Raw genomic sequence first — 60,948 nt, 5'->3', positions numbered from 1 at the left:
CGGACCTCTGAGACTATCACAGTGCAGGTGCATTTATACGGAGACTTGATTACACACAGGTGGATTGTATTTATCATCATTAGTCATTTAGGTCAACATTGGATCATTCAGAGATCCTCACTGAACTTCTGGAGAGAGTTTGCTGCACTGAAAGTAAAGGGGCTGAATAATTTTGCACGCCCAATTTTTCAGTTTTTGATTTGTTAAAAAAGTTTGAAATATCCAATAAATGTCGTTCCACTTCATGATTGTGTCCCACTTGTTGTTGAGTCTTCACAAAAAAATACAGTTTTATATCTTTATGTTTGAAGCCTGAAATGTGGCAAAAGGTCGCAAAGTTCAAGGGGGCCGAATACTTTCGCAAGGCACTGTATATGTCAGTGGTCCACTTGATGTACTTACACAAAATCATTCAAACAAACTCTACCAATGTAATCATTGTGTATAGTAGACTTGTCTTTAAATACATTAAGTCGGGGGTTTTCAAACTTGGGTCCGCAGCCCCCTAGATGTCCGCGGAAATAGCCTACTGCAGGGGGTCCATGAATATAAAATACATTTCTTAGGTGAAAAATATTTGTTTTATTAATATTGCTAGCTGTAACAGAATACCATTGTGTATACAATTGTTACATTACATTTTAGTAATTTAGCAGGCGCTCTTATCCAGAGCGACTTACAAGAGCAATTAGGGTTAAGTGTTTTGATCAAGGACACAACAACAGATTTTTCACCTACTCAGCTCGGGGATTTAAACCAGTGACCTTTCAGTTACTAGGTCAACACTCTTAAATGCTAGGCTATGTCTCTGGGTCCAGTATGAAGGAAGTTAGAGGTAGTTTCACGAGCCAATGCTTACTTGCGTTAGTGCAATATCTGGAAGTGTACAGGAACCGTTAGCATGCTAGCTGTTCCTGTTCATCCGACTCTGGGGAAGTAGTAAATGGCTTGATTGTCAAAATCTCAAACTATCCATTTCCTATGGAGAAAATGACTGTCATTTGAGCTAATTACAGGGGGGTTTCTGTATAGAACATTCTTAGGCGGGCCGTCAAAGTTTACATTTTTGGGATGGAACAACAGTTTCAGTGTCAGCTTAAGAAACTATAATGAGACAGAAAGCATACATAAAAGATATTGACCTACACTATATATACAAAAGAATGTGGACACCCCTTCAAACTAGTGGATTCGGCTATTTCAGCCACACCCATTGCTGACAGGTGTATAAAATTGAGCACACAGCCATGCAATCTCCACAACAATATTGGCAGTAGAATGGCTTTACTGAAGAGTAACGTGGCACCGTCATAGGATGCCACCTTTCCAACAAGTTAGCTCATCAAATTTCTTCCCTTTTAGAGCTGCCCTGGGCAACTGTAAATGCTGTTATTGTGAAGTGGAAACGTCTGGGATCAAAAATCGTCTGTCCTCGTTTGCAACACTCACTTTTGAGTTCCAAACTGCCTCTGGATGCAACGTCAGCAGAACTGTTAGTTGGGAGCTTCATGAAGTGGGTTTCCATGGCCGAGCAGCCGCACACAAGCCTATGATCTCCATGCGCAACTTTACAGTTGGCACTATGCATTTGGGCAGGTAGCATTCTGGTGGTTAGAGCGTTGGACTAGTAACTGGAAGCGTTGGACTAGTAACTGGAAGGTTGCAAGTTCAAACCCCCGAGCTGACAAGGTACAAAATCTGTCGTTCTGCCCCTGAACAAGGCAGTTAACCCACTGTTCCTAGGCCGTCATTGAAAATAAGAATTTGTTCTTAACTGACTTGCCTAGTTAAATAAAGGTAAAATAAAAAAATAAAAAAATTAATTCTCCTAAAATCCACCAAACCCAGATTCGTCCATCAGAAATGCCAGATGGTGAAGCATGATTCATCACCAGAGAATGGGTTTCAACTGCTCCAGAGTCCAATGGTGTTGAACTTTACACCACTCCACCACGTCGGCTGGTTTCTCCACCACTTGGAGCTGATTTCCTGGTGGTTTTATAGTCTTTTATGTCCAACATTGAAAATTCCACACATATTTAAAAAGTTTTGCTCAGAAAACTCGGGGGCCCAAATAAAACCACGAGGTCCACACAGAAATGGTTTGTTGAGATTGGTGTGGAAGAACTTGACTGGCCTGCACAGAGCCCTAACCTCAACCACATCGAACACCTTTGGAATGAACTGGAACGCCGACTGCGAGCCAGGCCTACTCGCCCAACATCAGTGCCCTACCTCTAATGCTCTTGTGGCTGAATGGAAACAAGTCCCTGGAGCAATGTTCCAACATCTAATGGAAAGCCAACCCAAAAGAGTGGAGGCTGTTATAAAAACAAAGGGGGGACTAACATGCCCATGATTTTGGAATGAGATGTTCGATGAGCATGTGTCCACATACTTTTGGTTATGTAGTGTATATATATATATATATATTTTATAATACCATCTTTGAGGAGTAACAAATCAAATAAAAGCTAGAGAATTTCAAAATCCGGGCATTCAGGGAACATACGCATTGATGTTGTTATAATGTATGAGCACAGGAACACAGCATCAGCAATGACAAAATACATAATATTGCAGTAAATTAGCTTTAAAATGGCATCATTTTCTCTCAGCTCAATGGAAACATTTGTAGAATTGCTGAAAATGTGCTTTACAACAGCAGAATGTTCGCTACGCCCCAACACACTCATCCAACATATTACTACTTTACTCAAAAATGATCTGTACTTTTCTCTCTAAACAAGTTAATAATTTATCTAAAGGCTTTACTACTTGTATATTTAAAAAAAAAAATATTAAAGATCTAACTTCGTTGAAATATATCTAAACTTTTTCCAAATTGAATTTTTTAAATAAAATTACTACAAAATGATTTTGTTGAAATATCTCCAAAACTTGTGAAGACAGAGGAAATATTTGAGCAAGAGCAGTGGCAGCCAGGGAAAGTGTTGGGAAAATAATTTGGTGACATCTTGTGGTCTTATTGTGAATTATGGGGGGGGGGGGGGTTACCCCCTAGTGCCCTTTGCTCGTACACCTGCCACTAACTCTAGCAGGCTTGTAACTGCGCATGCATATCGCACATGGCCAGTCGAATGCGGAACTCTTCATTGAGACACTGCTTAAACATCAATCCATGGGCGAGTCAGTGCCACATGTTTATTTGTGCCAAAATCTAAGAGGAAGAAAAGTTATCTTGCCCATTCAGCATGCTATGGTGTGAAATAGGCTTTTAGAAGTGTCATCTTTGTTGTATTACTTATCGTTAATGCCATCTTTGGTGTGCTTATCAATGCACAAGCACATTTTTCCTACTCCTATCGCGCTTTCTGCCATCTGTCGAACCAACAGAACAGCTTGTTGCGTTGTGGTGGCCATAGACATATAATCCATTAAAGGGTTTTGGAACCTCTAAACCTGTCAATTTGACTGTTAAACTCATGAGTAGGTACACTAACAATTGAATAGTAGGGGGTAGTTACCTAAAAAATAAAATAATTTGCAGTACGCTGATCTAATTTTTTTAATTTGAGAAAAAGTTGTAGATATATTCCAATGAAGTTAGATCTATACATTTTTTTAAAATATAAAATTAAGAAAGCCTTAAGATTAATAATCCACTTGTTTAGAGAGAAAAATGTAGATCATTTTTGAGTAAAGTAGTAATTTGGATGAGTTTGTTGGGGGCAACTAGACTTAGCCCTTACTAAAGAATTTATACATAAAATTATTAAATGGATTTTAACACACTTGTCTGAAACCCTATCCCATAATATTCTACCAGGGTAACTGGCACCCCCCGGACTTTAAAAAAACGCCTATAAACAACATTTCATGAAATAACTAAAAAAGTGTAAACTGTAGCCATTTATTTCCCTTTATAGTTATTTGCCTAAACATGACCTTCATCCATATACCAATTATTTTTCCAAACATTGCTTTTTTTGTGACAGAAATTAGACATTGTTCTTAGGGGGGGGGCTAGTTACTCAGAATTAATGAAGTTAGCGGAGTTAGCGTGCCCCTAAGGATTTGTTGCCATAGAAATGTATCTGACAAAAAGGTGAGCCACTTTCGTATGACCGATTATCCCAAGTTGAACTCAAAGTTGCCTCACTAACTCCTCAAACCCGGAACGTAGTATATACCTCTGGTCGCTACATGAAAGGAGATGATTGTTTGTAAGATGGCCTCCCCCGGGTCAGGGTCATTGAAGATCAGTGTGAGTCTGGGGTCAGTTTCACTCTCTCTGGGTGTATATCCCAATAATATGTATTTTCTCCCAAAGTGTGCACTCATTTACTACTTCCCACAAAGCAGTGGATTGGTGGAGGCTTGGGCTAGTGCGAAATTCCATCATATTTCTTCTACCAATAATTTCCTTTCAAATCAGTGAAGGGAAGTGAACAAGAGCACACTGGGAGGAAGGAGAGATAATTGGGACATAGCCACTATCTGCCTCCTCCTTGCCACAGGCACTGGCAGAAAAGATAGGAGAGAGAGAGGAGGATGAATAACAGGGAATCTGTTTTTTGTTCTACCATCTGTGATGTCAGATACATAGATATTATGTTTACTCTAATCATCAGTCAATAATACACACTAAAAAGGTTACATTATTACAATAACATAATTCATTAATTAGACCAAGTCTCAGTCAATGGGAATCTAAAGACTGTTTCATCGATGTTGTAAATGTTTTACTCATTTCCATTCTATCATGTTTCAGGTAAGACCCAGATGCGGACAACGTCGAAGTAACAACAGTTGATTAATCGAACAGGGGCAGGCAAAAAGCAGGTCAAGGGCAGGCAGAGGCGATAATCCAGATAGGTGGGGCAAAGGTACAGGATGGCAAGCAGGCTCAGGGTCAGGGTAGGCAAAGGTCAGTAATCCAGAAAGGTGGGGCAAAGGTACAGGATGGCAGGCAGGCTCAGGGTCAGGGCAGGCAAAGGTCAGTAATCCAGATAGGTGGGGCAAAGGTACAGGACGGCAGGCAGGCTCAGGCAGAATGGTCAACACCGGGAAAACAAGGAAACAGGAACAATCGAGACAGGAGCAGAGGGAAAACCGCTGGTAGGCTTGACGAAACAAAAAGAACTGGCGACAGACAGAGAACACGGGTATAAATACACAGGGGATAATGGGGAAGATGGGCATCACCTGGAGGGGGGTGGAGACAATCACAAAGGGTGTGACACCATCTCTATATTTTTTTCACATTAGCCTTATACCTCTCTCCTGGGACTGAATTGAGGAAAGAGAATGAATGACATTGTAGGCAGAAATTGTTGTGTGCCTGGGCATAAGTAAAAATGCCTAGGGAAACATTCTCCAGCAAAACTACACCAACATATTTAAGTGAAGATTTGTGGAATCACATTGTGTCACGACCTGACCTTAGAGAGCTTTTTATGTCTCTATCTTGGTTTGGTCAGGGTGTGATTTGGGGTGGGCATTCTATGTTCCTTTTTCTATGTGTTTGTATTTCTTTGTTTTGGCTGGGTATGGTTCTCAATCAGGGACAGCTGACTATCGTTGTCTCTGATTGGGAACCATACTTAGGTAGCTTTTCCCCACCTATGTTTTGTGGGTAGTTGTTTTCTGTTTAGTGTTCTGCACCTGACAGGACTGTTTCGGTGTCATTTTGCACTTTGTTATTTTTGTTCTAGTGTTCAGTTGTTAATAAAAGTCATGAACACGTACCACGCTGCGCTTTGGTCCGATTCTTCCTCATCAGAAGACGACGACCGTTACATATTGCATGATTTAACACATAACACGGGATAAATGCGACCAAAAAACACCACATATTCCCCTTATCAACAAGCCCCATGCGTTTACAACAACACTGCTGACAAAACAGGCCGACTGTCCAAGTCAGACAGTAAACAAACATCATGAAATGCACATGTTGAGAGAGACAGAGAGAGAGAGCAAAAGGTGCAGTGATAAAATGGGGAAGATTATACTGTCAGAAAATACGGATAATGGGTGAAGTTTTCAATCCGACAGTCGAACCTCATTAAATATTCACATATTATCAGATCAGATCGACCACCCCACTCAAAAGGAACGATCTACAGTACAGGCACAACAGGTAGATTCAGTGACATGGTCAGCGCATCAGCTGGATACCAACTTGGCACTAGATTGGAATATGCGCAAACAGCTTAATGCACAAAGAATAGAAAGCCCTGAGTGTTTTCATTTAATTTGGCCACAATTTTGCCCAAAAGTGCACACTTTTCTGCCATATGGAAACAGCCACAAACAATACAATACAAACACGTTGGGCCTATATTGTCACGACTTCATCTTCGTCGTCACTGGTCTACTAGCTGCCACCGAATCCTTTTTCTTTTCTGTTGGTTTTGTCTCGATTGTTTTCACCTGTACCTTATTTGTTGTTAATTTGGGGCTATTTAAACTTCCAGGGCCCGCCTGCTTTTGTGCGGGTTTATTCCTCTCTGTCAGTGGTAGATTTTTGTTTTGATTATACGTATTTTTGCTGTTCGTTATTTTCCCTGGTTTTGGGGGACTTAACTGTTTATTGGTTGTTGTGCCTGTTAGTTGGCTAGACCCAGCTGAATAAATACGTCTACATTGGAAGCTTTGCTCTCTGCGCCTGACTCCACACCCACTACTCCTAGCTTTCGTGACATACAGTGCCTTGCGAAAGTATTCGGCCCCCTTGAACTTTGCGACCTTTTGCCACATTTCAGGCTTCAAACATAAAGATATAAAACTGTATTTTTTTGTGAAGACTCAACAACAAGTGGGACACAATCATGAAGTGGAACGACATTTATTGGATATTTCAAACTTTTTTAACAAATCAAAAACTGAAAAATTGGGCGTGCAAAATTATTCAGCCCCTTTACTTTCAGTGCAGCAAACTCTCTCCAGAAGTTCAGTGAGGATCTCTGAATGATCCAATGTTGACCTAAATGACTAATGATGATAAATACAATCCACCTGTGTGTAATCAAGTCTCCGTATAAATGCACCTGCACTGTGATAGTCTCAGAGGTCCGTTAAAAGCGCAGAGAGCATCATGAAGAACAAGGAACACACCAGGCAGGTCCGAGATACTGTAGTGAAGAAGTTTAAAGCCGGATTTGGATACAAAAATATTTCCCAAGCTTTAAACATCCCAAGGAGCACTGTGCAAGCGATAATATTGAAATGGAAGGAGTATCAGACCACTGCAAATTTACCAAAACCTGGCTGTCCATCTAAACTTTCTGCTCATACAAGGAGAAGACGGATCAGAGATGCAGCCAAGAGGCCCATGATCACTCTGGATGAACTGCAGAGATCTACAGCTGAGGTGGGAGACTTTGTCCATAGGACAACAATCAGTCGTATATTGCACAAATCTGGCCTTTATGGAAGAGTGGCAAGAAAGACATTTCTTAAAGATATCCATAAAAAGTGTCGGTTAAAGTTTGCCACAAGCCACACCAAACATGTGGAAGAAGGTGCTCTGGTCAGATGAAACCAAAATTGAACTTTTTGGCAACAATGCAAAACGTTATGTTTGGCGTAAAAGCAACACAGCTGAACACACCATCCCCACTGTCAAACATGGTGGTGGCAGCATCATGGTTTGGGCCTGCTTTTCTCCAGCAGGGACAGAGAAGATGGTTAAAATTGATGGGAAGATGGATGGAGCCAAATACAGGACCATTCTGGAAGAAAACCTGATGGAGTCTGCAAAAGACCTGAGACTGGGACGGAGATTTGTCTTCCAACAAGACAATGATCCAAAACATAAGGCAAAATCTACAATGGAATGATTCAAAAATAAACATATCCAGGTGTTAGAATGGCCAAGTCAAAGTCCAGACCTGAATCCAATCGAGAATCTGTGGAAAGAACTGAAAAGTGCTGTTCACAAATGCTCTCCATCCAACCTCACTGAGCTCGAGCTGTTTTGCAAGGAGGAATGGGAAAAAATGTCAGTCTCTCGATGTGCAAAACTGATAGAGACATACCCCAAGCGACTTACAGCTGTAATCGCAGCAAAAGGTGGCGCTACAAAGTATTAACTTAAGGGGGCTGAATAATTTTGCACGCCCAATTTGTCAGTTTTTGATTTGTTAAAAAAGTTTGAAATATCCAATAAATGTCGTTCCACTTCATGATTGTGTCCCACTTGTTGTTGATTCTTCACAAAAAAATACAGTTTTATATCTTTATGTTTGAAGCCTGAAATGTGGCAAAAGGTCGCAAAGTTCAAGGGGGCCGAATACTTTCGCAAGGCACTGTATATCTTGAACTGTATGGCGAGTCTGAAATGAATAGCTTACTTTGAATAAGCAAACGCTACTGTAGGCATTGAGGCATGAAAAAAGAAAATCATTATGCATAATACAACGGATATGAATACACTAGCTCACTTGAATCAGTAAACATCAACGTGGCCTACCAAAGCAGGCATGAAAACATGAAATCATCATACATAGCCTAATATCACGGTGGGTATGAATACACTGGTTCACCCGGAATCAAACACATAAAGGCAGGCATGAAAACATTAGGCTAAATCCTAAATAAACAGCATTCAGGCTTCTTGTGTGTTTCACGTTTTACAGCACAAGGCATAGACGCCTAGGCTTAGTGTTGAAGATGGAGATTATTTCATAGTCCAAAAGGTCACTGTATTCCCTTTCAAAGGACAATAGGACTAGATTGTTGAGACATACAGTCAGCATGCAAGATCTGATGAATGTTGTAATACGACATGTAGTGAAGTAGAGTCTCTCAACAGTATGAAGTCATAGGAAGGTTGAGAATGGCCCTTAGTAGTCTATTGATGTTGGGGAAAATGTCAGGGCTGCAGCTGTCCAAAACTTCAATAAGGGATGGGAATTCCTGACCTCCCACCACTTTCCTACGCAGTTGCTGAATAAACACTGCCAATTCAGCATCCTCAACAGAGATATGATAGTTATCGCACGAGGCCAGCAGTGATTCTTTCAATGCAAAAGTCCTAGACTCTGGCAGACAGGCAGCTGCTGCTCTCATTACTCCATATTGATCTTCCTGGAACCTCCTGGAACGGGTGTGAACTTCAGTTAGACGATTTAGAATTTTGGGATCATATATGTGATACCATATGATCCCAGGAACATCAAATCAAATTTTCAAATCAAATGTATTTATATAGCCCTTCTTACATCAGCTGATGTCACAAAGTGCTATAAAGAAACCTAGGCTAAAACCCCAAACAGCAAGCAATGCAGGTGTAGAAGCAGAGTGGCCAGGAAAAACTCCCTAGAAAGGCCGGAACCTAGGAAGAAACCTAGAGAGGATCCAGGCTATGAGGGGTGGCCAGTCCTCTTCTGGCTGTGCCCGGTGGAGATTATAACAGAACATGGCCAAGATGTTCAAACGTTCATAGATGACCAGCAGGGTCAAATAATAATACTCACTGTGGTTGTAGAGGGTGCAATAGGTTAGCACCTCAGGAGTAAATGTCAGTTGGCTTTTCATAGCTGATCATTCAGATTATCTCTTCCGCTCTTGCTGTCTCTAGAGAGTTGAAAACAGCAGGTCTGGGACAGGTAGCACGTCCAGTGAACAGGTCAGGGTTCCGTAGCCGCAGGCAGAACAGTTGAAACTGGAGCAGCAGCACGACCAGGTGGACTGGGGACAGCAAGGAGTTATCAGGCCAGGTAGTCCTGAGGCATGGTCCTAGGGCTCAGGTCCTCCAAGAGAGAGAAAGAAAGAAAGAGAGAGAATTAGAGCATACTAAAATTCACACAGGACACCGGATAAGACAGGAGAAATACTCCAGATATAACAGACTGACCCTAGCCCCCTGACACATAAACTACTGCAGCATAAATACTGGAGGCTGAGACAGGATGGGTCGGGAGACATTGTGACCCCGTCCGACGATACCCCCGACAGGGCCAAACAGGCAGGATATAACCCCACCCACTTTGCCAAAGTACAGCCCACACACCACTAGAGGGATATGTTCAACCACCAACTTACTATCCTGAGACAAGGCCGAGTATAGCCCACGAAGATCTCCCCCTCGGCACGAACCCAAGGGGGGGGCGCCAACCCGGACAGGAAGATCACGTCAGTGACTCAACCCACTGAAGTGACACACCCCTCCTAGGGACGGCATGGAAGAGCACCAGTAAGTCAGTGACTCAGCCCCCGTAATACGGTTAGAGGCAGAAAATCCCAGTGGAGAGAGGAGAACCAGGCGGGCAGACAGCAAGGGTGGTTCGTTGCTCCAATGCCTTTCCGTTCACCTTCACACTCCTGGGCCAGACTACACTCAATCATAGGACCTACTGAAGAGATGAGTCTTCAATAAAGACTTAAAGGTCGAGACCGAGTCTGCGTCTCTCACATGGATAGGCAGACAATTCCATAAAATGGAACTCTATAGGAGAAAGCCCTGCCTCCAGCTGTTTGCTTAGAAATTCTAGGGACAGTAAGGAGGCCTGCGTCTTGTGACCGTAGCGTACGTGTAGGTATGTACGGCAGGACCAAATCGCAAAGATATGTAGGAGCAAGACCATGTAATGCTTTGTAGGTTAGCAGATAAACCTTGAAATTAGCCCTAGCCTTAACAGGAAGCCAGTGTAGAGAGGCAAGCACTGGAGTAATATGATCAAATTTTTTGGTTCTAGTCATGATTCTAGCAGCTTTGTTTAGCACCAACTGAAGTTTATTTAGTGCTTTATCCAGGTAGTCAGAAAGTAGAGCATTGTAGTAGTCTAACCTTGTCACGACTTCCGCCGAAGTCAGTTCATCTCCTTGTTCGGGCGACGTTCGGCGGTCGACGTCACCGGTCTTCTAGCCATTGCCGATCCACCTTTCAGTTTCCATTTGTTTTGTCTTGTTTTCCCACACACCTGGTTTACATTCCCTCATTACTTGTAGTGTATATAACCCTCTGTTCCCCCCCATGTCTGTGTGTGAAATTGTTTATTGTCAGGTTGGTACGCTTACGGCTGGTGTACGCCGGGTTTTGTTTTGTACCCGTGCTTTGTGGCAGCCGGTACTTTGTACTTGGTTGTGTGTACTTTCTTCTGCCTCACTTGTTCTTTGGGTATTTGTTTCTTGTGACGCGGTTGTGTCCTGTTTTAAATATTGCCTGAGTAAAGTGCTTTGTCCACTCATCTCTGCTCTCCTGCGCCTGACTTCCATGCACCAGCTACACCCACTGTTTGACAAACCTAGAAGTGACAAAAGCATGGATTAATTTTTCTGCATCATTTTTTGGACTTAAAGTTTCAGATTTTTGCATTGCTACGAAGATGGAAAAAAGCTGTCCTTGAAACAGTCTTGATATGTTTGTCAAAAGAGACATCAGGGTCCAGAGTAACGCCGAGGTCATTCACAGTTTTATTTGAGACGACTGTTCAACCATCAAGATTGATTGTCAGATTCAACAGATCTCTTTGTATCTTGGAACCTAGAACTAGCATCACTGTTTTGTCAGAGTTTAAAAGTAGAACATTTGCCGGCATCCACTTCCTTATGTCTAAAACACAGGCTTTCAGTGAGGGCAATTTTGGAGCTTCACCATTTTTCATGGTTTTTCAACATTTCTGATTAGTCAGGAGACAATAGGTTGTTATCAAACGTCACAATAAGGTGCAGAGCAGTCGATTTGCCTGCTGGAGGGCAAGGAGACCCCAAGTTCCATTATAATCATTGACAACCGTGTGCCGTTTTCCAGGGATTGGTAAATAACTTAACTATTTGGTTTTAATATCATCACCTCTTGAAGAGCATAGTCAGAAATACACATTTCTGATTATTTCATGAAAAACAATTGCGCACATCTAGCTCTAGGCCTATCATTATAAAGCAAGTAACTGCATATGTTTCATGATCAGTAAACATCAATTGACATAGCAGAATGAAATACTGGTGCTGAAGTACTAATACTAATTGCGTGTATGTAAACTTTTGACCCACTGGGAATGTGATGAAAGAAATAAAAGCTGAAGTAAATCATTCTCTCTACTATTATTCTGACATTTCACATTCTTAAAATAAAGTGGTGATCCTAACTGACCTAAGACAGGGAATTTTTACTAGGATTAAATGTCAGGAATTGTGAAAAATTATTTATTTCTTACTGTTGTAGTTGACAAACAAATGGACTACCAAATGTCCAAAATTGTAATATGGCCTACCAAATGTCGGAAATTATAAGCAAGAACGTTTGTAAATTAGGGGTGAAAGTACGAGTATGGTATATTATGGTGGATCGAACTGTGCAGGTAGACAACTTTTTTAAGTGATTTGTTTGACAATCAGATAAAAACATCATAACACAACACCATAGACTGCGCAACACCCAGGATATGCACAACTGAGCCTGCGCAGACCGCGAAAAATAACAGTAAACGGGATCAAATGTTTATATGCCACAGCATCCCGTTAAAATCAGCATACCCCTGGCATTTTGTCCTGGTTTAACATAACCTGGATACAAGGTTTTTTGATTATCTCAAAAACAGAATACTTTAGTATCCCGAATAATAACGGGATATTCATGTGCCTATTCCAGGCCCTCAAATGTCCCCGCGTCAGTAATCTCTGGACAGACACAGACGTTTTTGAAAAGGGAAATCAAATAAATGTATAACTAACCCAAGATAATTAATCTCTGTCGTTTACATGGGAGCAAATGAAGCATCGTGAGCAGAACAAGCAAGGAGGTTCAAAACCAAGCACGAGTTTAATGGCGCGTTGTAGCACCTATTTGCATATTTCCGTTAGGGAACCCCTCCTCTGTGAAGTGTGCGTGCGCACAAACTCAATTCGACCTTGTACTCCTGCTAAAAAATCTTTGGCATAGCGTCAAGTCTAGAAATTTTAGGGCACTGTGTTCGTAACAGATTTGTAGTTTTGGGAACAGAAAATGTATTGAGATCAGATGTTTAATCGATGAGACAATGTGCAGAAGATCGGACCAGTTTCACCTAGTTGCATATTTTCCCGCTACCGACTGAACTTCCTCTCACTACCATATTTGGTAGTGAGAAAACGTTCTAAACGGTTAATAGCCCACGTGACTTGTCTGACTTACCCTTCTATCTGTGGGGAAGAATTTCAGGCATTTTATGAAATTTCCACTGGCTATATGGGGTCCTCAGAGCGTTACATTATACTATTTCACACTGTGAGAATATATTATCATTCACAATGGATTAAAATAAAATAATTTCATTGATTTACAGTCGCTTCCAGAGGACCACTAACTTGTAGCGAATTGGGCGAAACCAAAAATAAAAAAATGTGGTGGTCCTAAAAAAGGTTATTATCTTTAAAATAATTTCTGAGGAAAGTGATTATGTATAAAATCTCAAACGTTTTAATATTTATGTTATTAAATACGGCCAATTACATTTATTACGTCTTCTCATATTAATGTTAATTGTTTTTGTACCCCCCCACCAAGCACTGCTTTTCCTACGTCGTCAGTTTGAAATGGTTGGCCAGACAAAGGCAGCACAGCGTAGCCACGGGAAGAAGCGCCATGAATCCATCAACAGAACTGAAATGCTAATATAAACGGTGCCCTTTTACCCATTACACAGAAGAAAAGAATACTGCGGGTTTAAGAGATACATTTTCAGTTTTTATTTTGAAAATGAACGACCGACTGGATCCACTTGAAGAACGACAACCGTCATCTGACTTGAACATGGGTAGAGTCGCCTGACCGTCTCTGTTTTCCGCCTTATGGTTCGCTAGCTAGCCTAGGCTACTAGCCAGGCAAGCTAACGTCAGCTAGTTATCTACGTTTTCATGGGAAACAGTTAGCTAACTATCTCAGTTGATTTGGAATAATATAACACAACCTGAAAACTTCGCGTTGGATTTTCAGATATGTATTATGTAAAGCTGGCTTGGGATTCCTGGACTTTGAACATGTTCTTTTTCTGAGTTACATTAGCTAACTTCGCGAACAGTTAACGTTAGCTAGCCTACTCGAATAATAGGATACCTGGTTAGTTTTGGCTAACCTCTCCCCTTCCAAACATGTTTGAAATGGAGACACACATATCTGGCCTTTTCCCAGAAATTTTAGCTATGATTTTCAGTTACTTGGACGTAAGGGACAAAGGTAGGGTGGCCCAAGTGTGTGCGGCCTGGAGGGACGCTTCGTACCACAAGTCTGTGTGGAGGGGGGTGGAAGCGAAGCTTCATCTGCGGAGGGCCAATCCGTCTCTGTTCCCCAGCCTCCATACCCGGGGCATCAAGAAGGTCCAGATCCTCAGCCTGCGGCGCAGCCTGAGCTACGTGATCCAGGGGATGCCAAACATTGAAAGCCTTAACCTATGTGGCTGTTTTAACCTCACGGACAATGGCCTCGGACATGCTTTTGTTCAGGACATCCCTTCCTTGCGGATCCTCAACCTCAGCCTCTGCAAACCAATCACAGACTCAAGCCTGGGCAGGATTGCCCAGTATCTGAAAAACCTGGAGGTGCTGGAACTCGGTGGCCTCAGTAACATCACCAACACAGGCCTTTTGCTCATTGCCTGGGGCTTGCACAAACTCAAGAGCCTTAATTTGCGGAGCTGCAGGCATGTGTCAGACGTGGGCATCGGTCACCTGGCTGGGATGACCCGAAGTGCTGCCGAAGGCTGCCTCTCTCTGGAGCAGCTGACCCTGCAAGACTGCCAAAAGCTGACGGACCTGTCCCTCAAACACGTCTCCAAGGGACTGGCCAATCTCAAGGTGCTCAACCTCAGCTTTTGCGGAGGAATATCGGACGCCGGTATGATCCACCTGTCGAATATGACTCACCTGTGGAGCCTCAACCTGCGGTCGTGTGACAACATAAGTGACACAGGCATCATGCACCTGGCAATGGGTTCTCTACAGCTTTCTGGCCTCGACGTGTCCTTCTGCGACAAGATAGGTGACCAGAGCCTGGCCTACATTGCCCAGGGGCTGTACCAGCTCAAGTCTCTGTCCCTGTGCTCCTGCCACATCAGTGACGACGGGATCAACCGGATGGTGCGCCAGATGCACGAGCTCAAGACCCTGAACATCGGTCAGTGCGTACGCATCACTGACAAGGGACTGGAGCTAATCGCCGACCACCTGACGCAGCTCACCGGTATCGACCTGTACGGGTGTACCAAAATCACCAAGCGGGGGCTGGAGAGGATAACGCAGCTCCCGTGCCTTAAAGTGTTAAACCTGGGACTCTGGCAGATGACGGAGAGTGAGAAAGTGAGGTGAAAGCCAAGCTGGGAGGAAGAAGTGGGGGTTTTCACTGTGGAAGGTGTATTATTTTTCATCTTCATAGAATACCAGAGCGGGTCAGCTTGTATACTTTTACATTTACCTTTTAATAACTATAATACTGTGACCTTAATTTTAGTAGAAGGGATCAACCCTTTTTTAAACATTCACTGTCATAGCATTATTCCACCCCTTATTTTGGTATAATTGCTTTCTCCCTAATTTCCATGTTAACTATCCTGTCATTGTATCACATTTTACAAGGTTTTTACTAGCTACCTCATTCATTGAAGAAACTGGAGTGCCTGGGACACAACCCCACTGTCTTTCCATGCAAACAAAAAAAATATGGGATATCTGCCACATTTTTCAACTTTCCCTTTAACTGTTTACCAGTATTGATGATAGACTCATGCAAAACAACTATGTTCTAACACAGTCCCTCTTAACACTGCACATGAAGGCCTTAATGCCTTGGATTGAAGCTTTGACTAAGAAGTATTTTTCTTATGTTAATAAATATATTTTTTATAATGAATGGCTGTAAGCCAGAACATTGTACTTCAAATTGAAGTGAATAGTTTGTTTTTGAAGTACACCTTTTTGAATTGGTAGTTTCAATGCCTGAGGAGTTGTACTGTATCTAACATTGTAATCTGCCTTTCCTAATTCCTTCTGGTAAACATGAACAGTGTGGATATGACAGGGGTAAACTATCTGCCTTCTCCCCCCTGGGGACTTTAGAATGGAGAGTGGCAAAATAGACTATCTTGCCCTTGGTTATCAAGAGCATGTATTTGAAGTCTGTATGCAACATATCAATAACCTACATCATATTTTCTCATGTAAAGCCTTCATGGAAAGATCATTGTGTTTTTTTAAAAAGGGTAATTTAAAATGGTTTTATATTCATACAACAGTGATATTTATTAATAAAAATGCTGAATGGTTTTTTTGCAAAATGGTTTATTTTGAGTTCTGTCGCCCATTTGAGGTTTATAGGAGGGCCTTACTATGGAAAAAGCAGGTACTAAATATTGCAGAAGGTGCAGGGTGTTCAGAACATTAGGGGCCATTCCATTATCTTACTCTAATACAAGTTATGCTGGTCCAGAAACAACCATTTGGGGTCGCACACTTCATATGTATAACCTCCCAGTAATTTATTGGGTAAAAAAAACAAAAACATTTTAGCATCACTGTGCCATTTATCCGGTGTGTGACAAATCATTTTCTTTTATGTTACACTTAATTATGCTTATAAATATGCACAATGGCAGTACCGTAAACAAAAATCCCCACAGAGAGTGAAAGACTGATAGGATATGTTTATTTACATACATACAAAATGCAAATACTCAAACGTGTCTGTTTTGCTTTAATTTTACATACATTTTTTCATCATTAACACAGACAGAAGGCAGTACATTTCTTTAACAAATGCAAAAGAAAGTAAAAAAAATAAAACAAGAACCATGACTTTAGAAGTAGCCCCTTTAACAGCACTGTGTTCCTGAATGAAGAGTTGAAAACAAAGTTATCACAGACTGGTGAGTCCACAGACATTAAGGCAAGGGCAGGGATACACAGGCTAGGGCCCTGTTGCAACTTTTTTGAAATACTTTTTTTCCTCCTTCGTGAAATAAAACTGTTCTCATGACGTGGATAGGTGAAAGCTGACCAGTGAAACCCTTTGCTTTTACCTCTACGATTTTATCAGGTCAGTAATGACTTCTGGAAAGGGAGATGACCATAGAGAGTACTTTAGAATCACATCCTGGTTTATGGACAAGGGGCAGGATAAGAGAACCTAAACAGTAGCCTAGTCTCCAACTCTGGTCCTGGAGACCAAGCTTATTTGTAACTTATCATTGTTCAACCATGGACAGAGCAGTTCTAAATGCCAGAGACTGGCAGCGTGCTCTGTAAATCAGGCCACTGAATATCAGGAGAACCATGGTTGGAGACCGTTCTGTCCTAAACGGTCAGACTACTGTGTGAGACATGTGGAGAACAGGGGAACACAGTCTAGGGGGCGTCATTCCCACAAACATCTCGGATATATGAAATAACTAAACACTGGAACCTCAGGGTAATACGTTTACATCATGTGGAAAAAGTATACATAAAAAATTCAAGAAATATACATAAATGAAATAAAATAAAAAGTACTCTCCCTCTACACAGTCACAGTTTGAAAACATTTGAAGTTTACATGTAATTTGACATTTATAAAAGTGTTTTTTTTTTTAGAAATATTTCTCCAGTTTTAGCTGAAGACACTAGAATGGTCTGCCATTTTGTTCAGAGAGCCTTGCTCCTCACGATTCTGTGCAAACATTCAATGCATATATATCCATATGGTCAACATCATACTTTTATATGTATATATATTTATAGAACATGACTTTCTGCAATTTATGGCAGTATGGTCATATCTTTTGTCTTCAGACAAATTGAGACACACACACACACACAAAATAGACAACTAACTGCACTGCTTTTAGCTTCTCACTTTGTTTTTTTTACAGAATTCACAACATCTTTCACTGGGTTACATTTATGTAGTCACTACTAGGGTTGAACGGTGGGAACCCGGTTACCGGGATTTACCTCTAAAAATCACTCGCTTTTCCCTGGGATAAATAACTGCGAGAAACTGGTAAATTATAATACATTATTTATATGAACAGCATGGTGTGAAATGGAACTGTTATATTATATGCTATATCTAAATCTGGCTTCTCTACGGCCTCTGCATGAATCAGCGCTCAGGGTGGGGACAGACAGCCCATCTCAGTATGGAGCACAGTTCATAATACATGTAGACCTATCATCTCAACTTTTTGTTCTTGTGACAGGTGGGACTACATTTGCTGCAGCATGGCCTATGTTACAGTAATATAAAGATCTAATGCACGTCTAATTTACCCATCTCCTTCTGGCTTTCGGGGGTCTTGTTTTTTCTCTGTCGCTCTCCATCAACTCCATCCAAAATAGATAATCCTGTTCTAGATTGATATATATCCCTATATATATAGAGATGTTCTAGCCTATCTTCTACGGGTAATACGTTCAATGCAGTATTAGCCTTATATTTAGCTAATTAATGATGGGTTATGCATAATAAGCTTCTAACTTATAGCCTCTGTCTCTTATCCAATACGCAAGCACCTGTGCTCCGCTGACCTCTATCCTTAAAAAAAACACTCCTTAGCTCTTGGAGTCCCATGCAGGAAAAGCTAGACCAGAATAGCTTGCTGGATAATTTTTTTTAAACATTTTTTATACCAATAGACTATTTGAAGAGGGATGCCTTCTCTTTTTAGCTGAATGTTATACACAGAAGTCAATAGAACTCATGGGTAATTTGAAAGATGAGTGAACTCGCGATGGCGGTAGGCTATAGCAGTTATTTATTTAGACCCATAACCATTCAATCTTTGTGAAGCGAAGTGAAAGCCTGTTGCATCTAATTCTAGTCCTATATTATTCAAGGATGTCATTAGAGTGATGAAGATAAGGACAACGAAACGCATTTAATTTAATTGTTGAAAGCACGGAAAGAATGAGAGAAAGAGGAAAACAACCAGGGTATATAAACAGGTAGGTATAGAAATATGTCAGCCTACTAATTACACAAATAGGCCCAATTATATTTCAAAATTAAAATCAAATTCGCTAGCCAATACTTTGAACTTTGTAGGCCGCATGTGCTGCACCAGAATGGCATGTTCTCTTCTGCTTCATCATGGTTTCAATGACGTGCCTAATTCCAGTCCATATAATACAATACAGTCCACAGTCAAAAATATTCGCCTACTGGAGCTAGTTTCATTTATTTACCCAAGAGCGCATAGGCTATAGCTGGCTACATCTAAGGGCTTCTATGTTTTTCTGTCACGCATAATGTGCAGTAGCATTTATCATACATGTATTGGATAATGGCATAATAATTTGGGCATTTTTGGGCTTAGGCTCATTAAATGTTGTTAATGTAGGGCTCATAAATGTTTTTAAAATATATGGCTCATCAGGCTCAGGTAGATTCAGGTTAGAATGTTCATGCTGATCAAAGCTCTAATCAAATCCAAACATATATGCTTTATAATTCTTTTGAATGAAACCTCTGGTTTTGGTGGGAAACACCAGGTTACCCAGGAGAAAAGGGATTTATTTTCGGGACGGAACATTTCTAAAACACCGGGAAAATATTCAACCCTAGTCACTACGTATTTAATGAGTCATTTACAAATTGATTTAAAAAAAGGTTCAAACCCACTGGGAAGGGACTTTCATATCCTTTTAAGTAGGATTCACTATCATTTCATTACACTCGGAAGCTTTGGAAAAATGCACAAAAGGGGCAACGTCAATCTCAGGGAACATAATTCAGTCATAAATTAAACAATGATAAGGTTTTACAAAGTCCTATCTATAGATCCTATGACTGGTAATCTCTTCATGTCTTATGTCAAGCTGTAGCACCAATAGAACTGAGGAATAAAAAGGTCCCTCATGTAGGTCCAGTATTGATCCCTTTGCACACTCAAAGGCCACTCTATCGTACTGTCCCCAAATGACACCTTATTCCATATAGTGCACTACAGTGAAGGGTGCTGAGGGGAGGATGGCTCATAATAAGGCCTGGAACGGAGTACATGGAATGGATTCAAACACATGGAAACCATGTTTTTGATGTATTTGATACCATTCCCCTACAGCCATTACCACGAGCCTGTCCTCCCCCATTAAGGTGCCACCAACCTCCTGTGGTCCACTACTAGAAGTGTACGTGGCTAAAATAAACTAACATTACATACCACATATTGAAGAGGGTGCTGTCTGCAAAACCATCTAAAACCAACCACTGCCTTCCTCCCCCCCCCCCCCCCCGGTCCAAATCCTTACTTGATGTAAAGCAGACACTGATGTCAATGGGAGATGCGTGTGGAAGTTCAAGTTAGGATATTGAGTTAGGATTCCTCCCTCTTATGTCTTAAGATACGTTCACAGAACATGCAGTAAGTCAGCCATAGATAAAGCCCCACAAGCCCTAAAACCCAGCTAGTCTCTCTCTCTCTCTCTCTCTCTCATTGGGTGGTTGAGGGGAAATGGGAAAAGTTTTGTTGTCCAGAAACTCATATAGGAGATTCTTAATGTCAAACATAGGAAATAACACATAATATATGCTAAAATGTTTTTGTTTAAATGGTCACTGGTTTCTAAACATTTCCATGCCATGACTCCCCACCACTCAGAAAAAACACTGGTTTAGATACAAAGAGAAAACAACGGTTGTGTCAGTAGGGACAAAAACTCAGAAAACTTTGAAAAAAATGAAACAGGGAGGTGCTACCTTAACTTTGTTTTCTCTTTCAAAACGTTTTTGTGCGATGTGCACTACTGAACACAACCCATGACCAGCATGCATCTACATCCTTCCACCATTAGCCCACTGTGTGACTGTTCTTCATCAGTTAATCATCATCATCTCCTCAGGCTGGTGAATCTCCCCAGGAATGAGAATTGAGCATGTGGGGGTGTAGTATGATCGCTCAGTCCTCCCTCCGCCAAGATCACGTGTGGATAGATGGGAGGAAGGTTGTCTGAAGCTCATGCAGGGTCCTGGGGTCATCAGGGGGTGGTCTATAAAGGTGAGAGTTCAGCAGGACTCCTCCAGCGCGTTGACCACCTGCTCCAGGATGTCAGGGCAGTAGTCAGCGATCTGCTGCAGCACTGAGTTGGCATACTCCTGCAGCTCCCCGCTCTCCTTCTCACACAACTCCAACTCCAGTTCCAACTAAGGAGGAAGGGAGGGGGAGAAAAAGGGACAGAGGGAGAGATAATGAGTTAGCATACTTCTCCTCCCCCACCATCTCCCTTGAGGCTTTAAAAACTTTACTCATTCCTGTTAAGAGTAAGATATGACAGAGCACAGAAATAAAGATAGAGGGTGAGAAAGAGACGGGGAACAAGAGAGAGAGAAAACACCAGAGGGAGGGACTCCTCTGTTACCTGCTCCAAAGTCATCTTGTGTAGCTCCTCCTCCCAGGCTGGTGGGTTGGCGTGGTGATAGTGGGGGGGTGGGGTCAGGACGCTGAGGATGCTGGGGTCTCGGTCGTGGCAGAGGTCAGTCAGGTGGGCAATGTAGAGCTTAAGCTTATTGCGATTCTCACTCAGGGACAGGAGAGGGGGGATCATCTGGAGGGGAAAGATGCAAGGGGGAGAGGAAAGGGAGAAAGAAATGGAAGAGCCAATTGGATAAGAGAGAGAGAAGAAAAATGACATTCGGGCCCTGTGTGTTTTCAGAGACTAAACCATGCTAAACCAAAATCATGGAGCATGCAGAAGGAGGAGGAAAAAGGCTGCATCTCACATGCATTAGATCACAAGGACAAAAGATTGTGGAGTCTGGTATGTGGGACAGAAGTGTGTCGTGTGTGTGTGTGTGTGTCTGCCTCAGTTGTTCACAAACAGTGTCCAAGCTACAGTACATGGTGGGCAGACAAACACTGAAACACCATCCAAGGTAACACAGTAACAACAGAAATATCATTCCTGCAAAAAATACAAATATGAGAACAGATGACATGAAAACACTGCACGGACCAAATCACTGCACCAACATAAAATGGTGAGAGGAGAAACGGATGACAAAACAAAATGGAGGAGCAAAACGGGACACACTGACGATGGAGTGAGAGACGGGCATACATGCCAGGAAGGTGGTGAAAAAATGGACAGATGACTCGGACATTCATTTGTGCTCTCACCCTTCTGAACAAAATGGCTGAGAGAGAGGGGAGGGGGGCGCGGGGTTGGCTATGCCCAAATACCCTCCTCATCATCCTATTGGACAGATGGTTTAGCCAATTGCAGCGTTAGAAAAAAACACTTGGTTAGTGTGTGTGTGTATATGTGTGTGTGAGAGAGAGAGTGTGACAGAGAAAAATAGGAGTGCGAGACAGAAAACTGACCAAAAATCAATGTCTGTGGACGTTGAAATCAAGGCCGGTCTGGACCATGCCAAAAAAAGATGTCCACAAGGCATCTGCGTCAGTCCGTGCTTACTGAGGTGTAGCCTACCATGTCTGCATGTTATGAATGCCCATTCATGTGGTAGGACCACCATTTGTAAAAACAGGCTGTTGTATTGGCTTTATTAGTCCTGTGAATAATCCATTTGGCTATTTAAGCTCTGAATATCAGCTACTCAACTTTATCAGGAGTTATCGTGAGCTTGTTTGCAATGTGTTTACACGGCGGGGAAAGCTTATTTTTCACTGTGATCAGCTTGTACAGATACAAACTTTAAACCATTGATCATGACAAAGAGGTGAAACTCCTGGACAACAGCTGTGATTGTCCATTCCATTTTGTCCATTTTACTTTGTTTGACCTGTCCTGTTTTTAGGATATGTTGTTTGTTAAAATTACAGCAAATATTTGATTTAGCACCATTTAGGTTAGTTAGGCTATTTGATCGGAGAAACCTGCATGATGTAAAAAGTGTCCGTCTCATTACATTGTCTTACATTTTCTCTCCAGCCTGCAAGCTACAGAAAAGGCTACATACTCTTTCTACCATATCCTATATCAGAGTTTCCCAAACTCGGTCATGGGCCAGAAAACAAAAAGTTCACCCAGTTTGGGAAACCCTACTCTATATCTGCTACATGATTTATGTTAGATTCTTTTTTTTGACGGAACGTTGGTGGAGCGCCGCAGCGATGAGTCTCCAACAGCACCCTGGAGAGGCACGCTGGGAATGAGGAAGCAACATATTGTTCGCCCCTACCTTTGACAAAGTGGGCACTGCTTATCACAAGGCGGAATCAGCGATCACCTAAAAAGCCCATATGCCACTGGTTGAGAGAAATTGTCATTGTATTTGAGCAGAATAATGTGAGGTTTTATTTGTTGGTGGAGGTGTGTCTAGGTCAGATTAGTTCGGAAGATGCCGCCCTCATCAATCTGCCGCCATAGGTGGCTGCCTAATCCAATTTCAATCAAATGTATTTATAAAGCCCTTCTGTCATCAGCTGATGTCACAAAGTGCTGTTCAGAAACCCAGCCGAAAACCCCAAACAGCAAGCACGCAGGTGTAATCCAGCCTAATGAGCTGGCCGGCCCTGATAACTTTATATACTGGAGAAAGATGGTATATTCTGGTTAAGCTACACGTGTGTTCACACAATAATAGCATCTAGATAGCCTTCAACTGCAAAAAATATGATTCTGTTTGGTTGACTGTGTACCCACCTGATCTGGAGAAGGTTTGTGATTGGTCTGGTCGGGAGCGGTCTTCAAGTGGTCATCCTCATAGTTGTCTGCCATTAGCTTCATACGGTTCTGAGTCTGAGAGAGAGAGAGAGAGAGAGAGAGAGAGAGAGAGAGAGAGAGAGAGAGAGAGAGAGAGAGAGAGAGAGAGAGAGGGAGAGAGAAATCTTATCCAAAGCGACTTACAGGTGCAATTAGGGTTAGATGCTTTGCTCAAGGGCACAGACAGATTTCGCACCTAGTCTTCTTGGGGATTTGAACCAGCAAACTTTTGGTTACTGGCCCAACGCTCTTAACCGCCACGCTACCTGCCACCCTAATCATGGTGCATTGAGCAGACAGCTCAGAGAAGTTTATGGCTGCCTACTTTTTGATTTTGGCACTTGCTGCAAAGTTAAAAGCTATACCTATAAAACTGTCTGAGGTCTGTTTAGTCTCCCCCCATTTCAGGTGAAGGAGATGAGTAGAGGAAGTGACTTTACAGAGGCCTATGTTGCTGGACCTAGGTAACATGACGAGGGATTGTTCCCTACCTGCTGTTTGAGCTGTTGTACCAGACGGTCCTTCTCTCTCTTTAGCAGAGCCACCTCGTCCTGCGTCTTCTTCTTCTTGGACGAGGACAGCTCCAGCAGGGCAATGTTGGCGTCCTTCTCACTGATGGCTGCCAGCAGCGCCTCCTGTCTGCACCAGGAGTCATTTACCGGATATTCTATTACCTGACTGTATTACAGCATTACCTGACTACCAAGTCAGCAGACATGTTGCAAAATGTGAAAGTGGAGGGAATGGGTGTATATACAGTGTATGATGCGTGTGTCTTCGTGCGTGTCTTACTTCATTTCCAGCACCTCCTCCAGGTGTTTCCTGCGTTCGGCCCTCAAAGTGGTCAGGTGAGTCTCCTTCTCACACAGGGACTGTTGGGTAGATGATAGCTTGGCCCTCATAGACTCCAGCTCCTGTTTAACCTTCTCCATGGCCCCCAGCAGCTCCTCAATCTGTACACACGCACACATAATACAAATAAGACAATACAAATACAAGCAGAGCGAGTGAAAATGTATTAGATCATGTTTCTCATTCAAAGACATAACCTTCCTCAAGGACAGACCCATTTTGATGAGCTGTCAATCAAAGGCACACAAGAAAGAACCCCTAGCCCCTACACCCGTGGCACTAGCCCTTACACCAGGGTTACCCATCTGGCAGACTGCAGGCCAAATATTTGCCACCGATAAGTTTTCTAATGTTCATTGTTGGACATAAAAGACTGGAAAAAAGTCAGGAAATCAGCTCCAAGTTATATAATTTTGTAAATCTGTTCCCAAGTATTCCCACGCAAAATAGAAAGACACACATGATCATATACAAATATAAGCAAGGACTGACATTATTTAGTCAAACATTACATCAGTTTGGGCTTCTTGTGTTGAATTTGCAGTCTACAAATGATTTGTAATTAGATTCCGGCCCCCTGAACATCCGCGCAAGAAACAAAATGGTCCCGCGGCTGCTCTAGTTGATGATTCCTGACTTACACCCTATCCCCTTGGCACTAGCTCGTACACCCTATCCCCTTGGCACTAGCTCTTACACCCTATCCCCTTGGCACTAGCTCGTACACCCTATCCCCTTGGCACTAGCTCGTACACCCTATCCCCTTGGCACTAGCTCGTACACCCTATCCCCTTGGCACTAGCTCGTACACCCTATCCCCTTGGCACTAGCTCGTACACCCTATCCCCTTGGCACTAGCTCGTACACCCTATCCCCTTGGCACTAGCTCTTACACCCTATCCCCTTGGCACTAGCTCTTACACCCTATCCCCTTGGCACTAGTTCTTACACCCTATATCCCCTTGGCACTAGCTCGTACACCCTATCCCCTTGGCACTAGCTCGTACACCCTATCCCCTTGGCACTAGCTCGTACACCCTATCCCCTTGGCACTAGCTCTTACACCCTATCCCCTTGGCACTAGCTCTTACACCCTATCCCCTTGGCACTAGTTCTTACACCCTATATCCCCTTGGCACTAGCTCTTACACCCTATCCCCTTGGCACTAGTTCTTACACCCTATCCCCTTGGCACTAGCTCTTACACCCTATAGCACCTAGGTGCTAGTGTACATCTGAATGGATTGATGGGTAATAGACCAGCAATATGGTGAACAGGGCTAGGGGTTGTTTCTGGATCCAACCCCACTGAGGTGTTGAACGTACAACAAGGGGGTCCAATGACAGATCTAAACAGCAATAAAAGGTACGACTTCACTGTAGTACTTTCATTTAACTGACATTTACTTAGAAGTCACATGGTTAATAGTACAGCCCAACATTGCTAAATAATAATTATTGACTTTCTCTGAGGTGCAATGTTGGTATCATTGGTTACCAACAAGTTACAGATTGGCGTCACGAGAAACAAGTATCAGATGGTTCTGGTTTAGTTTACACCATGTCATTTCAAAGTGAATAGTAGGTAAATGGTACATGATAACATGGTCTAAAGAGCTACTGATCCAAAAGGGTGAAATACAACAGAGGAGGATCATTACGTCATACCTTAGACCACTTAAAGTGGACGTGGTTGGACTCATGCATTGGTTTGTGTGAGTGCTTCTGAGAGGCAGTAAGTAACAGAGAAGACAGGAGAAAATGAGAGACAAGAAAACTGAGAAAAGGTGGGACAGCAGGTAGGAAGGGAGGGACAGAGTGAAATGTGGCCAGCAGATAGGATGAGAGGAGAAAGGATATAGAAGCTGTATTTGTGTTACACATGTGTGCGTGTGTTTTGCGTGTGTACCCTTGTGTTGCACGTTTCACTTCATCTCCAACACCTCCTCCAGGTGTTTGTGCATGTGTACCTGTTTCTCCTGGTGGTTCCTGGCAGCTTCCTCCTGTGCCAGCACCATTTCTCTCTCTGCTGTAATCTGAACACTCTCCCTCAGAGCCTCCTCTAACTCCTCGATACGCTCAGTCTTCAACCGCAGAGAGTCCTAGATGGGAGGGGAGAGAAGACTGAGGTAGATAAAGACATTTTACATAAAGGATGTTTACCGTAACAGTCAAAAGCTTGGACACACATACTCATTTAAGGGTTTTATTTGTACTATTTTCAACATTGTAGAATAATAGTGAGGACATCAAAACTATGAAATAACACATATGTAGTAACCAAAAAAGTGTTAAACAAATGAAAAAATATTTGAGATTTGAGATTCTTCAAAGTAGCCACCCTTTGCCTTGATGACAGCTTTGCACACTCTTGGCAATCTCTTAACCAGCATCACCTGGAATGCTTTTCCAACAGTCTTGAAGGAGTTCCCACATATGCTGAGCACTTGTTGGCTGCTTTTCCTTCACTCTGCAGTCCAACTCATCCCAAACCATCTCAATTGGTTTGAGGTCAAGGCCAGGTCATCTGATGCAGCACTCCATCACTCTCCTTCTTGGTCAAATAACCCTTACACCGCCTGGAGGTCATGCAGCAGAGGTAACTCTGGGTCTTCCGTTCCTGTGGCGGTCCTCATGCAATCCAGTTTCATCATATCACTTGATGTTTTTGCAACTGCACTTGAAGAAACTTTTACAATTCTTGAAATTTTCCAGATTGACTGACCTTCATGTCTTAAAGTAATGATGGACTGTCGTTTCTCTTTGCTTATTTGAGCTGACTTGCCATAATATGGACTTGGTCTTTTACCAAAAAGGGCTATCTTCTGTATACCACCCATACCTTGTCACAACACAACTGATTGGCTCAAATGCATTAAGAAGAAAATAAATTCCACAAATTAACTGAAATTCATTCCAGGTGAAGCTGGTTGAGAGAATGCCAAGAGTGTGCAAATTTGTCATCAAGGCAAAGGGTGGCTACTTTGAAGAATCTCAAATATATTTTAATTTGTTTAACACTTATTTGGTTACTACGTCATTCCATATGTGTTATTTCATAGTCTTGATGTCTTTACTACTATTCTACAATTTAGAAAATTGTAACAAATAAATAAAAACCCTTGAATTAGTAGGTGTCCAAACTTTTGACTCCAAACTGGTTCTGTATGTCGAAAAAAAATTGTGCAACAAGAAGAGCTTTCTATATCAGTGTTGTTATTAGTCACACACACACACACACACACACACACACACACACACACCTTACCTTGACCTGTTGAGAGCTCTCTGAGATGTTGTCCTCTCTCTTTTTAGCTTCGTCCACCAGTCGGGCGTTCCTACTCTTCTCCACCTGCTCCTTATGTTTCAGGGACGCCACCTTCTTACTCTGGTCCTTGGTCTGCCTGCAAGGCACCATGGGACACAAGAGGACTGGGTTACAGACATTCCCATAAGGTTACACTCATAACACTAAAGCATCACAGAGGGAGAGGGTGTTAGAGAGAGGGGGGGTGACGTGGGATAAAGTGAAGAGAGTGGTGAAAGTGAGAGGGCAGGGAGAGCAAAAGCAATTGAGATTAAAAGAGAGTGGGGGTGGTGGGGGAAAGGTAGGAAGTCCAGCCAGTAGACAGAGCAGAGAACATGTTACTAACCTGGAGGACTGACTGGAGAGGAGACAAGAGAGTTCCAGCATAAAGACAAGAAGGCAAGAGAAACAGATTCAGAGAGCAAGAAGACAAGATGACAGGAAGGAGAAGAGGAGGAGCGTGTGGTATTTCAGAGGAAAACACCTAGATTAGACCAGGTACACATGTATATAGATAAAGTGCTGTTTACAGAGACTGAGTTAGTCACAAACAAGTAGAGTCAGGGTCAGAGAAAGATGCACATACTTCTCCAGCTCGTTGATCTTGCGGTCCTTGTCGTTCTTCTCATTCTCCATCTCTCTCAGGATCTCCAGCAGCCGGTCCACCTCTGCCTGAGCCTTGCCAGAATCCTCTCTGTGTCGGGTCACTTCCTGCTCCAGGGAGGTGATGCGTTCCGACAGCTCCGTGTTTGCCTTGGCCTCCAAAGTCGCATTCTGGGCCTGAAAACACACACAGTCAGGCACATTTTTTTTCTATGATCAGACAAGTAAGTAAACGTGGCCTTAGATCATTGTCTAGAAGCAACATCTCACCCTCTTAAGATGGTTCTCCAGTTTGAGACACTCCTCCTTCTTATGGTCCAGAGAGATCTCCATACTCTTCAGCTTGGAGTCCTTCTTCAGCCCCGAGGAGGCCAGGGATGATGCATGCTCCTTTAGGTCCAACAGATTGGTCTGGAGAGGGAGAGGGGGTTAATAAATTAAAGAGTTTCATTCCAAAATGCTATAAATCCATTTCAGAAATGTTGGTAAATTAGCTTTTATTGTTTAAAGAAATTATGAAAGGGATGTGTGTTTTTTCACTAATCATGGCATGGGGTTGTTCAATGACAGGTTTGAAACAAATACATGTATTGATGGTTTCATTCCAGAGACAAATAATCATGTTTTTTTTGTTGCTAAATGCTACATACACTGAGTGTACAAAACATTAAGAACACCTTCCTAATATTGAGTTGCACCCCCGCCTTTTGCCCTCAATTTGTCGGGGCATGGACTCTACAAGGTGTCAAAAGCTTTCCACAGGGATGTTGACTCCAATGCTTTCCACAGTTGTGTCAAGTTGGCTGGGTGTGTTGGACCATTCTTGATACACACGGGAAACTGTTGAGCGTGAAACCCCCCACAGCGTTGCAGTTCTTGACACACTACAACAGGTGCACCTGGCACCTACTACCATACCCGTTCAAAAGGCACTTCAATCTTTTGTCTTGCCCATTCACCCTCTGAATGATACACACAACCCATGTCTCAATTGTCTCAAGGCTTAAAAATCCTTCTTTAACCTGTCTCCTCCCCTTCATCTACACTGACTGAAGTGGATTTAACAAGTGACATCAATAAGGGATCATAGCTTTCACCTGGATTCACCTGGTCAGTCTGTCATGGAAATGTTTTGTACACTCAGTGTAAATGACTCACTCTCAGAGAAATAAGGAGTACTGCTTGGTTTTACATAGTAAAATGTAACAAATAACTACATTACATTTTTTTAAATACATTTGTGACATCAATATTTACATTTAAAAAAATAATAATTCTATACAGTAATATGACCTCTATGTAAAACATTTACATTTGACATTAGTCATTTAGGAGATGCCCTTATCCAGAGAGACTTACAGTTAGTGCATGCATCTTAAGATAGCTAGGTGAGACAACCACGTATCACAGTCAGATATACAGGATATGAACATTCCGTTCCAGCTAAACAATGGATATATCGTGTTTTTCCCAACAATAACACAAATTATTATTCATCTTTTAATAATAAAAAAATCTGTAATATTTTACACACACGAAGGTACTCATAAGCAATCATTTTTTATGATATAGCGTTTTGAAAAAATAATAATAAAAAATAAAAAATAAACTTCAAATGTGTCAACAGTGTCAGTACATTTTGGGTGTGTGTGTACCTCTCTGTCAGACAGATCTCCCTGCAGCAGACTGACTTTCTCCTTCAGATCCTTCAGTTCTTTCTTGTTGCTGTCGATCTCCTCAGTCTTCTCCCTGTCGTCTCGGTCTCTCTGCTCCTTCAGACGCTCGATGATGCGCTCCTACAGAGGCGTCATTTCAGAGTCCATATGAGAGTACTGCCGGAGTTGGACAGTGTGTGTGTGTGTGTGTGTTCGAGCACTGCATCGGGTACCGAAGGTTCCCCACGGGTGACCCAGAACAACAACAAAAAAAATCTGCTGGCGGGTGGAATGAAAGCACTCCTTGAACCCGTGGGTTGACTCGCAGTTCAGAACGATTATATTGCGGGTCGGAAATGTTTTAAATCATGCTTATACAATTTGTACAAACCCAGCAGCTTGTTTTATTGGTGTAAATCACATTGTGTGAGCGGTGCCAGACCCAGCCACAGTGAGAGTGTGGAGCAGGGAACTGTCCGTTATTACGGCAGAAACATTTTAATTTGTCCACGTGAAGAGGCATTCGCAATTCAGACTTTCATTCACCATACACTGGCCATATAATTTGCATTTGACCGGTGACGCTGGAAAAGGTTTAAGTATTTTTGTGGGCTATATTAAATTCGGGCAATTATTTATTTAAGTTTCAATTAAACTATTTGAAAATCAAAACAATATTGAATGCAAAGGTCATGTTTTGTTATGTAGGCTAAGCCTATAGCTTTCTTTAGGTAAGAAGGCTCTCATTCAAAGCTATTTGAGTTGTGTCAATGTGCCGCATGGTTTCTTTTATCCAACTGTTGAATAGACATGGAGACAAATTCATTCTAGCAGGGAAAAGGAATAGCCTACTGTCTGGAGTCATAAAAACAATTAAATAAATTGATGCAATTTGGTGGGTAATGGACCGGCTCTCGGGAACAATTCTAAGCGCGTGGGTCGGTTTGGGAGAACAACCTGTCCTGATGTCAGGTAGGTATTGGAATTGATGTGGTAGGCGCGGATCCATAAAACTGACCAATGTAAAACTCTAGTGTGTGTGTGTGTACCTTCTCAGCGAGGGACTCCTCCAGTGTGTTAAGAGCTGTGTCTGTGTTAGAGGTGTCTGTCTGTAGAGACTTGACTCTCTCCTTCAGGCTGCTCATCTGCTTCTCCTTGTCTCTCAGCTGTTCCTGCAGGTTCTCAATCTGGACACACACACACACAAAATTAGGTGAGCTAGACGAAAAACATACACAAAACGCTTACTAAACAGGACGTAGTATGACTTTTGCATTATACAGCGTGATATATAGTCAAGCTCCACCTTCTTCTGCAGGACGTTGACCTTGCGCTCCTTGACCTCCAGCATGTCCTTGAGGTCGTGGATCTCTCCGTTGAGCGTGCCCTTCTCCTCAGACATCTCCTGGATCTGTTTACTCTTCTTGTTCAGCGTGGTCTCCTTCTCCTCCAGTCGCAGACGCAACGCATCCACCTGGCCAGCAGAGGGGAACCGCTCAGCATACTGGCTCTGTGTGTGTGTGCGTGTGTGTGTGTGTGTGTGTGTGTACCTCTGTCTGTAGGATGGCAGCTCGTTGTTCTTTAGCGGTCAGCGACTCCTTGAGGACCTCAATGTGCTGTTTGCTATCAGAGAACTGGTTGGTCAGAGTCTCCAGCTTGGTCTGTAAACCTAGCAGCTCTGTGTCCTTCCTGGACATGTCCTGCTTTACTTGGTCCATCTGAGAGAGAGAGAGAGGTGGAGGAAGAGGGAAAACAAGAGCAGGAGAGGGGAGAGGAGGAATGGTAGAGAAGTAGTGGGTGATGAGCAGAGGGAGAGGAAGGAGTGCATGGCTATGAAGAGAACATAATGAGAACACAAACAACTATAGAACAGATTGATATTGACCTGAATTCTGACCTATCAGAACCAAGGGCAACTGAATTCAGACCAATGGGAACTGGTCTAACCTTGTTCTTCATGAACTTGGTGTGGCTGCGGTAGACCTCCATCTGTTTCATATCCTCCTGTCTCTCCTCACAGCTCAGCAGGCCGTTGGACTTGAGCATCATCACCTCCTCCTCCATGTCCCTCAGACCTCGCTCCAGAGAGTTGATCTTAGCATCCTGACACACACCGGAGAGATAAGGGGTTATGCCACAGACAAACACACTGACAGACACAGCCACACACAGAGACAGGTACCTTCATGTCGATGACTGTCTGTAGAGCCTTGGTTTTGGTGGACTCTGGGGTTCCCTCGTATCGACGATGCAGCTCCTAAAGAGAACAAGGTTGTCACAGCTCATACACATTGTCTACTACACAACACTCAATCCCAAATGGTTTGTATTGTGACCCAACTAAAGCCCCTCTATGTGTTACCTTCCTCCGTCTCCCCTCTCTCCTCCTCATCTCTCCCAGTGTCCCTCACCTCTCGTAGAGCAGTCGTCTCCCTGTCTCTCTGGTCCAGTAGGGACTCTAGATGGTGTCTGTGCATCTCAGCATCAGCCAGTCTCCTGGTTCTCTCCTGGTCTTCCTCTGAGGCCTTAGCCGACGGCCCTGGAATCCAACAATATGGTCATTTAGAAGATGCGTTAACATTGGAAAATGACTAATATGGGTCCCAGTTTGTGTCCCAGTAACACACCTTTGCTCTGCAGCATCTCCAGCAGTTTCTTGATGGACTCGTCCCTGGCACCCAGGGTCTGTTTCTGGGTGTCTATCCTCAGCTCCATCTCCTCCAGGGTCTTTCTGAGCAGGAACAGCTCCTTGGCCTGACGCTCGTGGTCCCCATGAAGCCGCCGGTAGTTCTCCTCCGTGGGTTCAGAGTTCAGGGCCAGTTCGCGACCCTGGCTGGCAGGGTCCTGCTGGAGCAGCTGGTTCAGGTCTCTCTGGATCCTCAATTCATCCTGCAAGGCCTGGACCGTCATGTGGAGGTGCTAGAGAGAGAGCAAGAGATAGGGGGAGAAGTTATATGTATCAAAAAGGGGAGGAAAGGAGAGAGAAGAGAAGGATCGGTGGGTACAGCAACAAATACACCACCTACTCAATCAGGACATTTTGGCGTTCCCATGTAGTGAAATACAGAGAGCAAAAGCACAAATCAGCCAGCATTCATTGTTTGCAGCCTGTACTGCCACAGTTCTTTGACAGAGTAGCTATGTGACAGAAATACAATGCTGTGCTCTATTCTCTGCTTTGGATCAGCTGGGAGGTGTTTCAGACAACAGCACAAAGACAAGTCCGTGTCTGTATGCCTCGCGCTCTGTCTCTTTCACTCCCCTCCTCACCTTCCCGTTTCTGTCACACGTTCCCTCATCCTCTCTCCTCCTCGCCCCTCCCAGACCCAGTGACTAAGTCTGACTCACTGATCCCTCGCTCCATTCCTCTCCCTCATGAGAAGAGACAACAGAGAGGCGTTTAAGAGATTGGATACAGCAAGCTGATCTAAACAGAACACACACACACTAGGCAAAGCTCTGCAGCACAACACACTGCAGTACAATGCTATATATGGGTCAAACGTAGGATAAACACTAACATATCAACACTGACACTCCCTCCCTCTCTTTATATATTTATCCCTCCCTCCCATTTGTATTCATTCCCTATCTTACCACAAATCTCTTATACATCCACTTTAATATGAGCCAATTAAGCATTTTTAACATTTCTGACATGACAAATGGTGTATCTGAGTGGCGAGGCGAGTGGTGTTTAGTGAGTAACAGGCAATATAAAATAGCTGAGTATCAGTCGTACTACTGTAGGAGATGGAAGATGACAGCCATTTTACAGCGCTCGCCACACATTCTGAGACTAATAGCAGTCACTTATCACTGGGGATGAAGGGGATCAATGTCTTCTATTTTCTACTGGGATGACAAGAGCTGCAACCAACGCACGCAACGCACACACGCACGCACGCCACACACACACACACAACCAGGAGAGTGGCTGTGTGAGGGGGCTGACAGTCTGAAAACAGCCATCTTTAAATTCGAGCACCCGCTGATTAGCCCTACAGTAGCCTCACTAGCTTCTAATGCTCTAATTTATAGATGGCTGTTTTCAGACTGTCAGCCCCCCACTGCACAGGCATCTGGGTAATTACCCTGTCCGTCTAACCGTCAGCCCCCTCACACAGCCACTCTCCCGTAGTGTGTGTGTGTGAGTGTGTGTGTGTGTGTGTGTGTGTGTGACTCAGCAGGGCATAATGGGCAGGAAAAGAAACACCAAATTATCCAGATCAGGCCATTAATCATTAAAGACATGCCTTATGTCAGGATGCCAGTGTTCAGAGGGGAAATAAATACATTAATTTGATTAGTGAAGTCCAAAACATGAAGTGAAAAATCATCCATGTTTTCCAGACATCTGGATTATAGATGATTTCCTAAATACACTAGTTCTGAAACAGAATTTATCCCCATTTCTCATACAGTTAATCTCCTGTTAAACCAGGATTGCTATTGCTAGTTAACAAACACACACACACACACACACACACACACACACACGATGACAGAAGGTTGGAGTGCAGAAAATCCCCCTTCCAGCATCCACACATTTTACACACGCAGTGATGGGGTGCTGAGCTGGGCATTATCCTAAACGCAGAGGCAGCGTCTCCGCTCACTCACTCTGAAGAGCAGGAGAAACAGAGAGGCGGGTAGCTGTGTTTAAAGCACCTGATGTGGAATTGAACTTGGCACAAATCCAAGGAGACAGGAGGGGGTAAGAATCAAATGCCATTGACTGCTAAAGTAGGAGTTTTGATGAATAAATAAGTTGGAGGCTTGACCCCTCACTAGCCAATCAGAATGTGCTCCTTGGCTAAATATGCAGTTGATTCAACTTGTGTATTTGAAGTCTTATGTACCGTGTTGTCATCAATTCCAATTTGAATGTTAGTCTTTTATAGCCCAGTTTATTAAATAGTCTACAGAAACAAAATGTCGGCCTATCCCATCTTTGCATAATATGTTGAACAAGTTTGCAGTCCACATTGTTTTAAGTAATTGAATGGCTTCAATATTGAAATATATATTTAAAACATAGCCTTCCTACTAATATAGGGAAAGGAAAGTGGGATACCTGGTCAGTTGTCCAACTGAAATGTGTCTTACGCATTTAATCATGAGCCTATGAACCAGAGTTCCACTGTTAGCACTGAGGCGGTGTGCAATAGTAGGAAGACCACTTTATGCAGCTCACCCTGCACTATCAGCTCCAATGTAAATAACATGAGTAAGTCTACCTCTGATAAGCTTCCCAGTAAAGCATTAAAAACAATCAAACAACCCAGAAAAGCACAAAAAAAAATAGCCCATTTTAACATATGTAGCCTAAGAAACAAGGTCCATGAAGTCAATAACTTGCTTGTAACAGATGACATTCATATTCTGACTATCTCTGAAACGCACTTAGATAATACCTATGATGTTACAGTGGTAGAAATACATGGTTCTAACATCTAGCGAAAAGACAAACGCCAACGGAGGGGGTGTTGCGGTCTATATTCAGAACCACATTCCTGTAAAGCTTAGAGACGATCTCATGTGAAATACTGTTGAAGTAAATGCCTACAGGTTCATCTGCCTCACCTAAATCCCATTCTGGTGGGAAGCTGCTATAGACCACCAAATGCTAACAGTCAGTATCTGGATAATGTGGGTGAAATGTTTGATAATGTATGTGATATCAACAGAGATGTATATTTTCTGGGTGATTTAAATATCGACTGGCTATCATCAAGCTGCCCACTCAGGAAAACAATTCTAACTGCAATCATTGCCTGCAACCTGGTTGAGGTTGTCAGTCAACCTATCCGGGTATTTACAAACAGCACAGGCATTAAATCATCAACATGTATTGATCACATCTTTACTAATGCTGCAGATATTTGCTTTAAAGCAGTATTCAAATCCATAGGATGTAGTGATCACAATATAATAGCCATATCTAGGAAAACCACAGTTCCAAAGGCTGGGCCTAATATAGTGTGTAAGAGGTCATACAAGAAGTTTTGTTGTGATTCATATGTTGTTGATGTAAAGAATATTTGCAGGTCTGTGGTGTGTAATGAGGAGCAACCAGACACTGCACTTGACACATTTATGAAACTACTTATTCCAGTTACTAATAACCATGCACCCATTAAGAAAATGACTGTAAAAACGGTTAAATCCCCTTGGATTGATGAGAAAAAAATTGTATGGTTAAGAGGGATGAGGCAAAAGGTATGGCAATTAAGTCTGGCAGCCCAACTGATTGGCAAACGTACTCCAAATTAAGAAATCATGTGACTAAACTAAATAAAAATAAACTACACTATGAAACAAAGATAAATTATATAAAGAATGCTAGTAAAAGCTTTGGGGCACCTTAAATGACATTTTGGGAAAAAAGGCAACTCGGCTCCTTCATTCATTGAATCAGATGGCTCATTCATCACAAAACCAACTGATATTGCAAACTATTTAATTACTTTTTCATTGGCAAGATAAGCAAACTTAGAGATGACATGTCAGCAACAAATGCTGACACTACACATCCCAAGTATACCGGACCAAATTATGAAAGACAAGAATTGTACATTTGAATTCGTAAAGTCAGTGTGGAAGAGGTGAAAAAAATGGTTGTCTATAAATAAATACATAATATATACCCAACCCTCTGAATCAGGGGATAAGACTACTGTAAATTGCATTATGTCTGAGCCAAGAACATGCCAAATGTAGTCAATAAGCAAGATTGAATTTACTATTGACAAGGCCTAAAAAGAGCGAAAAATGTGAATAAAATTTAAATCAAAACTTGTTTTAAAATATGCTATACATAAATATAGTTACAGGCACCATAAATTGTTCCCATGAGCATAATATAAGGCAATGCAGACAATGGAAGGTTTTACACACATCAAACTTTTCACAGAAGCTGGACAAAGCTCCAATATCAAGAGAACAACCGTTATACTGCTCCCAAATATGTTTCAGAAACATAATGGAGCCATCTTACAGATGGCATTCACACTTCTCCAGAAATAACAGAAGGTTCCTAAATTCCATTGCATGCGAGCTGGACGATCTCATCACAAAGCTAGGACGGTGAATCATTCTAATAAGTTGTTTTTTTAATAAAATTAAAACAAAATCACTGTCTTTTTTTTTTTTTTACAACAATATTTCTAAATAGCTTGGGGTCAGAACCATGATATCATAAAACCAACAGGAAAAAAGAGACATGACGGACGTCTGTTGAACCAGCCTTTGTTACAGCCTATAAGTCTAGGGTGAGGGTAGCCTACGGAGGGAATGCTTTTTAATCATGTGTTGTTACAGCCTATAGGTCTAGGGTGAGGGTAGCCTACGGAGGGAATGCTTTTTAATCATGTGTTGTTACAGCCTATAGGTCTAGGGTGAGGGTAGACTACGGAGGGAATGCTTTTTAATCATGTGTTGTTACAGCCTATACGTCTAGGGTGAGGGTAGCCTACGGAGGGAATGCTTTTTAATCATGTGTTGTTACAGCCTATAGGTCTAGGGTGAGGGTAGCCTACGGAGGGAATGCTTTTTAATCATGTGTTGTTACAGCCTATAGGTCTAGGGTGAGGGTAGCCTACGGAGGGAATGCTTTTTAATCATGTGTTGTTACAGCCTATAGGTCTAGGGTGAGGGTAGCCTACGGAGGGAATGCTTTTTAATCATGTGTTGTTACAGCCTATAGGTCTAGGGTGAGGGTAGCCTACGGAGGGAATGCTTTTTAATCATGTGTTGTTACAGCCTATAGGTCTAGTGTGAGGGTAGCCTACGGAGGGAATGCTTTTTAATCATGTGTTGTTACAGCCTATAGGTCTAGGGTGAGGGTAGCCTACGGAGGGAATGCTTTTTAATCATGTGTTGTTACAGCCTATAGGTCTAGGGTGAGGGTAGCTTACGGAGGGAATGCTCTTTAATCATGTGTTGTTACGGCCTATAGGTCTAGGGTGAGGGTAGCCTACGGAGGGAATGCTTTTTAATCATGTGTTGTTACAGCCTATAGGTCTAGGGTGAGGGTAGCCTATGGAGGGAATGCTTTTTAATCATGTGTTGTTACAGCCTATAGGTCAAGGGTGAGGGTAGCCTACGGAGGGAATGCTTTTTAATCATGTGTTGTTACAGCCTATAGGTCTAGGGTGAGGGTAGCCTATGGAGGGAATGCTTTTTAATCATGTGTTGTTACAGCCTATAGGTCAAGGGTGAGGGTAGCCTACGGAGGGAATGCTTTTTAATCATGTGTTGTTACAGCCTATAGGTCTAGGGTGAGGGTAGCCTACGGAGGGAATGCTTTTTAATCATGTGTTGTTACAGCCTATAGGTCTAGGGTGAGGGTAGCCTACGGAGGGAATGCTTTTTAATCATGTGTTGTTACGGCCTATAGGTCTAGGGTGAGGGTAGACTACGGAGGGAATGCTTTTTAATCATGTGTTGTTACAGCCTATAGGTCTAGGGTGAGGGTAGCCTACGGAGGGAATGCTTTTTAATCATGTGAAATGGAAAACAAGCAATTGTTCGAGGAAAATCAGTTCTAAACACAAGGGGCACCAGCATCATCTCATATCTCGTTTGGTGATGGGCATATGGACACATGTAGCCTATTTGGAGGTGGTTTACGCACGCCCAAAACGAGAGCTGGTTAAAATAATGTAGGCCTACGCAACACATAAAAAGGGGATGTTGGCTCACTGTTTTGCTGCTCCCAAACTTGATATTTTAATAAAGCGTTGGAGATTAAGATTAATTTCAAAGCACTCTCACGAGTCAAACCCTTTCAGGCTTGAAAGCAGCATTAATTGAGGGGAGGCTATATGCTTGGTTTATTATTTTATTTATTTAAATAGGCAAGTCAGTTAAAGAACAAATTCTTATTTACAATGACAGCCTACTGGGGAAGTGGGTAAACTGCCTTGTTCAGGGGCAGAACGACAGATTTTTACCTTGTCAGCTCGGGGATTTGATCCAGCAACCTTTCAACGCTCTAACCACAAGGCTACCTACAAAAAAAACACATCCCCTCTCTTGTTCGATGAGCATAAGGGCACTGTGCGTCACGGCTAGGTTGGTTGCCCTTCCACTCACAAAATCCATGCCATTACCAACCGCGTTACTGCTAAGACCTACCTGCTTTTCATTGGTCTTAAATCTCCCGATATGCACCGCATTAAATTCCATTTTGTGCTTGTTTTTAAGGACACACCTCAAACATTGCCATCTCTCCCACCTCAGCACAAGTGAGCTGATATTAGGCATGAACCTGGCGCATGGGGCCAGTTTTTACATGCTGAAAATGCAAACTACCGTGTGTTCGGTACTCGCACCGGCGTAGCAGCAGCCAAAAATAGAGACCTTGGTCTCTGATTAGCAAGTTCGTCTTCAGTATGCCGAGTTGTGAGCTGTCACCACATAAGACAGCAATGTGAGGAAACTAAAAGCTTGCTCTCTCTCTCTCTCTCTCTCACACACACACACACACAGGGGGGTGGGGGGGACTAAACGCTTGCTTTTATATGCTTTTCCCAAGAGCCTGCTATTTACTCTACGTCTTATCCCCAAGAGACTGTTCTGCTGTTTCCATTATTTATTTTCTCTCTATGGCAGGTAGCGTACAGTAGCGTTGTAACATCCCCCTAGCTCAATCTGAAGCTCATTTTTCACAGGTTTCCTCTCATATCTGCTCACTACATCCTCCCATTCCTTTAACAAAAGGGGGATGTTGTGTACAGACTTATGCAGCCACTAAACTAACACCCCTCTTTCATCTACAGTTTGTAGCATGAGCACATAGCTGTATATAAGAGGATTAGCTGATGTTGCTAAAGCTACACATCCTCCCTCAGACACACACTGCCGATAGCTATAGGATAGGTTAGAGCCTACGTCTCTCCCCGTCACACACACAGCCAATAGGCTCTAACCTTCCCTTTGCTCGAGGTAGTAAATTGCCCCCAATTCTTTCTTTAACAATTACATGGATGTAAAATATCACCCACACTAACCTGTGTCTCGTCTTGCACCACGCGGTATTGTTCCTTCCAGACAGTGATCTTGGACACCTCGTCCTTCCTTAGGGCTCTCTCCTTCTTCAGCTCAGGGCTCCAGAAGGTCTTTATGGAGTTCATGGAGGAACTCAGCTTGCTCTCCTTCACCTCCACCTCACGACACAGCAACTCATTCTCACGCAGAACCTGAGGGACAAGGAGACTCAGTCAGTCAAACATACCGTCTGACTTTCACTCACACACACTCTGCACCGAAACGTTCTCACACAAACCTTGGAATGGCAGACACTATGCAAAAGTCAAACTGGATGCGCTGCTCAAAATACGGTACATGTCAAACGTGTCCTTATGACATCACAGCTTCCAGTCTCACTAAAATATGCAAATCAGTAAATTAGATAGCTGCAACTGGGGCTACTGACCTCTTTGAGCTGGGCCTGCAGGTCCAGTATGGTGTTATCCCGGGCTTGTCTCAGGGAGTGGGGCACCGTAGAGGCCATGTGGTGATCCCCAAAAGCCAGGGAGTCACCTGCCATCATTCCCCCAGGGAGCACAGCGTTGGCTGGGGCCGACGTGGCGATGTTTGGTGTGCTGGCTGCCACGCCTCCACCCCCACCTGCGCTCGCCCTTGACCCGTATGTCACCCTCTGTCGCCCCATTGTGGTCATCTCCCGACCGCTCTTGTTAACGCGGTCGGACATGGCGACCTCGTTGTCGCTCAGGTACATGGGTCCTGAGGTGGCGTAGGCTGCATTGAGGGACTGGATGTTCTCCATGGAGAGGGTCTTACCCCCCGCTCCGCCTGGACATCCTCCGCTGCCCCCCGTGCTGTTGGTGCGACGGTGACCCATCCGTGGTGAGCGGGGGAGACGAGGGGAGCGCCCAGAACCCTGGCTGCTCCCCCCATCCCTCCCAGCGTCTCTCCCTCCTCCGCTGTGGTTGGCATCCGCTCGGCCAACGGAACGGGCGCTGCCGTACATGTTCGTTGAAGCAGAGGAGTGGACGGCTGGATGGTGGGAGGAGGTGCAGTGTCCGAAACGTGGAGATGTAGCCTTGTCTATTGTGTGACGGACTCAACTGAAGTAAGTGAGCGCTTGTTTCATGTGAAACAGCTGAGCGCTCTCTCAATCTCAGAAGGGACTGAGTGACAGCTGCTCTTGGAGTTAGATAACGACCATTCAGAGGGTCGATACACAGGAGACTGATCTAGAAGGAACAGAGTTAGCTAAATTAGAAAGTCTGTACACCGAAAGGCAAAAGCATACCATCGCTGCGTTACTGTAATATCGATCTAGCCATGATGCATGAAATGAGGAACAAGTTGAATATCACACCTACTCATTTGGACACACCTAAGGGTTTATCTTTATTTTTATATTTTCTACATTGTAGAATAATTAGTGAAGACATCAAAACTATGAAATAACACATATGGATTCATGTAGTAACCCCAAAAAAGTGTTAAACAAAACAAATCAAAATGTATTCTATGTTTGAGATTCTTCAAAATAGCCACCCTTCGCCTTGACAGCTTTGCACACTCTTGGCATTCACTCAACCAACTTCACCTTGAATGCTTTTCCAACAATCTTGAAGAAGTTCCCACATATGCGGAGCACTTGTTGGCTGCTTTTCCTTCACTCCCTAGTAGCGCAACGATCTAAGGCACTGCATCTCAGTGCTAGAGGCGTCACTACAGAACCTGGTTAGATTCCAGGCTGTATCACAACGGGCCGTGATTAGGAGTCCCATAGGGCGGCACACAATTGTCCTGTTGATTAAAAAATGACAGTTGGACGAAGCGCAAACCAGATGGGATATCACTGCAGAATGCTGTGGTAGCCAAGCTGGTTAAGTGTGCCTTAAATGCTAAATAAATCACAGACAGTGTCACCAGCAAAGCACCCCCACCTCCATGATTCACGGTGGGAACCACACATTCAGAGATCATCCGTTCAACTACTCTGCGTCTCACAAAGACACAGAGGTTGGAACCAAAAATCTTAAATTTGGACTCAGACCAAAGGACAGATTTCCACCGGTCTAATGTACATTGCTTGTGTTTCTTGGCCCAAGCAAGTCTCTTCTTATTATTGGTTTCCTTTAGTAGTGGTTTCTTTGCAGCAATTCGACAATGAAGGCCTGATTCAAGCAGTCTCCTCTGAACAGTTGATGTTGAGATGTGTCTGTACTTGAACTGTACTCTAAGAACTGCAATTTCTGAGGCTGGTAACTGTAATAAACATATCCTCTGCAGCAGAGGTAACTCTGGGTCTTCCTTTCCTGTGGCGGTCCTCATGAGAGACAGTTTCATCAAAGTTCTTGACATTTTCCGTATTGAATGACCTTCATGTTTTCAAGTAACGATGGACTGTTGTTTCTCTTTGCTTATTTGAGCTGTTCTTGCCATAACATGGAATTGGTATCTTCTGTATACGACCCCTAACTTGTCCCAACACAACTGATTGGCTCAAATGCATTAAGAAGGAAATAAATTCCACAAATTAACTTTAAAACAGGTACACCTGTTAATTGAAATGCATTCCAGGTGACGACCTCATGAAGCTGGTTGAGTTAATGCCAAGAGTGTACAAAGCTGTCATCAAGGCACAGGCTGGCTACTTTGAAGAATCTCAAATATAAAATACATTTTTATTATTTCATAGTTTTGATGTCTTCACGATTATTCTACAATGTAGAAAATAGTACAAATGAAGAAAAACCCTTGAATGAGTAGGTGTCCAAACTTTTGACTGGTACTGTACAGCCATGACCAAAAGTTGAGAATGACACAAATATTAATTTCCACAACGTTTGTTGCTTCAGTGTATTTAGACATTTTTGTCAGATGTTACTATGGAATACTGAAGTATAATTACAAGCATTTCATAAGTGTCAAAGGCTTTTATTGACAATTACATGAAGTTGATACAAAGAGTCAATATTTGCAGTGTTGACCTTTCTCTTTCAAGTCCTCTGAAATCCGCCCTGGCATGCTGTCAATTAACTTCTGGGCCACATCCTGACTGATGGCAGCCCATTCTTGCATAATCAATGCTTGGAGTTTGTCAGAATTTGTGGGTTTTTGTTTGTCTACCCGCCTCCTGAGGATTGACCACAAGTTCTCAATGGGTTTAAGGTCTGTTTTGTTCCCCGAGTCACTTAGTGATCACTTTTGCCTTATGGCAAGGTGCTCCATCATGCTGGAAAAGGCATTGTTCGTCACCAAACTGTTCCTGGATGGTTGGGAGAAGTTGCTCTCTGAGGATGTGTTGGTACCATTCTTTATTCATGGCTGTGTTCTTAGGAAAAATTGTGAGTGAGCCCACTCCCTTGGCTGAGAAGCATCCCCACACATGAATGGTCTCAGGATGCTTTACAGTTGGCATAACACAGGACTGATGGTAGTGCTCACCTTGTCTTCTCCAGACAAGCTTTTTTCCGGATGCCCCAAACAATCAGAAAGGGGATTCATCAGAGAAAATGATTTTACCCCAGTCCTCAGCAGTCCAATCCCTGTGCCTTTTGCAGAATTATTTTTATTTTTCCTTTATTTAACTAGGCAAGTCAGTTAAGAACAAATTCTTATTTTCAATGACGGCCTAGGAACAGTGGGTTAACTGCCTGTTCAGGGGCAGAACGACAGATTTGTACCTTGTCAGCTTGGGGATTTGAACTTGCAGCCTTTTGGTTACTAGTCCAACGCTCTAACAACTAGGCTACTCTGCCGCATTAATATCTGTCTGTCCCTGATGTTTTTCCTGGAGAGAAGTGGCTTCTTTGCTGCCCTTCTTGACACCAGGCCATCCTCCAAAAGTCTTCGCCTCACTGTGCGTGCAGATGCACTCACACCTGCCTGCTGCCATTCCTGAGCAAGCTCTGTTCTGGTGGTGCCCCGATCCCGCAGCTGAATCAACTTTAGGAGACGGTCCTGGAGCTTGCTGGACTTTCTTGGTCGCCCTGAAGCTTTCTTCACAACAATTGAACCGCTCTCCTTGAAGATCTTGATGATCCTATAAATGGTTGGTTTGGGTGCAATATTACTGGCAGCAATATCCTTGCCTGTGAAGCCCTTTTTGTGCAAAGCAATGATGACGGCACGTGTTTCCTTGCAGGTAACCATGCTTGACAAGAGGAAGAATAATGATTCCAAGCACCACCCTCCTTTTGAAGCTTCCAGTCTGTTATTCGAACTCAATCAGCATGACAGAGTGATCTCCAGCCTTGTCTTCGTCAACAGTCACACCTGTGTTAACGAGAGAATCGCTGACATGTTGTCAGCTGGTCCTTTTGTGGCATGGCTGAAATTTAGTGGAAATGTTATTTTGGGATTCAGTTCATTTGCATGGCAAAGAGGGACTTTGCAATTAATTGCAATTCATCTGATCACTCTTCATAACATTCTGGAGTATTTGCAAATTGCCATCGTACAAACTGAGGCAGCAGACTGTGAAAATTAATATTTGTGTCATTCTCAAAACTTTTGGCCACGACAGTACATCCAGGGTCCCTACACCAAGCGTGTAGGATGAGTGCCTCAAATGTCACAACTATGCAGACCGTAACCCCCAAAGAGCAAGCAGAGGTTATAGTGGCAAGAAAATAAAACTTAGTAGGCAGGAACTAGGAAGAAACAGACTCTAGATGAGTCTGTACCGTACACTCCAGAAGAGGTCATACTCATGTTTCTGCATTCAACAACACTACATTGTTGCCTTTCCAAATACAACAAAGACAAGCTGACTAAAGGAGAAACCAGAGTGGAAACCAGACTACCTACCATGGGCATAATCTTGCAATAAAACCTGCTCTAAGGTTTTTCAAAGGGCCAATGCATTTTGGCAGATGCTTTGAGCGTGTCCAGTAAGAAATTCCCATATAGACAGCCCACCAACTGGTTGTAGATATCCATTAAAACAGTGATATGGGAATTCTTCCATAGTAGCCATTATACCGTGGCTAGTAAAAAGTGTTTAAAGCAATTTTTCAAATGAACCTGTTTTAGCTGATACACTTTTCTACCGAATTGAGAACAAAGCATGCATCTTGTAAATGTCTGTGCTCAGTTGCATGCGGTTCTCCAAAAACAAGAGAACATAATAAAAAATGGTCAAATCCACATTTTGTATGGAGTGAGAAATGGGGTTGGGCGGTATCCAGATTTTCATACCATACCAGGGTATACAGTATTACCAGTAGTGCACACAAAACTAATTTAGGCAGCAGGGATCTTGATCCAAGAGGTATTTGCTGTAACCAAGACGCTTGATCTAGCAAGCTTGCCACTTAGATGGAAAGTTAGCAAACCATATAGCTGGAACCCTGAACTGGAGACATATAGCTGGAACCCTGAACTGGAGATAACTATCTAAGAGGTGGCAAATAAATTAACTAATTAATAAGCAGTGGCGTAGCACTCACACCTGAGCTTTATGGCGCCCCTCTTGTATTTGTGTTGATTTTTGTTTTGGTTGCGCTGTCATCTACTTCTACACATGGCCCCGGTTGTGTCACATAGAAACGATGTCGATAGAGTCATGTCATCTTACCATCCAAAGGGAATGTATGCAGCCAGCTATATACTCGTATCCCCCGTGGACCGGTTCGTACATAAAACATTGTCCATTCAGGCTGCAAAGGCGTCGCTTTTCGCCTTCATTCGACTTAATGGAGAGAAGGCAAAAATAAACGGGGAAAATATGCATACTTTCTTTATGAAACACCCTTTTCCCCACCATGCTACAGTGGCTAATGCTAGTCCCGGATGTTGTGTATTATGTTTCATAAAGCAAGTATGATATTTTTCCTGTTTTGCTCTGACTTATCGCCGATTTGTTCCTGAAAATATTTTGGGAAATGTAAAATGTCCTGCAGATTAAAGGAGGGAACTCCTTACTTTGTGGACAAATATGAATTTGACTATCTTTCTGAATATTCTCAGATTTTTTTGAGAACCACCTGCAACTGAATACGGGCATGTAAAATACGTTTCTTCCCAATAGAGAACGAAGACAGTATCGGCAAGAAAAGGTTAGTTGACATTTTTTATTTCTACTAGCCAATGTATAAAGGCTACTATGGAATAATTCCCATATTGCCGTGTTAATGTAGGCCTATAGGCCTACTATGAATGAATGAATGTACAGTTGTATCAATACATATGTGAAATCCGCTACACCTACAGTTCAATAGTAGACTCTGCAAAGACCGTTTTGTATAGATAATTTCGATTCCCCCCCCCCCCCCCCCTTACGTTCAGCGTCAAATAGAATTTCAAGTAGGGACGCTGGTACGTTATGGTACAGTATGTGTCACGTCACCTGGCTAATGTAGGGAGGAGCGCCCCTTTTCAATTGTATCCAATGACTGCGAATTGTGGGCCCAAAAATGCGACCGATAGTACAGAATTTCCTAAGAAAACCCAAATACAATCTTTATCCGTGATACATTACACCACGGACCATTTCGATTGTAGACTCCTCATAAACGTATCCATAGCTAGTAGGAGTTTCAAATGGCAGCCTAGCTAAGAGCAAAAATGACGCTAATGTGACTTATCAAGCGTTACAATGTAACGTTTTGCTGCAATATCGAAAAAAAAAATATTGCAATGTAACACTGTTCCGAAATTGAATGTAGATGGATCTTGCACTAGCCTATATCGCGCACGGTAGCGTGCTACATTGTTTCTTGTTCGCTACGTTAGCTATGACTGAAAGGGCTGGCCATTTAAACATTGGGGAATAAAAACCTCATGGATGCAAGATAGACTGCTAACAAAACTGATAAATGGTCTGAAGGTAATACGATTGTCAACTTGGATGGCAAGACGTCTAAAATCTATAGTAATGGACAACATCTAAAAAATAAAAAATCGTTAAATACAGGAGCCACCCAATCGCACCCTCTCAAATATCCATTCTTTTCCTCCTCCATTGCTGTAGGGCTGAACATAATTTACGTGGTTTTCCTTCATTTAAAGAAATTTGCTCCCCCTTAAAAAAGACTAACAATAATGCCGTTATTTACTTTCCAAAAATGTCATAATATTCTGATGCATACATATTCATAAATATGATATGGTCAATCAGAATCCTTAGAAATGAACACAATGATGACGAAAATCACTTATAGAGTGAACTAGCCTACCGTGCTGTAGCTCTGTCTGATGGGGGTCAGTCAAGTCAGTTTGTTGTATCCTGCGTCAAATGGAAAACGGCACATATACGGACATTTTCCCTTATTTCCTCAGCGTACCTCTATCTAATTTTCCCATATTTTTTGCCAACACAACCAGCGGCTCTCGCTCTGGAGAGCCTGGGCGCTTCAGTGACGTCAAGCCCGCGATGCGCGTTCACGACTGTCATCGAACCGCTTTAATCCCAAAGGCGTGTTCCCGACGACATACCATAATGTACAGAAAGTCGGTTTACGTTACAATTAATTTACTAGCCTCTTTACCTAAGTGTGTTATTTTGTGTAGCCTAGAACTGTTTCACCAGATAGGCCTAAAGTGTTTGAGAACCAATTTTAGGGTTGCAATCACCAAGAGGAGGATGGTAAAAATGAATTAATTTCCTTTAAAAAAAAAATTGAGTCAGATGTTTGATACCTGACATAATTCCTCAGTTTGGTTATGAAGCCAGTGGGCATTCTCCTTGGATAGGTCTAGTAGACCTATGCTAGGTAAATCTTATTTGACTTTTTTTGTTGTTTTACTTTCTCTCTCTCCCTCTATCTCTCGGTCATGGTCCTAGATAGGTGGTGTGAGGGGCTGGGCATGGAGCGGACCCTGCAGCTGTACGTTGGGGGGCCCAAGTACAGCGTGGCAAACAGGCAGATGGACTGCCTCATGAACTGCTTGTTAGGGCAGGTTAAAATGGCCATCTGAAAAACCATAAAGAGTAAGATAGAGGGGGTGGCCTCAACTGATTCTGAGGCACTGAGGGGATTCTGCTGAGCTAGCCTGTGTTGTACCGGGCTATGGCCCGTAACGTAAGGGGACAAAACCGATGAGGGAGGCCTTCCCAGCTTAAATCGAACAGTAATCTGAGCCGCACGGTAAGGTAATACTGTTAATATCTATTTTCCATAAAATATTCTGAACAAAAATATAAATGTAACATGAAACAATTTCAAATATTTTACTGAGTTACAGTTCATATGAGGAAATCAGTCAATTAAAATGAATACATTAGGCCTTAATCTATGGATTTCACATGACTGGGAATACAGATATGCATCTGTTGGTCACAAATAGCTTAAAAAATGGGCCTTGCATTGGGCCTCAAGATCTCGTCACGGTATATCTGTGCAATTGTGTTTGTTGTCCGTAGCTTATGCCTGCCCATACCATAACCCCATCGCCACCACGGGGCACTCTGTTCACAACATTGACATCAGCAAACTGCTTGCCCACATGACATCATACATGTGGTTTGCGGTTGTGAGGCGGGTTGGACATACTGCCAAATTCCCTAAAATTACGTTGGAGATGGTTTAAGGTAAATAAATTAACATTAAATTATTTGGCAACAGCTCTGGTGGACATTCCTACAGTCAGCATGCCAATTGCACACTCCCTCAAAACCTGAGACATCTGTGGCATTGCGTTTTGTGACAAAACTGCACATTTTAGAGTGGCCTTTTATTGTCCCCAGCACAAGGTGCACCTGTGAAATGATCATGCTGTTTAATCAGCTTCTTGAAATGCCACACCTGTCAGGTGAATGGATTATCTTGGCAAAGGAAAAATGGTCATTAAGGGAGTTAAACAAATGTGTGCACAAAATTTGAGAGAAATAAGCTTTTCGTGCATATAGAACATTTCTGGGATCTTTTATTTCAGCTCATGAAACATGGGACCAACACTTTATTTTTTTGTCCACCCGGTGCAAACTCCGCCCACACGGGCAGCAGGGACAGCTTAATCTAATCCCCTCAGTGGTAGGGTGATTAAATAAATAAAAAAATCATTAGCAATCTATGCACAATACCCCATAACGACAAAGCAAAAACATTTTTTTTTGAAAATTTTGCAAATGTATTAAAAATAAAAAACTGAAATACCTTATTTACATAAGTATTCAGACCCTTTGCTTTGAGAATCGAAATTGAGCACAGGTGCATCCTGTTTCCATTGATCATCCTTAAGATGCTTTTACAACTTGATTGGAGTCCACCTGTGGTAAATTCAATTGATTTGACATGATTTGGAAAGGCACACACCTGTCTATATAAGGTCTCGCAGTTAACAGTGCATGTCAGAGCAAAACACAGTGGCCTCCATCATTCATGAATTGAAGATGTTTGGAACCACCAAGGGCCTTGTTCAGGCAGGTGACCAAGAACCCGATGGTCACTCTGACAGAGCTCTAGAGTTCCTCTGTGGAGATGGGAGAAACAGAAGAACAACCATCTCTGCAGCACTCCACCAATCAGGCCTTTTATGGTAGTGTGGACAGACGGAAGCCACTCCTCAGTAATAAGGCACATGACAGCCCGCTTGGAATTTGCCAAAAGGCACCTAAAGACTAAGACCATGAGAAACAAGAGTCTCTGGTCTGATGATATCAAGAAGGAGTTCCTCTACAGCAGAGGTAACTCTGGGTCTTCGTTTGAACCAGCCAATTGTGTTGTGACAAGGTAGGGGTGATATACAGAAGATAGCCCTATTTGGTAAAAGAGCAAGTCCATATAATGGCAAGAACAGCTCAAATAAGCAAAGAGAAACAACAGTCCATCATTACTTTAAGACATGAAGGTCAGTCAATACAGAAAATGTCAAGAACTTTGAACAATTCTTCAAGTGCAGTCGCAAAAAAACCATCGAGCACTATGATGAAACTGGCTCTCATGAGGACCGCAACAGAAAAGGAAGACCCAGAGTTACCTCTGCTGCAGAGGATAAGTTCATTACAGTTACCAGCCTAAGAAATTGCAGCCCAAATCAATGCTTCACAGAGTTCAAGTAACAGACACATCTCAACATCAACTGTTCAGAGGAGACTGCGTGAATCGGGCCTTCATGGTCAAATTGTGACAAAGAAACCATTACTAAAGGACACCAATAATAAGAAGAGACTTGCTTGGGCCAAGAAACACGAGTAATGGATATTAGACTGGTGGAAATCTGTCCTTTGGTCTGATGAGTCCAAATTTGAGTTCAGGTAGCCATTTGATTAGCTGTTCAGCAGTCTTATAGCTTGGGGGTAGAAGCTGCTAAGATGCCTTTTGGACCTAGACTTGGCGTTCCTGGTACTGCTTGCCATGTGGTAGCAGAGAGAACAGTCTAGGTTGGCTGGAGACTTTGGCCATTTTTAGGGCCTTACTCTGACACCGTCTGGTATAGAGGTCCTGATGGCAGGAAGCTTGGCCCCAGTGATTTACTGGGCCGCACGCACTACCCTCTGTATTTTTTTATATATTTTTAATTTAACCTTTTATTTAACTAGGCAAGTCAGTTAAGAACAAATTATTTTTTACAATGATGGCCTGTAGCTCCTTGCGGTTGGATGCCGAGCAGTTGCCATATGGGGGTGTGCTCAGCCCTCCTTTTCCTCTAGTCCACGATCAGCTCCTTTGTCTTGATCACGATGAGGGAGAGGTTGTTGTCCTGGCACCACACTTCCAGGTCTCTGACCTCCTACCTATAGGCTGTCTCATTGTTGTTGGTGATCAGGGTTATCACTGTTGTGTTGTCAGCAAACTTAATGATGGTGTTGGAGTCGTGCTTGGCCACGCAGTCATGAGTGAACAGGGAGTACAGGAGGGGACTAAGTACGCATACTTGAGAACGCACCACTGAGAACGCACAAGGTGCTATTTCTAAATTGGGTAGTGCACCATCAGTTCCTCTTGTCATGTTAGTCATTGCAGACCTTAGAGAGCTATTTATAACTTGTCATCAACTAGCCCATGTCAGCAAACTTTTTTTTATTTAGGTTGTTCCGCCCATAGATATTGTTGTAATTATTTTGTCACTCAAATATCAAATGAATACAAATTAGACATGGTATAGAATTGCAAGAAAATGTGCTTCACAGTTGCAACATTTTCTTTGCACCCCATGACAAAATGTGTAGTATTGTAGGAATTAAACATTAAACCTTCAAAATTCTCTCCACCAATGAGGGCTGTTTACAGTTTGTGTCATGAACAGTGCTTGTGCCCGTAGATATAGACATGGAGCGCGCAGGCGGGGTACGGGATGTTCCCCAATGCTGGAAGGGGGACCCCAAATTAAAAAGCTTGGGAACCCCTGTTCTAATGTACAGTGCCTTGCAAAAGTATTCGGCCCCCTTGAACTTTGCGACCTTTTGCCACATTTCAGGCTTCAAACATAAAGATATAAAACTGTATTTTTTTGTGAAGAATCAACAACAAGTGGGACACAATCATGAAGTGGAACGACATTTATTGGATATTTCAAACTTTTTTAACATATCAAAAACTGAAAAATTGGGCATGCAAAATTATTCAGCCCCTTTACTTTCAGTGCAGCAAACTCTCTCCAGAAGTTCAGTGAGGATCTCTGAATGATCCAATGTTGACCTAAATGACTAATGATGATAAATACAATCCACCTGTGTGTAATCAAGTCTCCGTATAAATGCACCTGCACTGTGATAGTCTCAGAGGTCCGTTAAAAGCGCAGGGAGCATCATGAAGAACAAGGAACACACCAGGCAGGTCCGAGATACTGTTGTGAAGAAGTTTAAAGCCGGATTTGGATACAAAAAGATTTCCCAAGCTTTAAACATCCCAAGGAGCACTGTGCAAGCGATAATATTGAAATGGAAGGAGTATCAGACCACTGCAAATCTACCAAGACCTGGCCGTCCCTCTAAACTTTCAGCTCATACAAGGAGAAGACTGATCAGAGATGCAGCCAAGAGGCCCATGATCACTCTGGATGAACTGCAGAGATCTACAGCTGAGGTGGGAGACTCTGTCCATAGGACAACAATCAGTCGTATATTGCACAAATCTGGCCTTTATGGAAGAGTGGCAAGAAGAAAGCCATTTCTTAAAGATATCCATAAAAAGTGTCGTTTAAAGTTTGCCACAAGCCACCTGGGAGACACACCAAACATGTGGAAGAAGGTGCTCTGGTCAGATGAAACCAAAATTGAACTTTTTGGCAACAATGCAAAACGTTATGTTTGGCGTAAAAGCAACACAGCTGAACACACCATCCCCACTGTCAAACATGGTGGTGGCAGCATCATGGTTGGGCCTGCTTTTCTTCAGCAGGGACAGGGAAGATGGTTAAATTTGATGGGAAGATGGATGGAGCCAAATACAGGACCATTCTGGAAGAAAACCTGATGGAGTCTGCAAAAGACCTGAGACTGGGACGGAGATTTGTCTTCCAACAAGACAATGATCCAAAACATAAAGCAAAATCTACAATGGAATGGTTAAAAAATAAACATATCCAGGTGTTAGAATGGCTAAGTCAAAGTCCAGACCTGAATCCAATCGAGAAACTGTGGAAAGAACTGAAAACTGCTGTTCACAAATGCTCTCCATCCAACCTCACTGAGCTCGAGCTGTTTTGCAAGGAGGAATGGGAAAGAATTTCAGTCTCTCGATGTGCAAAACTGATAGAGACATACCCCAAGCGACTTACAGCTGTAATCGCAGCAAAAGGTGGCGCTACAAACTATTAACTTAAGGGGGCTGAATAATTTTGCACGCCCAATTTTTCAGTTTTTGATTTGTTAAAAAAGTTTGAAATATGCAATAAATGTCGTTCCACTTCATGATTGTGTCCCACTTGTTGTTGATTCTTCACAAAAAAATACAGTTTTATATCTTTATGTTTGAAGCCTGAAATGTGGCAAAAGGTCACAAAGTTCAAGGGGGCCAAATACTTTCGCAAGGCACTGTATATATAAATCATTGGAGGCAACCCAACTTTCTAAAGCAGGGGTGTCAAACTCAATCACCGCATGGGCCATATTGAAAAAAAACTACGAATTCGTGGGCTAGGCGTGGCCTAGAGAGACAGTTGGCCTGGCCTGCGACCTACGAAGTGGCTAGAGGCCCTTATGATAAAAGTGAGGCCTCAAGTCCACTGTTCCTTGAACCAAAAGCGATTGAACTTTCCCTGTAGAATGTCTACTCAAATTCTTGGTATGTTTTGTCCCGTTTTGTCATTGTTGTCTTGTATGATTTTCTCTTCTACATTATCACGAACGTGTCATGATATATAGATAACGGAACATTATGCATTCTAAAACTCTGCCTACATTTAATTTTCACCTGAAGGGGGTGGTCTTGTTTACTTTTTCATCATCAAATGGTTTACACCGGGTCTTCGTGTTTTTCTGGAGCAGCAGTGGACAGGACAGTAGGCCAATAGTATGGCAGGGACAGCGCCAAATATATGGCCAAAGATTGTTATAACTAACCCAAGATAGACCAAATCCGGTCGCTTCATAGTGGGCGTTCTAGCATTTATTTGCATATTTCCTTTATGGAACGCCTTCCCCGTATGCAATAACGCAATATTCCCTTGCACTCCTTCTCGCAATTTTTTTAAACGTTGGCAAAGGGTGAAGTCTACAAAACACAGTCTACTCTGTTTGTTTCCGTTTCTAGTTTTGGAAACAGAAACCTGTTAAATCGATAAGAACATTTGCAGAATGTCAGCTTCATCTTCCCCAACTGCCTGCCACTGGAATTCCTCTCATCACCATATTTGGTAGTTAGTGGAACCGCCAACCGGTTGCTTCAAATTTATACATCTGGTGGAATATCTGGCCCATTGTTCTATCTGCATTCTTGGAGTGTGTATGAAAGTGGGCTTGTCAACAGAAGCGGATCATCTAATTGGGGAGATTTCTTGCCACTCAAGACCGTTTTGCATGGCTGATTGGGATGCACGACCAGTTTATTGTTTAACTGTATCATTTTAGCTAAGCCTAACCTTAACCTTTTTCCAAACTTTAACCTCATTCAACTAACCTGCCACGTTAATTATCCAAACTAGCTATACATTTTAGCAAAGCTAACCCCTTTCCTAACCTTAATTTTATTCTTCTAACCTGCCACCTCAATTATCCTAACCTGCTATGGTAGTTCTCTTAACTTGCACTGTAACTTTAGTGTTTATGTGAGGTTGCAGTATTCATTGATGATCACTGGCAAGCCGTGGTGCCTACATTTCAGGCCATTTAGTTGAATGACCATAGCTCACACATAGTAGTAGCTTATGTAGCCACAAGCAGGATGAATTCGGGGGAGTGCCCAGTTTTAAACTAGCTAGCAAACTGCTGTCATTGGCGGGAAGGAGGAGGATCTAGGCCTCGGGTGGCACGAGAGAATCAAGACCCGCCTAGTCTGTTAGAATCAACACTGAAGAAAGTGGACTTTGTCGCTTTTATAGCAATGGTGATAAATGGCACTGCACAAATTGAAAAGTGTTCAAGAAAGATTGACATCATTGTTTCTGCAGCTGAACTACACTGAACAAAAATATAAACATAACATGTTTCATGAGCTGAAATAAATGATCCCAGAAATGTTCCATAGGGATGGTGGCAGGTTACCTCCAGGCATTCAGGCCAAAGATTTCAATGTTGGTTTCATCAGACCAGTGAATCTTGTTTCTCGTGGTCTTAGTTGTCTTTAGCTGCCTTTTGGCCAATTCCAAGTGGGCTGTCATGTTTCTTTTACTGAGGAGTGGCTTCCATCTGGCCATTCTACCATAAAGGTCTTATTGGTGGAGTGCCGCAGAGATGGTTGTCCTTCTGGAAGGTTCTCCCATCTCCACAGAGGAACTCTAGAGCTCTGTCAGAGTGACCATCGGGTTCTTGGTCACCTTCCTGAACAAGGCCCTTCTTCCCCAATGGCTCAGTTTGGGTAGGTGGCCAGCTCTAGGAAGAGTCTTGGTGGTTCCAACATTCTCCCATTTAAGAATGATGGAGGCTACTGTGTTCTTGGGGGATCTTCAATGCTGCAGACATTTTTTGGTACCCTTCCCCAGATCTGTGCCTCAACACAATCCTGTCTTGGAGCTCTAGAGACAATTCCTTCGACCTCATGGCTTGGTTTTTGCTCCAACATGCACTGTCAACTGTGAGACCTTATATAGACAGGTGTGTGCCTTTACAAATAATGTCCAATCAATTGAATTTACCACAGGTGTACTCCAATTAAGTTGTAAAAACATCTCAAGGATGATCAATGGAAAAAGGATGCACCTGAGCTCAATTTCGATTCTCATAGCAAAGGGTCTGAAAACTTATGTAAATAAGGTATTTCAGTTTTTAATTTTTAATACATTTGCAAAAAAAACTGCATTCTCTTTGTCATTATGAGGTATTGTGCATAGATTGCTGAGGATATTTTTTATTTACTACATTTTAGAATAAGGCTGGCTATAAGGTAACAAAATGTAGAAAAAGTCAAGGGGTCTGAATACTTTCCGAACTTCAGAAAGTTTTCATACCTGAATTAAAAATGGATTAAATGTACTCTATTTTTTTCTCACCTATCTACACATACTAGGTCCTTGCCAAGGAGAGGATTGGTGCCTTCTAAACACAGAAAGGCAGCCTTGATTCTTCTTCTTTGGGTTTATTGGAGAACTACATGCAAAAATGTGTATTGTCGCCACCAACAGGTGTGAAAAATTCACTAAAGAAAAGTAAATTCCACTGTCTACAGGAAAGATCAAATTAACATTATTCCACACAAACTACGAAAAAAAGAAAAAAAAACGATATATATATTTATTCCCGCTCCTTCAGTCATTTGAAACCTAAAATCCCCTGCTCAGGCTTGACAGGGTGGGACCACACGAGTCAGTACCAATGATGTACAGTGGCTTCAGAAAGTATTCAGACCCCTTGACTTTTTACACATTTTGTTGTGTTACACCCTGAATTTAAAATGAAATCAATTTAGATTTTTTTTGCAAAGAAGGGCACCTATTGGTTGATGGGTGACAGTGAAAACATGTTTTTGCAAATGTATTGAAAATGAAATAAGGAAATATATTTTTTAGATAAGTAGAAATATAAAATGTACATACAATACTTTGTGGAAGCAACTTTGGCAGCGATTACAGCTGTGAGTTTTTATGGGTAAGTCTGTCTCTAAGAGCGTTCCACACTTGGATTGTTTTGCCTGTGCTTAGCTTCATTCCATTTATTTTTTATCCTGAAAACTCCTCAGTCCTTAACAATTACAAGCATACCCATAACGTGATGCAGCATACACTATGCTTGAAAATATGGAGAGTGGTACTCAGTAATGTGTTGTAATGGATTTGCCCCAATCATTACACTTTGTTTTCAGGACAAAAAGTTAAGTCCTTTCTGCATTTTTTTGCAGTATTACTTTAGTGCCTTGTTGCAAACAGGATGCATGTTTTGGAATATTTGTATTCTTTACAGGCTTCCTTTTCACTCTGTCAATTAGGTTAGAATTGTGGAATAACTACAAAGTTGTTGATCAATCCCCAATTGTTTTTAACCAATCTACCAATAGGTGCCCTTCTTTGCGAGGCATTGGAAAACCTCCCTGGTCTTTATGGTTGAATCTGTGTTTGAAATGTACTGCTCGACAGAGATGAGGTAGTCACTAAAAAAACATTTTAAACACTATTATTGCACACAGTCCAATCAGCTGATTATGTGACTTGCTAAGCACATATTTACTCTTGAAGGTATTTTGGCATGCCAGAACAAAGGGGTTGAATACTTATTGACTAAAGACATTTCAGCTTTTCATGAAAGAAACATAAATTCCACTTTGACATTATGGGGTATTGTGTGTGTATGGGCCAGTGACAATTAAAATATATATATATATATATATCATTTTAAATTTAAGCTGTATCACAACAAAATGTGGAAAAAGTCAAAGGATCTGAATAGTTTCTGAAGGCACCGTACATATTCGAGTCAGTAACCAATGATGAACAGTGCCTTCAGAAACTATTCAGACCATTTGACTTTTCCACATTTTGTTGTGATACAGCTTACATTTAAAATGAAATCAATTTTTTTTTTAAATGTCACTGGCCCACACACACACACACATATATACACACACACACCGTTTTTGTTTCGTAGTTTGTGTGGAATAATGTTCATTTGATTTTTCCTGGAGACAGTGGAATTTACTTTTCTTTAGTGAATTTTTCACCCCTGTCCAGTTGGTGGTGACAATGTACATGTTTCCGTGTAGTTCGCCAATAAACCCAAAGAAGAAGAATCAACGCAGCCTGTTTGTGTTTGGAAGGCTCCAACCGGCTCCTTTGGCAAGGACCTTCTTGGGTAAACAAACGTCTCGGAGTTTTCTCACAGCTTGATGGCTACTTATGGATGGAAACTTGACCACACAACGGTAAATGAAACGACAGATTAACGTATTTCTATTAGTATTAGCATTCTATGAGCGGGAGAGAAATCGCAGTTTTGGCAACGCGGAACTGTCCTTCGATGTTCTATGCGGAGATGGGCTAACAAAGAACTCTCGCTCCAGCTAGCCAACGCGAATCAGACAGATTTCAAACAGTCAAGTGCCAAATCTCATGTTCGTTTTTTGACTTTGTATTATTATTATTGTTTTGTGTTAGTTATCGTTTCGATTTCACGATAATGTAATTTGACAAACGTTAATCAATTGTTATTTTATCAAGTTGGGGTAGCTAACTGTTAAGTTGCTAGTCGCCATCGTAGCTCGGTAACTTAAAGTAGTTAGTTAACTATGAGATATTTCCAAAGACAGTACAGTGTGAAGGTAGGCTAACTGCTTCTCCGACCACACTAGTTGGCGATACCATGGGGACCTTGGCTACCTTAGCTCATGCGTAGAAACACGTCGTCGGGTCTAACGGTCGTCTCGCGCCGAACTGCGCATGTGCAGGCTGTCAACTCAAAGGCACTCCTGTGATATAAAGTAATTTTTTTACGAAAATGAAAACGTGCCAGTTGGTCAGTTTCACGAGGTTGGAGGAATAAGATGTTAAACCACTTAAGACATTTGCTTCAATCTAGGGTTGCGCCTTTAGATTTTGAGAAAATTAACAACCAAGTAAGAATTGTTCACTTCTCTGGTTTGGTTGGTCTGTTTCTCAAGCATTCCCGGAGGTCTTGCAATGTTGCGGCTTTGGGTTTAGAAACTTTATATTTCTATCACTCATTTTTTAGGTAAGTTAATAATACTAGCTAACTAACTGCGCAGTCGCCATGGAATGATGGTGAGCTAACTAACTAGTAGCTAACGTTTGTCGAAAGACTACAGAAAAATAAATAAAAAGACGATACATATTTATTTTTGTAACGGTTGTTTTTTTTCTTTGTATTTTCTTTTACCAGATCTATTGTGTTATATTCTCCTACATTCAATTCAAATTTCCCAAAACTTCAAAGTGTTTCCTTTCAAATGGTACCAAGAATATGCATATTCTTGCTTCAGGGCCTGGGCTACAGGCAGTTGGATTTGAGTATGTCATTTTAGGGGAAAATAGAGAAAAAGTTAGGCTAAAACTGTTAATCCAATATAAATCCCCAATCACAATTGTAACATCTTTGATTGCAGGCGACGTTGGCTCGCTAAACTCGAATATAAATAGGTGTCGTCTCGGCCGAACTGCGCATGTGTAGGCCGTAAAATCAAAGGCACTCCTTTAATATCAAGTTGCTTTTAGGGAAATTAAAACATTAAACTTTCACGAGGTTGGGAATAATAACGTCATAACTAGTTGAACACGTTATTATTCCCAACCTCGTGAAAGTGAAATGTTTTAAGCTATAATCAAGGTTGTTACTTTAGAGTTTGAGAAAATGAACAGCTAAGAAGTAATCTTTCACTTCTCTGATTTATCAAACTCTGAACCCAAAAAGATCCCAGAAATGTTCAATACGCACCAAAAGGTTGTTCTAATTTTGTGCACAAATTTGTTAACATCCTTGTTAGTGGGCAGCAGGTAGCCTAGTGGTTAGAGCGTTGGATTTGTAACTGAAAGTTTGCAAGATCAAATTCCAAGCTGACAAGGTAAAAATCTGTTCTGCCCCTGAACAAGGCAGTTAACCCACTGTTCCTAGGCCATCATTGAAAATAAGAATTTGTTCTTAACAGACTTGCCTAGTTAAATAAAGGCAAAATAAAAAGTGAGTATTTCTCCTTTGCCAAAATCCACTTGTCAGGTGTGGTGTAACGTTAGACCGTCCCCTCGCCCATACCCGGGCGCGAACCAGGGACCCTCTGCACACATCAACAGTCACTCACGAAGCATCGTTACCCATCGCTCCACAAAAGCGAGAGCAAGGGGAGCCACTACTTCAAGGTCTCAGAGCAAGTGACGTCACCGATTGAAACGCTATTTAGCACGCACCACCTCTAACTAGCTAGCCGTTTCACATCCGTTACAGTGGTACATCAAGAAGCTGATTAAACAGCATGATCACAGGTGCATGTTGTGCTGGGGACAACTGAAGACCACTTTAAAATGTCCAGTTTTGTCACACAACAGATGCCACAGATGTTTCAAGAGTGTGCAATTGGCATGCTGACTGCAGGAATGTCCACCAGAGCTGTTACCAGAGAATTTAATGTTAATTTTCTACCATAAGCCGCCTCCAACATAATTTTTGAGAATTTGGCAGTATGTCCAAACGCCTCACAACTGCAAACCAGGTGTGTGGGCGAGCGGTTTGCTGATGTCAACGTTGTGAACAGAATGCCCATGGTGGCGGTAGGGTTATGGTATGGGCAGGCATAAGCTACGGACAACCAACATAATTGCATTTTATCAATGGCAATTTGAATGCACAGAGATACCGTAGTGAGATCCTGAGCCCCATTGTCTTGACATTCATCCCCCACCATCACCTCATGCATGAGAATGCACGACCCCATGTTGCAAGGATCTGTATACAATTCCTGGAAGCTGAAAATGTCCCAGTTCTTCCATGGCCTGTGTACTCAGCAGACATGTCACACTGTTGCGCATGTTTGGGATGCTCTGGATCGACGTGTACAACAGTGTGTTCCAGTTCCCGGCAATATCCAGCGACTTCGCATAGCCATTGAAGAGGAGTGGGACAACATTCCACAGGCCACAATCAACAGCCTGATCAACTCTATGCGAAGATGTGTCGCGCTACATGAGGCAAATGGTGGTCACACCAGATACTGACTGGTTTTCTGATCCACTGACTGGTTCTCTGTTGGTCACAAGGTATGTGACCAACAGATGCATGTCTGTATTCCCAGTCATGTGAAATCCATGTCTGTATTCCCAGTCATGTGAAATCCAATGAATTAATTTAAATTGACCAATTTTCTGTATATGAACTGTAACTCTTTGAAATTGTTGCATGTTGCATTTATATTTTTGTTGTGTGTGAGATTATATATATATATACACACAAACAAACAAACAAACAAACAAATAAACAAACAAACAAACAAAATAACTGATAAAATATTGAATTTGGCATTTACTGCTATAGCCCATAGAAATGTATTGAATAACACAATGACAAAACAGAAAGTAAATAAATAATAAGGAACAAGGTTTTGAAGTGAGATCTATATCTGAGTGGGAAAATAACTTAGAAAAAATAAATGTACACCCATGTTTGGTCATATTATTTTTGCCACATTTTACCCCCTATGCATGTTTTACAGCCCGTTCTTACTCCCCTGAAGATTGTGTGTGTCTTAGAGCAGAACAACCAACACCTTTGTTTGTGAGTCTCCCCTTTCGATATTGGTGTGTAGCTCTGACGTTTCGGTCTGGACAGTCGGTTTTGTGAGATGACCTCCTCAAAATGACAAAGTCAGTGACAGAGTTGAGACGATTGTTGTCGTACAGCCAAACAACCGACACTGTCACATATTAGTTTGTAGCTCAGACGGTTCGGGTTTTACAGACGGTTTCGTGACAATTTTCTCGTCTGGATCC

At 42.4% G+C, this 60,948-nt stretch overlaps 3 protein-coding genes across 6 annotated transcripts in view; 2 read left to right on the top strand and 1 right to left on the bottom strand.

Annotated features, from left to right (window-relative positions):
- The first annotated feature begins 13,462 nt into the window (after positions 1-13,462).
- Positions 13,463-16,217, top strand: LOC110522124 (F-box/LRR-repeat protein 14). The gene has a single exon (XM_021600252.3). It carries the CDS (start codon positions 14,041-14,043, stop codon positions 15,250-15,252), a length of 1,212 nt encoding a protein of 403 aa, XP_021455927.1. The 5' UTR covers positions 13,463-14,040; the 3' UTR covers positions 15,253-16,217.
- Positions 16,218-16,568: 351 nt separating this feature from the next.
- Positions 16,569-47,406, bottom strand: LOC110522068 (ELKS/Rab6-interacting/CAST family member 1). 3 transcript variants are annotated; one of them, XR_016494813.1, is made up of 21 exons: positions 47,166-47,406; positions 40,439-41,222; positions 40,014-40,202; positions 32,625-32,916; positions 32,409-32,536; positions 32,180-32,254; positions 31,945-32,100; positions 31,548-31,715; positions 31,304-31,471; positions 31,047-31,184; positions 29,998-30,138; positions 28,613-28,753; positions 28,326-28,519; positions 27,701-27,836; positions 26,403-26,534; positions 24,373-24,533; positions 24,072-24,219; positions 23,521-23,616; positions 22,032-22,107; positions 21,274-21,459; positions 16,569-21,058 (listed from the first exon to the last, which is right to left on the bottom strand). XR_016494813.1 is itself a non-coding variant. In XM_090230186.1 (21 exons), exons 2-21 carry the CDS (start codon positions 40,994-40,996, stop codon positions 20,921-20,923), a joined length of 3,402 nt encoding a protein of 1,133 aa, XP_090086312.1. In that variant the 5' UTR covers positions 40,997-41,222; positions 47,166-47,381; the 3' UTR covers positions 16,614-20,920. The 3 variants fall into 3 exon arrangements, 2 of the variants coding, with proteins under 2 accessions (XP_036832732.1, XP_090086312.1); XM_090230186.1 differs by lacking the exon at positions 22,032-22,107 and adding an exon at positions 26,101-26,157 and having other exon boundaries at positions 16,614-21,058; positions 47,166-47,381; XM_036976837.2 differs by lacking the exon at positions 22,032-22,107.
- Positions 47,407-57,217: 9,811 nt separating this feature from the next.
- Positions 57,218-60,948, top strand: part of LOC110522050 (serine/threonine-protein kinase WNK1) — a 51,916-nt gene continuing 48,185 nt past the window's right edge. For both annotated transcript variants that reach the window (XM_036976806.2, XM_036976802.2), the window contains exon 1: positions 57,218-57,380. The gene's annotated coding sequence lies outside the window, so the exon portion shown is untranslated. The remainder of the gene's footprint in view (positions 57,381-60,948) is intronic.

This window comes from Oncorhynchus mykiss, chromosome 1, assembly GCF_057628025.1.
Source record: "Oncorhynchus mykiss isolate SJ-2025 chromosome 1, ASM5762802v1, whole genome shotgun sequence".
Classification (NCBI taxonomy): Eukaryota; Metazoa; Chordata; class Actinopteri; order Salmoniformes; family Salmonidae; genus Oncorhynchus; species Oncorhynchus mykiss.
Note: the sequence above shows the minus strand (reverse complement) of the source record. Positions and strands in the feature narration are given on the sequence as shown.

Coding starts and splice junctions, on each gene's coding strand:
- LOC110522068 (XM_090230186.1), bottom strand. CDS start 40,996: ATGTACGGCAGCGCCCGTTCCGTTGGCCGAGCGGATGCCAACCACAGC. Junction 32,537..32,624: donor GGAGATGCTGCAGAGCAAAG/GTGTGTTACTGG, acceptor GTTGGATTCCAG/GGCCGTCGGCTAAGGCCTCA. Junction 32,255..32,408: donor AGACGACTGCTCTACGAGAG/GTGAGGGACACT, acceptor TGTTCTCTTTAG/GAGCTGCATCGTCGATACGA.
- LOC110522124 (XM_021600252.3), top strand. CDS start 14,041: ATGTTTGAAATGGAGACACACATATCTGGCCTTTTCCCAGAAATTTTA.